Genomic DNA, 51,030 nt, shown 5'->3' on the forward strand with positions numbered 1-51,030 from the left:
CTCCCCTCACCCATCAACAATTTACCTGTCTTCATGTCCCTTCTGGAGCACAAAACTGCTTGCCTGCAGAAATAACTCCTTTTTGGTTCCACAGGGTCAGTAGCAACACTCTCTGATCACCTAGATGACATTTCTATTGCCTTTAGGGAACTGCACTCATGTCTGACATAAAGCAAAGTGTGCATTTCAAAGCTCTACACAGATGCTAGGGATGGAGGTTCCCATCAGAGCTCTCCAAGATGGGACAGAGCAGCTTTCCTGTTCAACACCAAAATGGGATATTTGTTATGATTCTTCCTTGCTGCAAAGGTGCAGCAGTGATAGTCAGAGAAGCTGCAACTGGGCAGTTACACTCAGTACTGAAAGCACTCAATAGAAGCAGGGTTTCAGACCAGGCAATTTCTTATTTTTTCTGAGATATTTTAATCTCCTGAATTGATTTCACAGCTCCTATCTGACTGTGCTAAAGCATTTTCCCTTCAGAGCACATACAAACAAGTGAGGTTTACTTTGCTTGACCTTTTCTGATGATACTGCCACCCATGCTGTGCAAACCATTGCTGACACTATCTGAGCTTCCTCAGCCTGAAGATAATACAGTGTATGTCCTGAGAAGAGACTTCCTTGTGTTAGCTTGGGCAAGGCACTGAACCAGAAACTCTTGGTTTCACCAGAGAGTCTTTATAGCTAGGAAAGCGATATCCGTGTTGGTTAGTGGCAGGTGGGGAAGCTGCCCCTGCTGTGGCTCTGTCCATGCTCTGTGACCCTGGCTGTCACTCCACTGCTATGGCAGGATTCGGTCTATCTACTCCTTGCAGCTGAGAACCCTGCTGACTGGGATGTTAAAGGAAAGGCATCTTTCCCCTTACTTGGAGACAGGTTTACTTCTTGCTGAAGGAGCTGGACATATTTCTTCTTCCCGTCTTAAAGTGGCAAAGGTTTTTGTGTTTCCCCCTTTAAACCCACTGGCATCCACATTAACAAAGAGGTTTCTTTACCATTCAGGAAGTAGGAACAGCATTATTTTCTCCACACAACTCCATCCTGGCTGAATTTATGTCTCTGACCTTTTACCCAAAGGCTCTTTACACTTGACTGAAACATAAGGTAAAAGTAAATGTAACTGAAAGAGCTCATTGTGTGTGTAAGTATAAAGGCTTTTGTGTGCAGGATGTGGCTGCTTGTGCAACCAGTAGCCAAGAAGCACCTTGGGTTGTGCTTTTAGTTCTGATGGCCATGGAGAATGTGGAGCAAGAGCCTGGATGGATGAAAACTCCGTGTCCAGTTCAAGCACAGGCTCCAGCCAGCTTCAAATCAGCACTTCTTTGCCAGAACCCTCACCGCTGGCAACTTCCGGCCAGGTTTCCCCCAGGAGAGATGCACTGCTGTCTTTGGGTTTTTTCTCCAGATGCTGTGACCAAGAAAGCCCCTTCTTGAAGCTGGGACTCCAGTCTGTTCTTTGTGGAGCCATGAAAACAGGGATAGATTAATGAAACATCAGGGCTTCTTCAACGGGATTATTATAAGTGGTTTTCCTGAGTGTTGGTTGGAGTAATGATCAGAGAGGACAGGGATCCATGATCCTATTTATCTGAAACCATATAATCTTCCTGAAGCTCTTTAATGGTGCCCAGCTCTTTAATTACAGAGCAGCCAGATGTGCTGCTGCAGCTAGGCCTACCTGCAAGCCCGCTGCGGGGAGCAGGGGCAGGGAGACCTCCCTGCCGGCTGCCCCTCAGGCTCCGACCCCGCGGAATGCCCATCTTTCCCGGCGCTGCTCCCCGAGGGATGCAGAGGAGCCACCAAAGCCGGCCGGCCGGCTGCTGAAAGGAGGTTTTGTTGGGTTCGCCAAATTGACACGGCTCTGCCGGGGGCCGGCAGCGCCCTCGGGTCCCTGCGCAGCGCCGGGAAGAGCACGGGAGTCCCGGGCAGCCACCGGCCTCGCCCCGCCCGGCGGTGCGGGGGCTGCCCGGGAGGCGGGGGCGCTCCCTCGAGGGGGTGTCTGCGCGGGAAGTCCCGCCCCGGCGGCTCCCGGAGAGCGGCGGGGGCGTGCCGTGGCCGCCCGCCGGCCCCTCGGCAGCGGGGCACTGACAGCCGCCCTGAGCGGCACCGGCGCGGCGCTCCGCTCCCGTGCCCGCCCGGCGGTCGCTGCCGCCCCGCCGCCCATGGGCCGCCGCCGCCGGGGGGCGGGCGGGAGCGTGCGGCCCCAGTAAGCCCGGCCGGCCGAGCGCGGGGGGCGGCCGAGCCCCGGCGCCGCGGGCACCATGGACAGTATCCTGGAGCCCTTCCCCGCCGAGCGGCTCTTCCCCGCCGCCGGCACCGGCTTCCTCGACTTCGGCGACTTCAGCGAGGCGGACTTCCTCAGCAATGTGGTAAGGGACCGCCGGCAGCACCCCCGCTCCGGCGGGCCGGCCCCGGCAGCGAGGACGGGACGCGGCGGCGGGCTCGGTCCCCGCCCTGCTCCGCCTGCCCCGGAGTGCCCCGGAGGTGCAGGCAGCCGGGCGGCCGCCGTCGCGCACGGCCAGCCGCCCGCAGGACTGGCCCGGCCGCTATTACCCCGAGGAGACCCCGCCGAGGAATCTCGGGGCTGTTCTGCGCTGTGGTTTTATGTGCCCGATGGCTGGGGAGAAGTGTGCGGTGCCAGGCGGGGACTGTACGACCTGCCATGCGTGAGCTCGGGGAGCACCGGAGGCACGGCCGATTGCCGTCGGGAGAGCTTTGGGTTCAGCGTCTCCTCTCTCCTTTGCCTGTAACTTTTCCTCAAGAGTGGCGTTTGGAAGATGAAGCATCTATCGCCTGGCGCTTCGGCTGGGCTGATTTACTTTGGAGAGAAGGGTGAGGGGGAAGAGTGACTTGGGAGGAAAATGTGTTGCCAGTCTCAGGGAACCAAAGGGGCATTGTTCACCTCTAGGGAAACTGCCCAGCCTCTCCCAGGAGTCAGGCGAGTTCTCAGTCCAGCAGGTCTCCCTGAGAACACGCACAGACTCTTTGCTGTAGAGCCCGAGCTTTCCATGGGAGTTTCCATGGGATCCTGCGGCCCCTCTGCCAGGCAGGATCCAACCCTGAGGCAGAAGTGGGAAGGGCCCCATCCCAGAGGTGGTTTGGAGCGAGGGAATCCGGCGCTGGGCAGCAGGGCAGTGCCTGAACGCGAGGCTCCGCCAGCCTCTGAGCGGCTGCAGCCGTGGGACAGTGTGTCTGCCCCGGACAGAGATCTGAGCAGTGGCTCGTTACTCCTCTTTCACAGTACCGGCACCTCCGTGTTCCCGGTGTAGCACTGTGAGCGTCCCGGAGGACTATCCTTCCAGTGGGAGCAGGGAACAAGGAGAGGGTGAATCCACTGGTGAATCCACTTCTGCTTTGCTACACAAAAGATATCTAAATCCTTTTATGTTGCCTCCTTTGTGAGGGAGACGGCAGAGATGCAGAATTTGCATAAATATTAAATGCACTGCACCAAGCAGAGTCACACGGGGTCTGGGAAAGAGATTATGCAGGCAGCCCCATCCGTCAGAGATCCTGCCAGCTCCTAATTTCCGAGATAGCACTCTGACTCAAGGACTGATTCCACTGGGCTCTACCAGAGGCAACGTAGTCCGCAGTGTTCGGGCAGACCTTCCAATGGCACATCACCCCGAGACTGAGCGCTTGTCTTGCCTGCTCATATCTGAGAGACCTGTTGCTAGGAGTTTTGTGCTTTCCCTAATTCTGTACACATACAGCGTGGATGAAGCTATGCTGATAGGAAGTGCTTTATGCCAAGACCATTTATTCCTTTATCAAAATGAAAATAGTATGTACAGGCACCAGCCCTTTTACAAGATGCAACATGGGCTGTGGTCAGAAGTCACGGAACCCCTAACCAATACAGGTGGTACCTTTTTATAGTTAAACACAACTTCTGCCTGCAAGCAGACCCTGTGAAAAAGAAGCTTTTGTGTAAGAGTGCCATCTGGTGTCACCTGCCAGGAGTGTGTGTTTAAAGTGTGTGGTGGCCGTGGGCAGGCTGGCTCTGTCCTGCCTCATTTAAATGGCTTTTCTGCTTGGAGAGCTGCTTCTGGAAGCAGCTTGCCCTTGTCTTCTCATTTAACTATGTTGCAGTGATTCAGGCATCGTTGTGCTCTGCTGACAGCAGAAAGGTGCTTTTTTAAAGGCGCTTTTTTTTTTTTTCCCTTTCTTTCTTTCTTTCTTTTTTTTTTTTTTTTTTTTTTTTTTTTTTTTTTTTTTTTTTTTTCCTTGTGTATTTTTTTCCCAACTGCCAGCACCACGAACTTCTGCTGGAGTGAGAGAGTCAAGCTGAAACCTTCTCTTCCTGCAGATGATACATATAAGAGATTCTGTAGCCACTTCTCTCCTACCGAATCTGTTGGTGATACAAGAGGTGGAACATAATATATCAACCTCTTTGTTCTCACTTCTCACTCTGCATGACAATGGGGAGGATGGAAGAAATACACTTGGATTTTCTTACTAAATCCAGCAAATCCCCTGGGATCTTTGCAATGTGTGGAGAAGTTCTTTTGACATAGAACCGTGCAAAGCATCACCGTTCACAATAGCTCACAAAGTTGCCAGTGCCTTTGCTTCAAAGATGGGCAAACTTTTCCAGGTATTGTTCAGCAGGCATTTTTCTAAAAACAGGCCAGGAATGTCAGCCGTGAAATGTCAGTATGAAATTTCATGAGTATGATTTTCTCTTTTCAGAAAGGAAGCAGAAAGAAAAGATGGATGAACCTTACTGCAGAGTCTGTGCTCCTTTGGGGCAAGAATTACATGTGTCTAAATTGCTCTCTTTTCCTCAACCTTGGCAGTCCTAATGAGTCATCTTGGTCTTAAGAAATCTGTACTGTTCATCTGAAGCTGTAACAAAGAATTAATTAAGGCACATCTGTAGATGCATCTTTAGAAAGGTCCATGTGCTGGCAACAGAAAAAAAAAAAATTAAATGTGTTGGGGCTGCCTTTCAGAGACATCTGCCCAGGTTATAGGAATAGATTGACAGGAACCTCATTAAATTCAGCAAGAACAAACCCTGACTCCTGCCCCTGGGATGGATGGATGGATGGATGGATGGATGGATGGATGGATGGATGGATGGATGGACGGATGGACTGACCCACCAGGGGTCATGGAGCAATGGTGTGACCCAGTAGCAAAGGCAGCTAGGAACAGGAGTGACATGTAGATAGACACAGGAAAGTGATTATTCCCTTTTTCTTGATAATCATAAAACTGTGTCTCAAATACAATATATAGTTTTGGGCTGCCTGATATCAGAAATACAGGGATAAATCTGAGTGCATCAAGGGGGTTGTCACCAGGTTAACTCGGAGATGGAGAATTTCTACTGTGAGGAGTAGCTGAGGGAATTGGACTTTGTCAGCTGGAGAAGAGGCAGCTCCAGGAGGATCTAGGAGAAGCCCACCTGCACAACTGAGGAAGTTACTGAGAAGATGGAGCCAGGCTCTTTCATGGCAGGAGGATGAGTGGTCATAAATTGGAATGGGGAAGGTTTAGACTGGGCTTAAGGAACTGATTTTTCACTGTGAGGATTTTGACCTTTTTTTTTTTTTTTTTTTTTTTTTTTTTTTTTAATCTTATGGGGAGTGGTGTCTGCTTGTTAATTGGATGGGGAAGCTCCAAAGGACACAAAATGCCTCTCTTCACTTAGCTTCTGCTAACCAGACTTACATAGGATGGCTGCTAACAGCACTGTCAGTCTCCTTTTGCTCAAGAGGCTACATACTGCTCTTGAACTTAGGCAACTTTGCTCATCTTTTTTCTCCCAGAAGGACCTATTGTCCAGAAGCTAATCCTTCATGCAGTGCCTGTTTATCAATTTCACCCATTTTTCTCCTGCCCTGTCCAGCATTTATGATCATTTCTGCAAGCAACCATCTATTTGCTTACAGTCTATTACAACTGCACTCAGAGAGCTCTTACTTTCTCGTTCAGCTCTTATCAGTTCTGTGAAACTCTTCAAAAGACTTATCTCTTGAGTCAGATTCACCACTGTGCTTCACTGGGTTTGTGACACTGGTGTCAGAGGGAAGCCAGGATAAACCAACCAAACAGGAGTCATGTGTTTCTTTTTAACCCAGTACCCCAGTTTGTCTCTTCCCTCTGCTTCTATGTTTTATAATGCAAAAAACGTTCACAGATGACTCTGGATATTTATGTAAACACAGCTTTATTTTGACTCTATGCTTTTCAAAGCATATACTTTACCTCCTTCAAGAGACATCAAGGCAAGAAAATAGCCTGCATGCTCACTCCACTGCTAGAAGCTGCAGAACGGCTGTTCAGACTGTCTCAGGAGTGCTAACCCAGCTCCTCTGGGGAATGCACACTAACGCACTCTTTCACTGTGTGATCCTATATGCCCAGGCAATGTGACCACTGGCATTTTCTGGAGCCTACAAAGGGACAGCAGAATGGGAGAAGAACTGTCTGTCTCACTGGGTTTGCTCCTTGAGTGCAAACTGGGTGTTAGGCTTACTGTGTGCTCTTTCCTTTAATATTGTCCCGGCCTGCAGGACAAGGAGGGTGGCAGGACTGTACATAGTGAGCAGGCTGAGAGTGATGCTGGGGCAACTCATAGGGGAGCGTCCTCTGAGGATGAAGAGAGGCTATTTACCATGGATGACTGTCACTCTCACAGGAAGCCTGCACACACTTATTCCTCTTATGCCTACTACAGGGACATAAATAGCACTTAAGTGGTGCTTAGGTGTTGGACTGACCTTTGGTCTGAGCGAGTTTTGTGCTCTATAAACTCCCTCTCACCATCTCAGTGCACAGTGAGGAGGGAGAGCTCAGGCAGGTTTGGCCACGCACTTTGTATCCCTTGCAGTTGCTAGACAGGGGAGCTCTGCTGTAACGGGAGGCTGGGTCTCCAGCACTGATGGTAGTCTCTTGTGGGGACACATGCAGCAAGCATTTTGGTCCTCTATTCCTGTGCCTGGTAAAATTTGGTCAGTAACACATTTATGGTTAGTCTGCCAAGTACTAGATATGGAAATGCTATTTTCTTTAATTTTTTCTTGGAACTTGTCAGCCAAATTCCTGTAGGATCTGGAACACAGATAGAGAGACCTGATGGGGCCATCAGACCTGGCCTGATGGAAATGAATCCAAAGGTAATACTCCCCATATCTATTTTCTTAGTCTCTTTGGATCTGTCTCATGATTTCTATACTTTGTGCCCCTGCTGCTCCTTACTATCTCATGGCGGGACTTACACTTGCAGAAGTGCTAGCAGCAGGATGAAACCAGAGCTGAACATGGGTCGATGCATCTCTGAATCTGGGTCCCTGAGCATCATCACTGTAGAGTCACCACCAGGAAAAATGTTTCCCTTTTGGTAAAGAGGGGAAGAGACTTGAATTTCATTTGGAAGACTCTAGGTCAATACTTAGTCCAGACACTGTGGATCATTTATGTGTCCTATCTGCCAGGAAATTGATAAACATTTGGGATACTCTTCCTAAATAAACACATTCATCTGTTGGACAATTGCCTGCATGTGCTGGGAACCCATTGTCCTAAATAATCTTTCAGCCAAAGTGGGAGAACCCATTAACTGTGCTCTTGGACCAGAACAAGGAGCAGGAGTGCAGGAAGGCATATGTCCAAAACAGGGTTAAACAGTGGAGACAGAGCCATTATCTTGGTGGGGAGAAGCAGGAAGGTCTTTGGTGAAGTGCCTGCAGAGTAAACAAAGGGAGGGCTTGGCAGGAGCTGGAAGTACATCTGTGCACACAGTCCACTCCCACCGAGGGCGGGTGTCATCAGCACCAGCTGGGAGATGCTGGAGTTGTGTACTGCTCAGTCCGTGTCTGGCAAGCAATCCTCATCCCCTATGGCATAAGGCAGCCGTTCAGTGCCACCACCACCACTTTCAGAGAGGAACAAACCTGAGGTCTTATTTGTGTGGATCAGACTGTAGAAAACCTCTAAGACTGGCACACTGTACCTCTTGGTACCAGAGGACAAGCTTGTATTGTATGGTGGCTTCAGGAGCCACCATAGTGTGTGATGGCTTCTAAATTTAATGAAATATGTTGTGTTCATTGATGCAAAATATCTTCTGCTGCTCAGGAGCTCATCTGGTACTGCACTGGTCCCATCCTGTGCTGCTCTGGTCTCATCCATGACTGGTGCTGTGTTGGTCCCATTGGTGCTGCACTGTTCTTCTGAAGCCTGGAATGGAGCTGTCTCTGGTAGAGCAGGGATTAGGAAAGAAGAGCATTTTCTGAAGCAACCCCTCAAAGGGGAATTTAAACTAGGGATTTCATAGCCCCAGTTGTAGCTGCAATATTTAAAATACGACCAGGCTGACACCTCTGTGACTTACTGCTGTGTTTCCGCTGAGAAAAGTTAGTCCTCTGCTTGTTCCCTTTTTTCCTCAGCATTTCTCCATATGTTTTAGGGTAGTATTTAATTAACATTTAGTAATTACTTATTTATTATTTAAAAGAAGCAAATGAAAATGCCTAACTCTCTGGAGCTGTCTTTGCAATGGCCACATGGTAAATCCTCTGTACATAACCACAGGCAGGATTGTTCTTGATGCAGCAATTTGATTCTCAAGACTCACTTGTTCCAGTGCATTTCGAGGAAGGGATGAGTCAACCCACTAAAGCTTATGCATCCTTGTTCTGTTGTAGACAGTCCACTGTAAGAAACCAGATGGTTCACATAAGTCAATTAGTGACTCTCCTTGCTGCAGAGAAACAGGTAGGGCACCAGCAATGAAGCAAACCATTGTAGCTCTCCTAAGAAATGCCCAGAACCTGTCTCTTGGCCTAATTTGGCTCAGAGATTTCCCAGTGAAATTCCAGGTCTGTGCAGCAAGGTGCAATGCAGTCACCTGTGCTTCACAGGCAACCTTGTGGCCAGCATTGTTCTTCTGGAGACATGTCTGCTGGAGTAGCCAAGTGTGTTAGGTCCTCAATTCCAAGCCAATCTTAGTCCTGGGATTACTACATCCTACCAGTCCCTGCTTTCTGCCAGTGACTGTATTTACACATCTGAACTGCTGGCACTTCATGTCTCCACATGGAAGATGAGAAGTGAGAATAAAGGTGGAACCAAAGCCATCTTTCTCAGCTGACTCCCATGCTGGCACCATCTTTTTCCTGCTGCAGCAGGTAACTTCTGTGTGAGCTACCTAGTGTAGTTTGGTATTCTCTGACTGAAATCATTGATCCAGTTTTCAGCCAGGCACTAGGACAGAGTGGGTGCTTGCATGGAGCTCTTCTCTTACTTTTTCCTGTATCTGGAGCTCAACTTGTGTTGTAAGTTGCTAGGTGTTTCCTTGGGTTGGTGTCTGCGTGTTTGGCAATGTTCCTCAGAGCAGGAATAGCTGAAAGGTTGTGAAGTGCCAAGGGCATGTCCAGAGTGGCAAGGGACTGCAAGTAGCATGCTGAAAGGCAGGCTGTGTCTTTCAACCCAGTTGTTCCGCATGTCTGCCATGCAGTGTTTACATCTATCTAACTTATTTCCAGCTGCTCAAGAAAACAAATTTTACTTCTGCTTTCCTGTATGGTTACATCATTCAAAGTTTTCCTTTCCTGTATTTTCCTGAACTAACCCAAACACTCCAGCCTTATCCTCTCACCCACCCCTTTCTGACTTCTTTATCCACCTTCTTTTCTCTTTCTTTGTATCTCTCCTTTGATTCTTATTTTCTTAAACCTATCTATGGCTATCTGCCTTTGAAATCATGTGGTGCTGCTCTGGTCTGGTCTGTGTCCAAGTGATAGATGCTTGACACTTATCTTGACAAATTGATTAGCCAGAACAAGGTCTCATGAAGGTTAGAAGTGCATATATCCACATACTTGTTCACTCCTTTCTTTCTTGTCCTGTTTTATCTTCTCACTTTCTAAGACTGGAGAAATTCCCCATACAGCACTGTGCAAGGCTATTCTCCCTGAAACTACTACACAATCTAAACAAGATGGAGTAATTAGTACCGTCTTTAGAGCTCAAAGGTGATGCCTTGTGTGAGGTCATTTATTACGATCACTGTCCAGGCTGTTCCAGAGGAAACTCACCCCTGAGTACCTCAGTGAAGTTGCTTTTGGCTTCGTTACACTGTGACTTTGTCTTGATTAGGAAAAATGTTCATTTAGGTCAGTCTGGCTGACCCGATCAGCAAACCCTGCTCAAAATGCAGTTAGCATTTTTCCTAGAGTAGATGCAAAACATAATGCTTTCAACTGAGCAGTTTGTGCCAGGAGTTCCCCTGCAACAGGAATGTCAGGGCTCCCTTGCAAGGAACCTGGCAGCTAAGGCTGGAGGAGTACTACAACTTGGGCCTGACACCAGCTGTGTTACACAGGAGGGAACTAGATGCTACACTGGTTGTGGACATTCCTATTGGATTGTCAGCATTCCGCCTGCAGAGGAGCGTTCTTAGATCAATGCCCAAACAACATCTTCCATGCTGGCTCCCCACCACAGTGTCATGGGGTCACTGGCTCCTCCTCTTAATGGCATGGCACATCCAAGGGGAGCATTGCAGCTCAACAATAACCTATCTCTGCTGTTTGAGGTGCAGGGGGTCTACCATGCAAACCTGCTCTGGCTCTGCAATATTTGCAGCCCTCTCGCTACTTGGAGGAGAGCTTTTCCCTCCAGAAGGAGAAAAAGGTAGAGAGAGACCAGGATGAAGAAGAGGACCCAGTTTCAGAGCCTCAAGAGTTAGTTGTTAGATGTCAGAGCAGCTTGATGTTAAATTAATCTGCTAAATTCATGACAGTTGAAGGAAGGAGCTGGGCAGGTGCTTTTGGCTAAGCTCACTGCTGTCCCGGGGGGAGGGACTGCAAGCCAGGCAGCTCAGGGAGGAGGAAACCAGCTCTGACATTTGTAAAGACTGTTGATGGAAGGTTTCTTTCAAAGACTTTTCAGTCTCTCAATCTGAGAGCTCTTTGCCCAGGGAGCGCTGGAAATGTGGCTCTTCTTTCCAAGCAAATGTGGCAGACTCTCAGAGTTGATGAGGTGCTGTTGAGCCACAAATACTGAATTGCCAATTGAATTATGTTGGGTTTGTTTTTGTTGTGTTTCTCCTGTCTTTATGGACACTGCTGCAGTGAGGTTGTTGGGAATGAGAGAACAGTATTTTAGTCCTGGCTCTGCTGGTTTCTTAGTGTGTGATCCTCAGGATGTCACTTGCAGTGATGCCGCTTTCGTCCACTAAAAAAAGGGACATCCTTATTCTTGCTGAAAAGGAGCAGTGTCATCAATGGGTGAAGCAGATTAACAACAACTAAGATTGGAGTGGGGTTTTGCTAGTAAGTATTTGCCAGGAAATGTCTATAGGAGCTATTACTTTGCTTCTCTGGTTGGACTCTTTTCCAATGACTTTGCAGCTACACATGATATGTGCCACATTTTCGGTTTGGTTGATTTATTCTCCACTGATATCCCAGCTATCCTTCACCCCTCTCCTGTTCCTTGTCCCTGCAGACTGCACGTGTCTCTATCCGACCTCAGATACTTCAAGCTAATCCAGAGTAATCTTTCTGTGTCAGTATGAATGACTGCGTTGGTCAGCATCAGGATTTAAACTAAAGTACTTTTGGCCCATGCTGTTACTGGCCTGACCACTCCGGGCCTTACTGAAAACCAAACAATTTGTGCTTTATAAATCCAGTGAATGGGCTGTACTCATACCTCATACTCCACTGTACAACCAGATCCTGCCTCAGGCACAAAATCCAACTTCTCCACCAGTTTGGTGCAACTTGCTGAGAGCACCCTGTTACATTTTTGCCCCAAAAATGGTCAGTTGCATGGTCAGTGCTGGGCTGAGTTCTCAGGCTCCCATTTCTCTGCTGGTTTGTAAATGAGAAGGAGGTAACAAGCTGAAAATATCAGTATGTCATGATTTTATCAGTCCCTAGCAGGACATTCAAGACCCATGTCAGTTCCTCCTGCTGCCCAGCACATGGTTTTGCACTTTCCCTTTCTTTGGAGGTACCTTTTCTTTGTAGTAACTCTGTCTGGCCTGTTGTAAAGTTAGGATCACCATCATCCATTGGGAGGTGTTATGCAGAGGTTGCTTCTCCATTCTCTGATCCTTCTCCTGCTTTTCAGGTTTTGTCAAATATAGTTGGCAGCTGTCCAGCAGCTGGATTAGCAGTAATTAATGAGCGAATGGCCTGCAGCCCTTTTTCAGACCTGGCAAAGCACATACCTTTCACTTTTTTCTTACATGGTTTTGAGCTCTTTTTTATCATGCTGGGAGAGAGCGGAGTAGCAGCAGATGCTGCTCTGGTCAATACTGGGCAGTGAGCAGAGGCTGCTGCGCTCCTTTCTTCGCTGCTAATTAGTACCAGGGTGGTGGGTAGAGGCTGTTAGCTAGGACAGCAAAACTGTTTTCTCCCTCCCCTTGTAGCTGCAGCCACAGCAAGCAGTCAGTGGCAGCTGTGAGCAGCTGGGGTGAGTTGCAGCAAAGCAGGAGCAAAATTTCTTAATTGTCCTGCATGCTTCAGGCTCCAGGCAAACAGCCCTTGCAACCTCCTCCTTTGTGACCTGGAGCTGAAGTCCCAGGTGAGGTGAAGGCACACATTACTGTGTCAAGCCCAGCAGCCACACAGTGTGGTTAGGTCACCCAGCAGCTTTGATACCTACAAGTGCCAGAGACCCATGTCCTGACTAGTTGCCCATCCACTGGACTAAGATGCCTTTCTGATATTTGATGAAATTGAATTACACAGAGTTGTCAGTATTTATTTACTTATTCTGGGAAAGGAAAGGGTGAAGGATGCCAGAAGGGAAGGAGAATAGCGAAAGAAAGAGGGAAGGAAAACCAAGGATGAGAGAGGTAGCTATGACTAGCATTCCTGAGCCATCTGGACCTGTTGGCATGGTCCCATCTGGATGGGCTCACGTGTTCATCCACAGCATGATGTAATCTTCATTGTCCAGCATTTGATTTTTCTCCTTGTGCTGGATGGCCTCATATCTAGTGCACGTCTGGAGCGGGCATTTTGATTTCCTGTTGCTATTTGTGGACTTTTCCTGGCCAATCCTCAAGCGCAGCTCAGGCGGTTTGCATTCCTCAAGCAGAAGCAGCAATGCCACCCTGCCAGTGGGAGCAGAGGCCAGCTGCAGCCAGCCTGCCAGCCCGGGAGAGGCAGCCCTGCACAGGGAAGCAGCTGTGGTTCGCACCGTGCTGCAGCTGAAGAGAGAGTGACACCTCTGCCTGGTGCTTGGACCACGGCAGCTGAGCTCGAGTCAGCTCAACCTCCAACACCAGCACAGAGAGGGCTGGTAGGATCACTGTTCCCAGATGCTCACAGGCCCTGCTGGACCCTGCAGCAGAACGGGAGGAAGGAGAGTTTTACTTGACCCAAGATCTAGTCCTCCCTTTGGTAGATGTGAGTTAAAAGCAGCTGATGATCTCAGTCCCTCTTCTTTACAAATACCAGCCCCAGAGAACATGAGGGCTCTTGACTGCCCTGTGAAGCGGATGGGCTTCCCAGCGCATAGGAAGGGAGGCTGGGAAGGATCTGGTCTGACATTGCCAGGTAGCCACTCTTGATAGTGGAAGGCCTGTCATCCCCTTCCCTCCATCACTCAGTGCCATTTGCAGGAGGCAGTGCAGTCTAGTCAGAAGGATTCACTCAGGTTCCCACCATGTTCTGTGGGAGACTGCCATGCCTCACCAAGACCGACCATCTCTTTTTTCTTGTGTCCTTCCTAGCACATGAAATGAAGAAAATTTGCATGTATGCCCTCATAAGAGCAGACTGTCTGAAGGTCTTTAAGTCACAGGAGCCATACAGGAACAAAACAGCCTTCTTCGCTGTATAAACTCAATGTGTAGAGGGGCAAACAGTTGGGCCATAGGGTGCCTCCTGCCTTTAAAATCAGAATTTTAAATTTCCACCCTCCTGCATGGTTTGGAAAGTCTGAGATGCTCAGAGGATGAAGGTGGGATTTCTCTACCACGTATCACTGTTGCAAGCAAACCTCAAACCCAGCAATATGGGGGCCTGCTTCAGATTATGCCGTTCTCCATTCTGACTCAAGATGTGGGTAGCTGTGTGATGATACATTAGGCAACAGTTTGACCTGAGTATCCAGTATTCCCTCCCTTACAATGCCCCATCCTGACCACATGCCTCCCTTAGCTTTGTTTCCTCCAGGGGCTTGGGAATGGGGAAATTGAGTGCAATGACCCCCAAAGAGCAAAATTGTTTTCAGAGGAGACTCCTACTGCCTGGTTCAGAAGTCATCTTGTTTGCATGCAAAGGGAGCAGTGCTTTGCTTTCATAATAACCCAGGGACAGCCCGTCCACCAGGGATGGACTCCCTGGAACCACAAAGCTGAGCTTTTCCACTCAGCTCAGCTCTGTTGAGTGAGAGAGTAGCTCTGGAAAATGATTGCTTCTTTTTAAACCAATTGGCAAAACTCTTGCATCTCTCCTGGGAACAGGCCAGGGATTCTGAGTCACTGCTTGAGTGGGTTGTGGCCAAGGTAGTCGTACCCAAGATATTAAGTGAGAGAGGAGAGATCCACCCAGGAGTGCCAGCAGAAAGAGAAATAGTCATGACCATAATTAATAATAATATAATGATGAAAAGATTCAGAAATGCACTGCCCACTCCAAAAATAAAGTTTGAGGACAACTCAAATGTTGTAAAGAAAAGAGAGGAAAGAGTCGAGAAAGACCGCCAAAGCCTGCATGTCAGCTGCAATGCAAGGAGTCCTGTCCAGCTGGCCTGGGTTCAAAGAGCTCCTATTGTCCAACAGCATTTCCAAGACACCATTCAAAACTTTCAGAAAATGAACCCAAGATGCAGGGTGAGATTTATCACACAATAAAGGCAAGCCAGATGTGTGCACCCTTTCAGAGAGAGCCAGGAGGAAGGAAGAGTGAAGCAGGCGGGTATCAAGCAGCAGAGGCAGAAGGGAAGAGGTTGGCATGAGAAGGCCTGGTGCTGTCAGGATCCAGGCAGGAGCAGGGGGCTGGATCTGTGCTGGGATATATATTGCATATATTGGGCACTTGTGAAAGATTTCCTGTATATTGAGAACACCATACTTGGGAAAATTCACTTAGCATCAAGGTTAAGGGACAAAAAGGGAAGATCTCACTGATGCTTTTTTTTCTTTTGTTGCACATAAAGCCATGATGGATACTGAAAGGTTGCTTCTTGTCCTGAATTATATAACTGCAAAGTAAGGCCCTGTCTGAAAGAATGTCCAGAAGCCAAACCACTGTAGATTTTGTCTTGATTTTCTAAGGTTCACACAGTCTTCATTATTGCATTGCAGCACTGGCCACCATGGCAGGGCTGTAAATTCATTTGCCACAGGAATCGCTCACTTCCACCTGTGATTTGATTAAGTTAAAATCTATTTAACATAACCAAATAATAATAAAAGCAATTAATTACACAGAAAGATAACTTAATCTTTGAATATGCTATTAACACAAAGTTATATGACAGCAACCTTCCATCATCACTAGATGACTCCTCAAGTTCTCCCTGCCTGCAGAACAACCTGGCAAGGTGGCCATGCCATACCACACTCCACAGATAAAAAGGTGACTTGGATTTGTTCTCAGGAAAATCTATGGTAGTAAGGACTTGTTCGTCTAAGAGCGAAAAGCCTGAGGAAACATTTTGGAGGCTTAAGGTAGAGAGTTCCTCTATGCAGTGACTCGTGTTTGGTAACTATTTCACTTCTCCAACAGTTGGTTGTTTTTTGTGTTGGTTTTTGGTGTGGGACTTTTTGTTTGTTTGTTTGTTTTGTTTGGGTTTTTTTAGAGATCTGGATGTATCTGGAGCCTTTAAACTGAGTTCAGTTGCAGATGATGAATTTGAAGCAGGAGGCATTCAGCTCTGTAAGGAACCATATTTAATTACCAGAGTGGTTCCTCTAAGCCCTAAAACTCATGAGGCTATCTATCATCTCCCTTGTCCAGGGATGTCCAGAAAATGGATGCCCAAATTCACCAGCTTTTGCAGATATCACTCCAGTGCTGGGGTGCAGATGTCTGCTTGATCTCAGACGAAGGAGCTTTCACAACAGGGGTTCAGGTTTCCTGGCTTCAAAGGAACATGGGATCTTTTCTTCTCAGAAGCTTCTGACATTACTTGAATACATGATACCACGCATCTCCACATTTCAACTTCTTTTCACCAGCTACAGGGTCCTTGGCTGCTGGGCCTTGTTGTGGAGAAGTCTGGCTTGAAGAAAGGATATCTGGAGGGCCAGGTGTTGGGAAAGGGTTTTGATAGGCTTCCTTTTCTCCTTCAGCTGTGATTTTCATCCCATGGTTGAAGTGACTGCCTGATCTCTGACCAGTTAGAAATCCATCCTTATCTTTAAAATGCAAGGCTTTTACCCCTGGTTCACCAGCATCATGTCTTCATTCCACTCCACGAATGTGTTAATCCAGGCTACCCCAGTAGTGACAAATGGTCTGAGAGGTGTTACTGCTCTTTGCAGCCTAGGAAGGATTTCCCCATTCTCCAGAGACTCTGGTTTTTGCAGCTCCACTGCTGAGGTGAAAATGGTACCCTCAGCACTGGAGACAAAGTTTAATTTCCTATCTGCTGCTTAGGGCAGTCTTTCCACTGAGATATTGGCAGAAGGTCAGAAATCTGCATTCCAAGTTGAATTGCTTTGAAAAGTGGCCTGTTGCAGGACCCTGTTCAGTCTGCTGCTTGCAAAACACAACACTTGCCCAGCCTGGCCACTGAAGAGAGTCCCAGCTCTTGCTCTCCTAAGATTTTATGTGAAAATCCCTCAGATCCTTGAGTCACAAATAAGCTGGCCCAGACTTAGTTGCTCTGTTAAGTGCCCTTTACAAAGGCCCAAGGAATGCAAGCCACCAGTAATGTTTGGTATTAGCTGCATGCCTCAGCTTTTGGACTTGAACAGAGTACAGCTCTTCCTCTTTCACGGCCTGCTTTTCTTTATGGGTCTCCAGGGACCTACCAGGGGACAAAATGTGAATTATCTCTGATTTTGCTCTCTGAGCACTAAAGAGAAACAGTTTCAATGAGACAAATGAAGATGAGTGTAAAGATAATTCAGACCTTTCCTCCTTCTCTGGTTATCTCCCAGAGCAGATTTCCTCTATCTCCCACTGTGTCTTTCTTGTTACTTTCTTGGAAGATGCAGAAAAAATCATAGGGTGGAAAGCATAATGGCATAAGGCTGACAAGCTGTGTAAGAGCAGAGATCTGCCAACTCTAGCAGCTTCAACTCCTTACTGGCCAGGGCCAGAAGTTTCCAAAAAAGATAGAAGAAATGGTGGAGTGGCATTTATTCCAATTTATTTTGGTTATTGAATAAACATTCCCATCCCACTGACTGGTGAATGGCTTGAGCAGTTGCACCTAATTTATTTTTAATCGTATTGAACATTCACGCTGCATTTCATGTCTTTTGGTGATAGTGTGACATGGTTTCACATCAGTGTGGCAGTATAGTTCACAGATAATCACACAGAATAAACCAGTATTTTCTTTCATTTGCCCTGCCTGCTGTCACACTGTGCATCCCTCACCATTAAGCAGATTATTTTTCTCTAAACTACCCAGGCAGACATGCCACACACAATTAAATCCATGTAGTCTTTTCCAGGGTAGATTCACCTCTAGGTTTGCAGGGCTGTGCTAGGGACACATCCCTCGGGTGCGCAGACATGGCTATGGACACCCAGTTGTGTTCTGGCTGCTGTGCCTCTGTGGGGGTTGAGGAAGGGTGGATGGGCTCTGCAAGGGCACGCCTGGGTGGAGATGGATCAGGTTAACATAGCAGACAGGGCCTTCCCCAAAATGATGGATTATATTTTCACACGCAAGGACACGAAGTTCACATGGTCTCCCACCCCCAGATGTTACAGCAGCTGAAAGCCCCATCGTGGTGTGGAGTTAGGGTATCGCTGGGAGCCTGCTGCAAACACAGCTGAGGCTGCTGTGTTCACACAAACAAGCACCAATTCAGCCAAGACAGCAGAGATCTGGGGACAGAGATGACAATACAGCTTCCCTCTCTAAGGACTACTGCTCGTGTGAAGTGTCTGCCTGGAGACTGACCTTGGCTTGGAGAGGAGCAAAGAAGAGGAAGAGACCCCTGCCAGCTTGCCCAGGGATACCTGCATTCCCATGGAGAACAGCTCCTACGCATCTGTTTGAACACAGCCCAGCTGCCACCACAATGGCTTAGAAATAAGGGCGGCTTTGTTTTGTAGCAAGCAGGTGTCTTCAGTTCTCCAAGCTCAAAAAAAGCCTAGCAGGACAAGCTTTTTATTTACCTTTCACAAACTCCTAGAAATTTGCCCCAAATCTTCTGCCAAATGAGGGTTAAGAGCAGCCGATTCAAATGTTTCATCCTGAGAGAGTTGTGTCCAGTTCTGCGTATGGTTTAAGTCCTGCTCTAATTTTTTTTATCGGAGTCAGCTGCAAGGCAGTTGTAAGCCAAAGGAAATTTGGGACATTCATTGCATATGTAGCATACAAACAGCAAAAGCATGCTGAAAAGCAGAGGCATTCCTTTTTATCCTCCAGGGTGCCACTGCTGGGAGGAGAGGTGCTCCTATCTCTGCAGATTCAGCTAGTCTCACGCCACAGGCAAACCACGGACTGTAGCTGCTTTCCACCCCAGGCCAGTGGAGCCTGTTTTGCTCAAGGGGAGGCTGCTGTTTCTCCCCTCCTCCCTAGCACATGCATATCTGCTCTGAACCTGGCACCCACAGGTGGTGGGAGAGCACACAAGTGGCCACACCACTGTGGCCACGCTGCAGTGCCACTTGTGAATCACCTCAGCCTGGGTTCTGTGCAGATCCACAGTCGTTCCCCTTGCAGGGCATTTCCAATCTCTCCCACATCACCACTGCCCGTCGTGCCGTGTGCCGGCTGCTAATCCCATTTATGCTGAACACACTAGTGCCGGCTGTGGAGACACTACATATGTCCATAACTTTAGCAGCATTCAAAGTCCTCCGTTGGGGCCGCCAGTCACAGGCTAGCAGATTTCAGCTTTCCACATACCTTTTACTCCTTTATTCTTTCAAGGGCAGAAGCATCTAAGTTAAAGACAACTCGCCCTCTCCTCCTGCGCCTGGTGCCTCCCAGTATTCTCCCCAATGAACTGCGGTCTTGCGAACTCTGAGCTGGATATTACACGGCTGCAATCTCGGCCACGGAATTTCCATGCGGTCTGTGTTGCGCACATGCTTTTCAACAACATCGCGCGCTCCGTCAGCCGATGGCTTTGTCCCCCCTGCCGGGGTTGTAGGGCAGGAGGGGGTGAAACCACGAAGCCTTCCCGCCTGCCAGGGAGGTTTCGGCACGCCGCGGGAGCCGTGCGTGCCGAAGGGGCTGCGTCGACTTTCCCGGGGCGCTCCCCATGCCGACATCCCGGGATGAGCGGGCCCGGCCCGCGCCGCTCCGTCCTAACCCTGCACTCCTCCCGCGCGCCGCGCCGCTGGCAGCCGCCTCCCATTGGCCGCCTCCCGGCGGCGCCGGCCAATGGGCGGCCGCGGCTGCGGGCCCCTGGAAGCGCGCCGCGGCGACCGTTAAACCGCCACCGCCGCCGCCGTCCCCGCGCGGCTGGGGCAGCCCGCGCGCGGCCGCCCTCAGGGGCTGCGGCTCCGGGGCCGCCCCGCCGCTGCTGCGCCCGGCCCGGGCGCCGCGCCCGCCGCCGCCCTCCCCCGGCTGCGCCTTGAGCCGCCGACGGTCCCTCCTAGGTCCTGTGGCGCCTAGCGCTGGAAATTGTAAATCCAGGCCCTTGGCACGGATGCGCGGTGGAAGAAGGTTTCCACGGCGAGTTGCGCCTGAGCCTTGCAGAGACAAGAGTAGGCTCGGCGGAGAGCTTATCGCTCTCTACAAGTACCTGAAAGGAGGTTGTGGCCAGGTGGGGGTTGGCCTCTTCTCCCAGGCAACTAGAGACCAGATGAGAGGATGTAGTCTTAAACTGCAGGTTTAGGTTGAGCATTAGCAAAAATTTATTCAGAAAAAGGGTGATTAGACATTGGAATGGATTGCCCAGAGAAGTAGTGGAGTCACCATCCCTGGAGGTGTTCAAGGAAAGACTGGCAGTGGCATTTGCTGCCATAGTCCAGTTGACACTGTGTTCATTCATAGCTTAGACTCGATGATCTCAGAGGCTTCTTTTCACCTAAGTGACTCTGTGATTCTACGATTCTACAGACAGCAGCAAATTGTGGGCCTAGTTCCACATCAGGATCAGTCAAACCCATGCACCTTGAGATGTCTGGAGTGTTTGGTCCACCGTACATGCCAAGGTCGTGATGCTGAAAGTAGTCACAGGTGACTTGAGCATTGAGGGAGAGCCTGAGAAGGACAGGGGTGCTGCTGCTCAGGATGCTGTCCTGCTGCTGGAGGGGAATGACAGTGGCGTTGACAGGCGGTTTGGCCTTTGGTGCTTTGGCCATGCCACACAGAGAAGCAGCAGCAGCAAGGAGGTAGCAGGTCAGTGGCAAGCTGTTCTGGCACACCAGGGGCCTGGGCAGACCAGGCATGGAGCAGCAGGGACCTGTGATAGGTGAGGTACAAGAGCAGTATGGGTTCAGGGTGGAGGAGAAGCAGAGGAGTGGCAGCCCAGGGATGGTTGGATGATCACTTGTGCCCCTTGGGGTGCACGTGCTCTAACTGGCTGTGTGGAGAAGTGTGCACAGCATCTGTCCGTCCTGTCTGAATCTTATTAACACGGTTGAGAACTTCACTTTCATAAGGTCTAAAATTCTCTGCATTTTAAAGAGCAGAAGGACTGTCTGGAGTGTATGGGCTCTTCTTTCCTGGAATGTAAAGAAAACCTCGGCTGTGCAGCTGGAGTGCAGGGGGCTTCATTCCTCAGTGAAAGCAGAGAAGGGAAATGCAGATGTCACAGCTGGGACAGGAGATTTATCTTGGCAAGCAAATAGGAAAAAATTTTCAAAAAGAAAAGAGAAAACTCAGAAGAATCCCCTCCCCATCTTCACTGCTTGCCAGCACGAGCAGAACCTCCAACCTGCAAAGGCCTTTCGTCTCCTGGGCCTGGGCTGCCGCCCAGCTGGATTTAGCCCCTCGCTGCTTTCTCTTTGGAGCGAGACCGTTGTGGTGGGACGAGAAAGGCTGTGAGAACCAGGCTGATCCTGAAGGAAGACTGTGTCCAAACAACTCAGCTGGAGGTGGGAAGGGGAAAGTCACAGTCAAAGAATGGAAGCATGAAGGGGAAAAGGAGGGGCAAATGCAGCCAGGATGAGTAGAGAGACGTGGATCCAGGGGGAGGAAGTCATCATCTCCTCAGCCATGCATGGTGCCACTGGGCTACTAGAGTGCTACCTTAAGGCATCCCATGTGCAGCCGGGAAGGGAGGAAAGTTTAGTGCCTCAGTCTCTGCCTGGGGCCTCCAGAGTTCTAACACCAGCTCTGGGTGGGGGTATATGTAGAGCTTGCATTTGTATATCTGGATGCCTTACATTTAGCTCCCAAGATAACTGTTGTACAGCAGGAAAGGGTGTTTGAATGAGAAGTGCACGCACGCACATACAGTGTGCTATTTAGACAACCCTAAGCATGAGGTCAGGATGAAAACATGTGGTGGAAATATGTTTGGAAGAGTCAGTGCCTATGTCGATCACCAGGAGTGGGAGGGAGCAGAAGCCAGAAGCTGACAGATTCTCACTCTCTCCCCATGGCTGAGGTGGCCTCAGCCTGGGCAGATTCTACTGTGGCACTAGAACAGGTTAAGGCTCTCTGAAGGGCCTAGAGATACAATGGTTGCTGCCTCCCCATACCTGGACACACTGGCTTATCCTCTTTGGGTGCTGCCTCCCTGTCCTCCTAGAGATGGAGGGGGACAGGCAGCCAGAAATCAGGCTTGGATCAGGAAATCCAGCACATCCTCGCCATTGCGTTTCTGTCCCTTGGCTGCCCCCTCCCTGACCGCTCACTGGTAATACAGCTTTGGAAACACATCTCGTGCTATTTCTTGGCTTTGGAGCATAGTTAGAAGGAGAAGGAAGGAGGGTGTGAAAGGGAGGGGAAGATAACAGGAGCGAATAATGCAGAATGAGACTGTGCTGTGAGCTTTGTATCCCATCTGGAAACTGTTTTCCCTCAGTACACTGCACACCCACTCCCTCTAGGCCACGATGGTAAGGGTCAAGTTTCCCAGTTGACTGGTCCCCCTTGCTAATGCCAGGCCCATCTGCATGAAAGTTACTTGAAATATCTTAAAGAAGAATCACAGCAGAGTTGCTGAGACCTTCATTGTCACAATTAGAAACTCGTGGCCAATCCTCTGAGAAGCAGGAGCTGGCTGATCTCGGCCTGGTTGGAAGGCACTCTCAAGAAGTTTTGGTCTTGAAGAAGCTGTGAGAGGATGTGCTTGGGTATCTCTGTCCATCCTACCTTCATTCACACCCAAGTTCCATGGACTTTCTTGAACCTTCCCTGGTCTGCTGAGACCTTTGTTGCCATTGTGTTGGCAAAAGTCTCCCCAAAGCCCAGCCTAGTCATACCATTTCGTGGCAGCACATGAAGACCTTTAGCTGTGCTGGCCCCAGGCTCAGCCTGGGTGGGAATGGAGGGCTAGTGACCAGCCAGCACCTTCCATTCCATCAAGGATAAAGCTGCAGTTGACTTGGTCAGGTGATAAACCTGTTCCTCTTCATTGCTCAGAAACTTGGAGCGCGGACCCTGCCATATGCTGCTGTGATGTACGCAGCCTTGAGTCGCCATATCCTAGTTGCTTGAAGCCTCTCTCACACTTGCAAAGGAAGAGTATGGCTGAAGCTTTCTCTCAGTTTTGCCAGATAAGTGCAGCTCCCAAAATTAGGCTGGGTGGGACAAAATTTGCATATTCTGGGTTAACAGGCTCTATCTAAACTAATTAGTAGTGGATTTGATGGCATCTAGCCAAAATAAACTCAGGGTTGCTCCTTACTGTGTCCATCACAGTAGGATCTTGACAAGGGGACACTCTTTCTTCTTACCATGTGGTTCCATGCACAGCTGTCTTACACAAATTAGAAGTCTAAAAATAACAATACCTGTTGGCTTCAGGGGAGAACAGTCAACCAAAGTGCCCCAGTAGTCTTCCTGGGATGTGGTGACAGCTGTGTGCTGGTCCCATAGTTTCCATTGTGGGTATAGCCAGCTACAAAGCCATGTTATTATTTTTGTTTGCTTTACCCTTCCTTCTGCTGCTTTCCTCTGCCTCTTGCCACCTTCTTTGAGTAAAACAACAATCTCCAGCTTTGTGTCAGCTCTAGGCTCTCCCTCCTTGAGGGTGTTGGATCCTTGGTGCTCCCTTTGATAATAACCATTGTTATGGCCAATCTCATGGGCTAGCTCCCTTCTCTCCACCATCTGTTTGGAGATGCTGGACTGCTATATGGATGAGTGGTGAGAGCTGAAACAGGCTGCTTTGATGAGAATGCTTTGCCAGTATTTAGTTGTCCTGGAGGATAAGATGCAGAAGCCCAGAGAGGGGTAGATGCCCCAACATTTCTGGATTCCCAGGGAGGGGTACAAGTTTCATTCTCCACTCATCACCCACGTTTTTCCTGTACTCTGCAGTAGGCATCTGTCTCTTGGGAGAGAATGGTCTCTTGAGGACCTGAACTTCTGCACTTCTGGGAGAACAGTGTTGCCTTCATCCTCATCTCCAAATAGCAAGGTCTTCCAGCAGCAAGTCTGCTGTATGGTGTCTAAAAGAATCAGAAACCTGAAATTATTCCTGCCAATGTTGGTGCCTGGGCTAAAGCTCCGATACTCAGTCCCTTGCACTCATTAATCATCTCCAACCCCTCAGCAGCTGCTGATTTTTTGGGGTGATTTTTTTTTGTTTCGGAATAGAGCCAGAGGCACATCTCCGCCTCTTCCCTCTAGGTAGGTTTGTCTAACAATTGAGAGATTGTTGACTGACCAAGGGATCATTGTTCTAAATGTGGGTGGGATGTTGCTGACAGATAATCTGTGTAACTACTGCATGAATGCATTTTCTTGACTCTCTTCAATCCCACCTCTGCCTTTGTTAATGCACAGTTGTGAAAGAAATTGGAAGCACGTGGCAGCGTCAGAGACAGCTTTCCCCACAGCTGTCCGTCCAGCTCTGCTTCTCTTCCGTGGCTACACACTGGTTCTAGTTTTGATGGTCACAACACTAAATATGATTTGAGCCCAGCTCTGCTGTGTCGTGGTGCGTTAGCAGAAAGCACTCTGAATCCCTTCACTTTTCTGTGGTTCTCGCCCTTACCATAAGGCTATCATGTTCACATCCTGTGTTTGCTTGTGTTGTTTAGAGAACACAAGACAAAGAACAGCTGTTACATGAGCAGGCACTCTCTGGGGTTAATGCTCAGGACTCCAAACTCATTATCCTTCTATGCTGTAGGATAGGACAAAACCTGGTTTTCCATTGCTTTCTAGATAACTATCTAACCCATCTGCTGACTCAGCTCCCTCTGAAGTTACACTCCCCACAGATGGTAGGTGTTTTCTGTTACTTGATTCAAGTGCAAAAATGCTCCTAGGCAACTTGGAAATGGCTGTGTAGATTTTACCAAACTACCCCGCCAACTCTGCTTCTGCTGTGGGAACAAGTGGAGAAAACTTTAGCCCAGACATTGTGGGGAGGGTCTCAACACTAGGATTTAGCATGAGTGTGCCTTCTCCACCCTACTTGCACATGCAGCGTCTGGTCTCTAGGGAAGCCTTGGATGGTCGTGTGTTGGGCTGTCACTCCAGGCAGTTGGAGGACAAGTGGGAAGGAAGTGAATGGAGAGAAATCTCGTGTCAGGCAGAATGCAGGTGGCATGGATTCCATTCCCCACAGTGTGCTCTGTGAGCATCTGAGGTTTTAAATTGAGCAGTTGAAGTATGATGCTGGAGGATGAAAGGCACTGACATGTTGGAGATTGCTGCCACTTACCATCTCCCTCCACTTGGTGGGAAGTGTGGGTCGGTTCATCTAGAGCCTACTTCACTCCCCAGCCTCACCCCAAAGCTCTGACAGGCAGTGGAATGTTGACAGAGTGGTACTGCTCTCAGGTAAAACAAATATACCTTCCGGTCGGAGCAGGAACCTGGACTCCAGCATCCGGGGTCCCCTGGCCACCTCCTTCCTCAGCCCTAGCACTGGGGAAAGACAGGACTGCACACACCCCATGCTTCTCTAGAAGCCAGGCTTTCTCCGGAGCTGAGCTCTTACACTGGAATTCATTGGCATTCATGTCTCCACTCTAGGACCTATGTGGTCTCTCCCACTCTGATTCATACCCTGTTGCTCTTGGTATTTCAGAATACTGCTTTCAATGCCTTTCTGCCCACTGAGATGCTTTTCCAGGCAGGGGGTGGGGGGACAGACCCAGTCTGGCTCTGCTGAGCTCTCTCCAGTTCATTTAAGTTACACAGTTCTGTCTGTGTAATATAGTCACTTGAATCTATCTGTCTTTTCTTTCCTCTCCCTGAGCCAGAAGCCTCAATCTGCCAACAAATGGGATAATTTTTCAGCTGGTGTTTGGCAGCCATCATTTTTCTCCCTGCCCAACTAATGCTTTGTTGTAGCAAATGGAAAAGTTAGTGATTTGACTTCTGAATAGGAGGATATGCCTCAAAGGAAGCAGGTTCCCTGTAGCATCAGGAGCTCAGCTCTGCAGCAGCACTGGCCAGATTTACTGACTGTTACTGGAATGATTAGTGGAATGATTGTTTGTTGTTAACAGCCCATCTGCAGTGTTTAAACTTCATCGAGGAGCTGAATTTCACAGGCATTATCTGGCTGAAGTACAGCCTCATATGGTCCACAGAGGGGCTGTTAAATCCCAGAGGAAATTAAATACAACAGGGGGCCTTCCTGTTATGTTGATCCAACTGATCTTTTTTCTCTGATAGAAATCAGCAGCTGGGTTGTTCTCTGGGGCATCAATGTGCCTGTTGCTGCTGGCAGAGAACATGAAAAAGTGTCTGTCGTGGTTCTGAAGACCATGATTTTCTGCCACACTTACATTTTATCATCACAGGAATCTCTTTCTTTGTACTCTATTTGTTTTGTTGTCACAGTAAGATGATGTTTGGAAGACACTGATAGATACAAAGGAAAGGGGAGATAAGATAATGTAGAAAAGTTTCATGAGAGTTTGTGGCATAGATAAACGTGCAGTGGTGTATAGCACCACATCCCTTTCTATCTTAATTCAAGGTGTTTTTGTCAGACTGATGCAGGTGAGAAACAGGAACTGGTTTTTGCCATGCAAAAAGGGCCGATGCTGAGGTTTGACTCTCAGTGCAGAGGAAGGCTCTCAGATCCCTCCTGGAGTTGACACTAATGCCCTTTCTCACTTCTTCTTTCCTCAGCATTTCTCAGAGAACCTGGATCACTTCTCTGACAACATGGAGGATTTCTCCAATGACCTCTTCAGCAGTTTCTTTGATGACCCAGTACTGGCTGAGAAGAACCCTCTGCTGGACATGGACCTGGATCCACCCACTCCAGGCATCCAGGCAGAGCACAGCTATTCCCTCAGTGGAGACTCTGCTCCCCAGAGCCCCCTCGTGCCTGTCAAGACTGAAGATAATGCTAATGGTGAGCATGAGATGTGCACACTGCACAGCTTTGGGCACATCTGTTAGCAGAGGCTCTGGCTGCTTTCATATATAAGGGCAAACTGGCTATTCCTCAGGCTTGCACATGGTGATCTGGGGAAGAATTTGATTTGCTTTTATCAAATACAGCCCACATTTTTCCCTTCCATTTGTGCTCTGATAGTCACATTACTCCTTTGCTGGGCTTACTGTTATTTACGAGGATGATAATTGGCTGTGGCTTAGTGTGCTGCCAGCTTCTGGCAAGCAAGAGGCAATGTCTTTTTAGGACCCTGCAAACTTGCGTGTGGATGCCCTAGATCCAGCTCTGTTTTTGCATCAGGCAGCAGGGTTTTGGCTTGCACATAGGAAGCATGAGTCTCTGGCTGCAACCAGTGCTGGTACATGTGGAAAGCTCAGTGGCTTCTTTACCAGCAGATCTTTTAGTAGGAGACAGAGAGGAACAGTCATTTCAAAACTTATTTTTAAAACAATTCATTTCAGGATAATTTATGATGGCTGGGTATTTTTAGAGCTGTCCTTGCAGAGAGTCCTGTAATTTGTGGGATTGTGTGGGTGTCCCAACAGCTGATGGACACCAGGCTGCCTGAAAAAGCAATGGCACAGGCTCAGTATACACAGAAGACAGCTATTCCTCTGAGCAACAGTGAGACCTGGGACAGAGGCTTCCCTCTTATGACTAGGAATGATCCCAGCTTTCTGGTTCAAATGCCAAGGCAGAGGGAGAGAAGGCTGGCCTCTGCTACCTCTTAGGTCCTTGAAAAGGCACAACCATCTGTCACATTCCTTAGGGGCATCTCAGAGAGATGCTGGGAGAGAGGCTATTGGCAGGCCAAGCAGCTCTGCCTTAGTGCTGGAAAAGCTTTCAATTTGCATTTCTTTTTCCTTAGTTTTAACCCCAGTATAGTTTTGGAGGGGCCAACAAACAAACAAACAAACAAACAAACAAAAAACCAAACCAAATCAGCATGAACAAATAAACACAACTTTGTTCTGCCCCTGAAAATGAATAAGAGGAGATAAGAGAATGAGAGGAGATTGAAAATGAGAGAAGTCAAAAGAATGCATTTGTCGAAAGCAGTGAAGTGAAGACTGCCTGCATGAAGCTATCTCAAGGACTCCTCTCTGAGACACTTAGCACCATTTCTCCCTCTCTCCACTGTGTCTGCACATGCCCTTCCTTCAGCTGTCATGTCTCAAAGGCAGGACCCTGACTCTCTTGAATGGAGTGTGACACTGATCCGTGGGCAGAGGCCAGCACAGGGTGCACACTGCATAACCCAGGAGGGTTTGAGATGGGCCTGGCACTTGCCCTCTGAGAGTGCAGATCAGTTTTATAAAGGAGTAAGGCCTAGAATTACAGTGGCAGGTATAGGAGTATCCATGCACCCAGTCATGCAGCTAGATAATTCAGGTCATCTTTCCAGGGCTTTTTTGGCTTATTAACTGCATGTGAGTCATATTCTAGTGAAACCCTGAGTCAGGTCCAGTGTTTGCAACACTGTACAGTCCTTTTGGCACAGCTCCATCCAGTCTCAGTCCTTTTAGACATTCAGTTCCAATTAATTACCCAGAAATGTTTTTTTCTTTAACATTAAGCAAGCTCTGCTCAGTCTGCAGAGCTCCTCAGGAATGCCCCTACTCTGTCTAGGCTTGGAGCTGGCCGAGGCTTGCTTTTTATCAGCTTTCTCCCAGCTTTTCTGCAGATCTCCAAAACTCTTCCAAATCCTGCCCCTTCCCACATGGTTCCCACTAATGCAGATCAGCTAGGGCAAGCCACTGGGTGCATTGTGACCTCGCTTATCAGTGGAGTCTGCTTTCCAGATGGCTTGTGCATACGGACAGGCTGCTTCATTTCTCAGTACCAGCCCTGAGTTTTGCAGGCTGTGATTTGATGCCAGGAGCAGGGGGAGCCGGGGTTGTGCAGAACAGCGGGCACTGGACCAGACTCGGGTTAGTGCCTGCCTTCCTGTGCAGGTCCTGTTTTCTCACTGCTCTTTGCCTCGCCTTTCAACCCTGGGCAGCTACAGATATCTCTCAGCTGTACTTCTTCCCAAGAGGTACAGAGTATCAAGAGCAGAGATGAGAGTCTTGGCATGCCTTATCCATCAACATCCATTGAAATCTGCAGTGTTACAGTGTTCCCTCTGAAACATCCCCTCAGGCAGCAGAACCTAGATGTGTCCACACAAGATGCTCATTGACCCTCTGGCGGCTTATTTGTCTCTGATTCTGTAATCCAATCACTCCCCAGATGACTCTAAGAGGGTGGGAAAGAGAGCAGGGTCAGGATGTAGACAGGAAGTGGAAGGACGGCACATACTTATTTGGGCGTCTGCTCCTTGGCCTGTCTGCACTGACAGCGCTGGGGGCTGCTCTCTCACTGAGTCAAGGCTGGCCGGGGAGAGCCCTTGGTGGTCTGCTCTCCCTTGTCTGGTAACTTGCTTCAGCAGCAGCCCTCACAGACAGAGGATACCCCACACATCTGAGAAAAAGAGAAATGCAGATCTTTGCAACAGAAAGGATGAGGAGGAAATGGCTTCAAATGACAGTAAGGAACTTCAGAGCAGTCAGTAGGCAAAATGTTCCCACTGTGGGCATAGCAAAACCATAGAGGAGTTGAAATGGGGGAAGCTGTGAACTCTTCAGCACTTTTCAAAGGGGTAGCTTCAAGTGAATCATCTATCAGGACTGACACAGGTTTAGTTGAATTGCCTAGAGCAGTGGAATAGACTGAAACATCTCTCAAGATCCCTTATTTCTGTGAAAGGCAGAAGTCAGTTGATACTTTCTGGACCCAAACACTTGTGGCTCTGTGACACCTTGCCTTCTTCCATCAGAAGGGGTTTGTCTGCATACCAGGGTAACTAGGACTTCCCTACCAGCTGTGGGTTCGGTGTCCTTAGCAGGACAGCGAAAACACAATCCACTCTGTGGCTGAGCAGTAGGCTCTGCGTTGTCTCAGCTGTACGGTGCACCCTTGTCTGAGATGCTGCCTGATGACATTAGCCCTGCTGCATTGTGGAAAGCTCTAGAAAGCCATCCAGCAGCACTGAGAGCAGCACATGGAGCTGCAGCCACGGGACATGCATCTGTGCTTGAAGATGTCCAGTCACAGAGGCAGCTGGAAGGAATGGACATCTGCTAGAGAGACCTGTCTAGACAGAAATAAGGTGCTAGACCAAAGACACGAAAACAACCTATTGCATTGGCAAGGCCAACACTGTGGTATCATATATAATTCTTGTCTGGTCTTTAACACCACTGTGTCCAAGCAAAGGCCAGAGGAAGGATTCTGCCCTGGCCTCTCCTGAGGTTAACAGAGGCTGAATAGGGCAAAGGCAGTGTTAACCTACCTTTAAGGTAGATCAGATGGCATCTCCCACATGAACAGCTGCTTGTTTGTACTCTTCTTCATGCCGGCTTTTCTGGAGCAGAGAAAGACGTTTCTCCCTCTCTCCTCTTACCAGGACATCTTCTGGACTGAGGCCTGCACTGCAGAACTACTCTGGGCACCTAGGCAACATCCCTGGGCCTGACTGAGAGTGCTGCATGTAGAGCGCACTGAGCGGTTAGAGTGAGTCAGACTGTGGCCTGGTGGAGGCAACTGGAGCTCTCTCTGGTGACATGCTTAGCAATAATCTGTCCTATGTCAAGCCAAATGTATTTTTGCTTGTCAGATAAAAAGGGAAAGGGAAGGGATAAGGAGTAGGAAGGAGGGTGCAGGCTGCAGGCCAGCTAGGAGTAGCCTTTTGGCAGGCTGAGGTATTTGAAGAGCAAGGACCCAAACTTTAGAGCAGAGCCCAAGCAGCCCTCCTGCCTAGCAGTCCTTTTCCTATCTGATCTGCAGTTTATCTGGGATCTCTACTTCCATTGGCAAGCCAGGCTCACACCACAGATGTGCATGGGACAGAGCAGGCAGAAGGCAAGGGGAGCATGCCCCCACGGCTCCATTCAGTTCTCTTCAGATACTCCCTTTCCCTCACTGCTGCTTCTTGTCCCTGCCAGCAATGGCAGCAGGGTACAGCTGTGTACAGCAGTCCCTTGAGCAGCCCAGGGTAGAGAAGAGAGTCTCAGAGGTGAAACTGAGGGGAGCAGCTGTAGAAGCAGCCTCACAAGCAGGTGCTGCAGTGGGCTTCCTTCCACAGAAATGTACCTTCCTCCTCTTCTGTCATGCAGCAAAGCCCCTGGTACTTGGCACATCATCAGGAGGTCAAAGCAGCACTGTCAGCCTTTCCCTGTGATCATGCTTGCTCTGTCACCAGCTCTCCAGCACAGAGATGGTGCTATTCTTGGTAACACACCTGGCAGCTCTGTGATGCTGGCCACGCTGCCTAAGGAGCAACAGCCCAGCATCCTCCTCTCACTGAGCCCTAAATATAAATAAGCTCCAGAGGATGAGACCTAGACATTACTGCGGGAAGAAACTCTGCAGCTGTCCTCTAGAGCTCGGGCTGTACAGTCAGAGCACAGCAGAGACACAATTCCTCTATCTGTCTTGTCTGCTCCCCACACACTGGGGAGCACACACCGGGGTTCATTCCCTTTTGTACTCTGTGTTGTGGGCCTGCACATGCTTGTGTGGTGACAGTGCTAAACCTGGAAAGGGAGCCTCCTCAGTCAGAGGAAGGTGTCTGCATGGCTTTTTTTTTCCTTGCCCCATTCTTGCTGGAGTTTGACTCTCATGTTGTGCATGTTTCAGAGCTGGAGAATGGAGTGTGGTCACTGGGGCCCAAGCTCTGCTCCATTATGGTGAAACAGGAACAGAACCTGCCTCTAGACCTGCCTGAGTCCCAGCCACCTGCCAGCTCCATACCAGTGCTGAACCTCAACCCTCTGCAGAGACTGCCACTCCCTGAGGAGGTGAGCCCATCTAAAATCTGTCGGGAACCTGGGCTCTCACACAGCAGCATCCCTGGTGATGCAGACCCAGCCATGTGACTGCAGGGTCCTGCAAGGTGATTTAGCTACTGAACTGACAGGAGGAGGTGTTACAAAGCCCAGATCCTGCATTATTTGTCATTCTCCTCCTGAAATGGCAGTGCAGGAGGCTTTACAGTCTTGGTTAAATATAAGCATGTTTCCTTGGCACAAAAGCCAAAAGCTTTAAGATTGCACCTACTGGAGATCTGTCCCCGCCAATCTGCCAGTATTTCTGTAGCCACTCTTGGCTTATTTTCATTTCTCAGAGAACAGTGTCAATTAATGTGATGCCAGTGACCCCACTATTCCTGCACATAGACCCCTGCTCTGCCACTGTCTTTTTCATGGCTTTGGACTTGAGTGGCCTCTTTGTAGCTGCTCACTGGAAATGTTGGTCCCACTCCAGGTCCTGCTTGCTTTTTCCTATGAAGCAGCAGGATTTATTATTTCTGTGTAACAAGGGGCCAACTCTTTTGGTGATATCTGGGTTCTTAAGAAGTCTGTTTGTCTGAAGGATGTTCACTTATGCCACTGGTATGTGGGTGTAAGTTGAGGGCTTAGTTCAGCTGGCCTTGAGTCCAGCTGTGTTGGATGTGAAGGTCTGACCAGTCTCACACAGACTTTGCCTATCTTGTAGCAGCTCAGTAGATAACAACAGAGCATCTCTGGGGTTCACTTCCTTTTTTCACTCATGTTGACTATCTTCCCATTTAAACAACCATCCAAAACAAATGGGTTCTTCCAGCCAAAACTGTGCACAAACTTCCTCTATTATTTACACAGCTTGAACTTGCTGTGCCCTCCATTCTCTGCTGTGTATGCTCAGCAGCCATACCATGGTGTTCTCTCAGCTGTGTTTACAGTCTGGAGGAGTTTGCAATGTGTCTGTTAGTGTGAAAACTCCACCCTATGGTGGGCTGGGGGCTGGCAAGCCAGGAGGCTGAGGGGCAGCATAACACAGATGGGAGTAAATCTCTTTATTCAGATCTCAGCCCCCTCTGACTGGAAACAGTTGCCCAGTGCTCCTGGTGAAAATCACATGAATGGGACAGTGGGGTTCTGTTTCTGTACAACCTCTATACTCCCATTTATAATGAAGGCAGATCAAAGAAGGACTTCCCATGGTAACGCAGGGGTTGGTTTAAATTACACTGTCTGGATCTATCAAAAGAAGAATTGCCAAGAATAAAAGTCATCTCCCTTTGGAGGTACTCAGCCCAGTGCATTGCTTGGCAGCACATCCATCTGCCAGTGCCACTTCCTCTATAAACGTGTTTGCACTCTGTGTGCCCAGCAACTGAGACTTCAGGGGCTTACGTTTGAACTCTTGGTTTCCTCCGTGGTGAGAGGCTCCTTTGGGGCAGAGCTGTGAGACGGGGCAGGACAGGCGGCAGGGGAGCAGTGGCTATGGATAGAACTGGTGGGAGCCTTCTGGGCAGGGGAGGTGGCGGTGGCCAAGAGCTCTTTCTGCTTCTCTTCCACAGATTCCTATAGAAATGACTCCAGCACCTGTGATCAAAGCTGAACCCAAAGAAGTGAACCAGTTTCTAAATGTACCTACAGGTAAGAAGATAGAATTTCCTGGTCAACTGTATTACTCAGCTATAGATTGTTATTATACAGAGTGGAAAGACAACACCTAAAGGCAGAGCTGTGCATTAAGGTAGCACTGGGGCAGAGAACAATAGAGAAGGAGCGCTGCACTGTTCTAACTCAGATCCGTGTCTGCATCAGGAGCCACACACAAAATTGTTTGGACAGGGACTCCCAGGCAAAACAGGCTACTTCAGAGCTGGAAATATGCAAGAGTGCCTTTAAAATCCTCAGAGAGACTGTAGAGCTATCCAAAAATAACCATCTGAAAGTCAGGAAATTCAGGATCCAGTTTAATTTGAAAGAAACCCAAGCATCTGAAAATCTGCCGATGCACAAATGAAAGCACTATGGGAACTCCCACTGCCACAGAGAGACATTCCTTAGGCATATTCCCACCTCCATTAAGGCCCCTAGGGCTCTCCAGTACAAAGTGGGGACAGTTCTCAAGTGCTTGGAAAACAACTGAGTGACTGGAGTGAGTTGGATCAAGTGTGCCGGCAAGTGCGTGAGCCCTGCAGTGCTTTTGGAAGAGCTTTTCTCTCACAGAGCTTCCTGTACTTGTGAACAGGCTATGGAGCAAAACATCATGGGCTTTTTACTTAATTTTGGTTGACACCAGGGTACCTTATTGTTGTAAATACCTTTCCTTGGCAAAGCCCTGCCAGCTCCTCTGCAGTTCCTAGTTTAGCACATTTGAGGTCAGTCTAACCTCTGTCTTGGGCAGTGTTCAGTCAAGCCTTTTTCTCAGAGTCACCCAATTTTGTGAAACTCATCCCCTTCTTTCAGCCCTGTGTTATGGCAGGGCCCTATGCCTGTACCGACAGGCTGACAGGAGAGCCACTGTCTTGATCTTCTTATTCCTCAGTAGATGACCTGGTGCAGATGCCTCCAACTCCACCCAGCAGCCATGGCAGTGACAGTGACGGATCTCAGAGCCCTCGGTCCCTGCCGCCCTCCAGCCCAGCCCGGCCTGCTGCTCGCTCTTCTACTGCCATCTCCTCCTCACCTCTCCTCACAGCACCACATGTAAGGAGGCAACAGGGCTGGGACACAGGGCTTCTTGCTGCTCACAGGGGTTTGTAAGATTTCCAAGGCTTATGTGGAGGTTCCTGCCCTTGGTACGGTCTCTAAGCTGAAATGCTCTGTCAAGGCAATGCGATGTGGGGACAAGAAATGCTCACAGGAGTGAGAAGAGGCACAATGAATCCCGTATATCTACCAGCAGCTACCTTGTTGCAGCAGGTGCTGTCTTTCATCCATACTTTGGGAAGTGGCCTATGCACTAAGAGGACTTTCTGAGAAGGCTAATGAGAGGAATTCCTGAGAATTTCCATAACCAAACAATTTTAACTGTTGCCCAGAAGTTTGTTGGCAGGGTCCTGCAGTGCAAGTGTGTAGCCAGCCTCACTGTGAAGGAACAGATGCCCTCCCAAGTAAAAAAGGAGTTGCTGAACTCTGCCCCCAGGATCAGGTTGAGAGTAGAAAAGAGCACTGCCCTGTACCTCTTTGGTGTCGGTGGGCAGCAGTGTATTCTATTCTGATGTGTACAGCCCCTGGCTGCTCTGCAAGACCTTAAGGAGGATCACTGGGGTAGAACTTGCTGACCATGATGGATGCTCTCTGTGTGTTTCAGAAGTTACAAGGAACCTCTGGTCCACTGCTCTTGACTGAAGAGGAGAAGCGCACCTTGATTGCAGAGGGTTACCCCATTCCTACCAAGTTGCCCCTCACCAAAGCAGAGGAGAAAGCACTGAAGAGGGTCAGAAGGAAAATCAAGAACAAGGTGACTGCAAAAAAAAATGTAATCATACTGTTCCCATGATTCCAGAGCCGCCTCAGCTGACCAGTACTATAGTTACCCTCACCTCCTCAGCTGCACTGCAGCTCAGAAAAGGTGGGATTGTGCCTTTGGTACACTAGCACGAGCCTCCCAACCCACAAAAATGCTGCCAAGGGGCATCTCTGCTTGTGTGCTCTGCATACAGCCATACCTGGGAAGTGTGGCTTCCAGCACAGCTCCTGGGAGTGTGTGGTGTGGAATAGGGTCCACAGGTCAGACAAACTGGTCTGGTCAGGCCTTGTTGCAAGGACAGGGAAACCAAAACCATTGCATGGTGCAGGACGGGTGATGCAGAGTGTTCACTAGCCAGGCAGAGGCTGTGAGACTTTAGACTGGGATTAGAAAGCATCCGTGGGAGAAACACAGGAGAGACTGAACTCATCACCCAGTGACTCAGAAGTGGCCTGGGGCAGAATCAGCCCAATGGCCACAGCACATACCCGTGTGAGTCAGAGGAGTGGAATGAAGCCCTAAAGGAGCTCTCAGCAGCAAGGGGTATAATGCAATGAATGGTTGCAGGCTACAAGCCAAGGAAGGCTGCATACCTACAGCATCCATCCCCCCTAGTTTTGCCCTAGAGATCAGCAGGAATGGCAGACTGGAAGGCAACTCCCCATTTGCCTTTAGGATGCTGTGCATGCAGGAAACAGACAAGATGCATGAGCCACAAAGAAATGTCCAGAGGCTTTTGATACTGACTCCCCTCTGCCCCCCTCACAGATCTCTGCTCAGGAGAGCCGCAGGAAGAAGAAAGAGTATGTGGAATGTCTAGAGAAAAAGTAAGTTTCTTCTTCTCAGCTTTACTTTGAAAAAAGGAATCCTGTCCATGCACAGTCCCCCTTTCTAGTGTTTTGTCTCTGAATTGCTCAAAAATTACAAATCCTTGTAAGGATGGCTGCCCAGGAGTTTGGTTTGGAATCCTGCCCCTACTCTCCTCCCTCCTAGAAATTCTCTTGTGGGATAAAGATTGGTCAAGAAATTTTGTGTTTCCAGCTGCTTCATTTGGCTGGTCCCCTGCAAAACACAGGTCATTTTGGCTGCCAGCAAGGTGGGATTTTGGGTTTCCCCACTAGAATTTGCTTCTACTTTGTCTGTCCCCTAAGTGGCAAGCTGTCTGAGGGCACTGATCATGGCTTTTCCCCCCTCTCTTCCCATGAAGTTGGACACACAAACACTTGACAGCAAGAAAAACCTTGCATTACAGTTATTCCCCACTCTCCCCCACTTCCACACTCTGCATTAGCTTTGTTTTTCTCCTTCCAACTTTGTTTTTCTACTATGCATGACAGGCATAAGCCTAAGGTGATGTCACATGACACTGACTGGGTAGAAAATAACTCCTGCACTAGCAACCCCCAATGTGCATTCCCAGGCAAAGAATGCTGGAATCCAAGCACAAATTCATGTTTCTGTATAATTACCATCTCCTTTCCAGTTACTAACACCATCTGAGATCAGCAAATGGAAAAAAAACAACCCCCCAAATCCAACTTTAACTAACTCTTCTCTCTGATGCTATTTGTCTTCTCTAGTTGCACAGAAAGGCTCAATTAAAGCAGGCGATTCAAGGCACCTCAGTGTGCCTGGGTTTGTGCAGGTATCTGAGCACATCACCTCCAGCTAGTGTCCCTTATGGGGACCTTCAAGCCAGGGCTGGGGAGCTGGCTGACCTGGCTCCAGGGGCAGGTCCAGGGCGTTTGGTGCTAGGGCCTCCTCCCCAGATGTGGCTGTGGTGCCTGTATGTACTCAGCAGTTTGTTACGCTAGAGCATTACTTTGACAGATGGCTTTCAAACAATGCCAGGTTTAAATGTGAACCAAAAGCAGCATTCAGTGATTTTTTTTTTTTTTTTTTTTTTAATAGAACATGTCTTTGGTCAGCTTGGCTTACTAAAAACTGGTTTGTCAAAACCTGTACTTGGGCCCTTCCCCGTTCAGTTTGACACTTTTGCTGAAAGTTTTTGCAGGGAACGCCTGGTTCTAAGGCTGTGCTGCAAACCTCCGGCAGGATCAGGCTGTGTCTCTGGCTTACCTTTCTCCCAACCTGGAGGCATTCCCCTTCCCATGCCCCAGCTGCAGCCCAACCGCTTTCCCGTCGGAAGCCGTGGGAAGGAGCCTGCAGGTTCTCTGCTGCCCTCAAGTGCCGGCAGTCGGAGCTCGCCCAGCGTTTGCACAGAACGGCCTAGATTACACAGCCAGGGCGCAGAGCCCAGGGCAGGTTCTCAAGGAGGGGCTTGACTTTGTCCCCCTCCTCCTTTTTCATGCTTCTTAGAGGGGTTTGGAAGTGATGGAAATGTCTGCATAACTTTGAGTCTGCTCTGACTTGACCTGCCTGTAACCAGCTGCTCCTGTTCAGAAGACCCTGAACTGGGAACTGTCCCATGTAACTGTCCACCTGCAGTGTCATCCCTGCTCCATTGGGGCTGGCTGCAATCAGCTGGGCCAAGTAACATTTGATTTCATGGCCATATCTGCAGGTGACGGATGAAGCCACTTGAGCCTCTGTACCCCATGAAAAGCAAGGACTGCATTGTCTCAATCTCTCTGACCTTTGTGACTAACTGGCTATGGGTTTTATTCCTATAGGGTAGAGACATACACAACAGAAAACAATGAACTCTGGAAAAAAGTGGAGACCTTAGAAAATGCAAACAGGTAAGAGGAGCTAGACTTGACCCTCTGTGGGTAGGGCAGGGTGGGTAGGAAGGGAAGTCAGGAGCTCTGGAGTGGGGGGACAAGAAGAGAAAAGCAGGCTCCCGCAGCTCCTGGATGGGTGCTGCTTGGCGAGGTGCTGCTTTTCAGCCCGTGACAGCAATGAGGCAGCTGGGTTTGGTTAGCAAGCCTGGAATGTTTGTGTTGGGACGCCAGGACACTCTGCAGCGAGCGGAGGGAGGGAAGGCATGTTTCCCATATCTTTTTGTCCTTCTCTGTGCAATCCTTTGGGCTCATGCTGCCTTCTCCATTCCCCTCCAGGGCTCTGTCTCTCTCCAGGCCAGAGGCATTAAGGGGGGCCCCTCACACCAGCCTCTCAGACCCACTGTTTCTGCTTTTGGGTTCTTCAGAGAAATGCAAAGCCCTCGGCATATTGTGGCTGTTCAGGTTTCTCTTGAGAACAGACTGAACAGACTTGGTGAATACAGGGAAAGCCCATTCTACTAATAAAAGTAGATATCCCAACTCCCACCAAATCCAGGGCAATTCCTTGTGCATGTGGTGTTCTGGCCCTTTCTCAGCCTCTTTTGGGCAAAGCAAGCCCAAAGAATCTGTGTCTCATCTGCCACTACTGACCACCTGAAAGGAGCAAGCTTGCTCCCACAGCCCCAAAGTTCTCTCACCCAAGCCTCTGGGTTTCCTCACTCAAAACTCTGGTGAGCACTTGTGCTTCTAATATGCAGAGCTGGCCAACCAATCACCAGGGAAATTTGCTTCCTTGGAAGCAAATAATGAGGACTTCTGCCCTGCAGTGGGGATGGACAGCTGGAGCTAAAGGAGAGCCCAGCTCTGCTCCCTCTTGCTGGGCACAACAGTGTGAGCAAAGGCAGGGTAAACTGAAGGAGATGCTTGTCTCTATAGCTCTATTTATATCAGCTTGAGGAATTGAGCTAGTTCCTCACCCACTCCTCTGCTGCCATGACAGCTCATGGAGTACTCCTAGAGGTTCCACTGCACACCTTCCTCCCATCCATGACACGAGTGCAGTGACCTTGGCTTCCAGGCCTGACACTGGTGCTGGGACTGGGGGTTGCCCGGCATGGTCTGGCTGAGGTGTGTGAGAGTCAGAGATCTCCTGTCTGCAGAGATACAGCTGCCCAGCGGCTCTCATGCATGGGGCACATCTTGCCCCCCAGCCTGCTGGGAATGTGGGCAGCCCTGCTGCTGAAAAAGTGAGCCCCACCCTGAAAAATCAGGGGACTGGCCTAAAAGCTAAGAGATGATTCCCCCCCCTCCCCCCCCATAATACACATTGTATTATTTTTAATTGGGTTTGGTTTTTGAGTACTGCCAGTGGGACACTCTGTGCTTCTCTCCACATGTACAGGGAGAAAGATGGGATTTGGAAAGGGATAAAGCTAGGATTCTCCTGCAGTCGCCTAGTTCCAGGACCTGGCATTTTATGAAAGCTCAAATATACTTGTGTAGAACAGTCAGTGCTCCCAGAGGAAAAGTCAGCAATAGTCTCCATTTTAATAATATGCAACTCTTGGGAACTGTGCGCTCTGTAGTCTCCCTCATCCCAAGTTCCTTCACCAGCTCAGTGAAGGGTTCAGCAGCTCTTGTTAACACCTACCACTGATTTGTGTTATGTGTGCAAATGCCCATGAACAGTTAAATGGGGCAGAGAGACCTTAGCACATGTTTCAGCCAGGGCAGTCAGAGAATTAATTAATTGCTGAACTCAAGATTTGGCTTTGCCTACATCCCTCTGCAGAATTTGCCAAGACTGAAGAAGCTTAAGGGAATCACAACTGTTTCTTATTTCTCTCTCCACCACAGTTTGGGGCACAGGTTGAACTTCAGAGTATGTCTCTGAGTGAAGTGGGAACAGGCAAGCCTGTGCTAAAGGTTTGACCAGTCTGCAAAGTTCAGCTTCCATGCCAGAGCTTGATTTTCATGGTACGCTGGCTCTCCACTGCTCTGAGGATTGATTGGCTGGGTTTTCAGGCACTCAGGAGTCCTAAATGAATGGGCCATTCCTAATAGTGGGTAGGTGCAGTGAAGGTGGTGGTGGACCCACTGATAAGACCCTTTTTTGTTTCTTGTTTCCCAAGCCTATTTGGTCAGAGAGCTCAAGTAATATACAGGAAAGGGGAGATACTTGTTTTCACAAGAAGGGAAAATCAAGGTACAATATGAAGAGGGTAGTGGTATTCTTGGCTCACTTACTGGCTTCTACCTCCTTATTAAGTTTTGATATGCATTGTTTCTATCACAGGACTCTGCTCCAGCAGTTACAGAAGCTTCAGGCTCTGGTAGCTGGGAAAGTCTCCAGACCTTATAAAATGGCTTCCACGCAGACTGGGACCTGTCTAATGGTATAAGCTTCATTTCCATCTTCCTTATTGGCCATGCTTCTCCGGACAGCTTTGTTGATTGCCTGTCTCTGCCCTCTTCCCTGCTGCCCAGCTCTGTTGTCAGCTACATCTGCTCTCTCCTTTTGTGTTATAGTCACCAGAGCTGAGCCCTGTGTCACACATACATCAGTTGTTTATGCAACAACATTAGAATAATTCCTGCATTTTCACAGCCTTCTTCTTTGGGCAAAAAAAGCACTTTGTTTGCTTTTCATTAGCTATTAGCCATTCAGCAAAAATCTTCAATGAACTTCCATCATAATGGGCAGAGTTTTCTTTTGCTGAGCTGGTAATGCTTAATGTTTAACTCTGCAAGGCAGATGAACACTCCAAGTATTCATCCCAGTGGGCATTACCTTGTGTTTATCAGCAAGAAATGGCATCTGTTCTTGCTATGCCTGCACACAGGCTTTGTTAAATCCAGCTGGAATTCTCTTTGTCCTTTTGACTAACCATAATAATTCGGGGTTGTCTGTTGTTTTGGTAATCCCTATTTGCCTCATAGAGGAGGATCATGGTTAATAAATATTGGCTTCATTGAGGAGTTTCAGGGCATGACAGTGTGTAGCCATAAATAGAGTAAATTGCTTTTTCTTCATCTCTCTCTCTCTCTCTTTTTTTTTTTTTTTTTTTTTTTTTTTTTTTTTTTTTTTTTTTTTTTTTTTTTTTTTCTGGGGGAAGTTTCTGACCCATAGTAAAAATCTAATCTTCACCCCTTTGATGTCTTTTCAGGAGTGTCATAGTAGCTGCCTGTGACAAATTTGTCAGAATTAGTTATCTATATCTGGTGATCACTTCTGTACTGTTAGCAGTCACAAAATGCAAACAGATGGTGAGGTACTTGCCCCACTTTCTCGGCACCCTCAGTGTCCTGAGGGATTGCTTTTAGGTCCTGGTTCAATGAGTTTCCTCGGTTCCAGTGCCCCTCCTCTGTAATTTCAAGCACTTCCTCCTTTCAAAATCGGCTCAACCTTTTGCTACTCTTTGCTGCCCCCAATCTGACCAGATTTTAACGACTGTCTTTTTTTTCCCCTGCTCTCTGTCTTCATTCCCAAGTTCTTTCCACATTTTTGGGTGTGACCCAGTGAGCTCAGTGACTCATTGCTCCTTAATGCAGCAGCTCATCAGAGCACCCCTGGCTCCAGCAGTTCTTCAACGATACTACCTGGCATAAACAAGTCTAGAAGAGGTGCCTTCCAGACATCCCCTGTGCTACAGGCTGATATAATAACTAATTTAGCTTCCCAACAATGTCTTATGTCTCCTTGCTGCTCCCTTTGTTGCAGGCATCCCAGCCCACACACCCGCTCTCTCAGACTTCCTAGCTTTGAAGCATTTCAAGAATTTGTAATTTGCTTTCCTATCTTTGACCAGTTCCTTTCATAAGCCTCTGAGTTCTCATTTTCCATTTTTAAATACAGCATTCCTTATCATGACAGAGATGAAGAATCTTTGTGTCTTGAAGCATGGGAGTAGAGCAGGCTACCCTTCTTTAGCCCAGTGTCATTGCTGCTGGATATTTGTACTGCCACTTCTTGAAGGCTTCCAGTGGTGAGCAGTCCTCAGCCTCTTCAGGCAAACCATTCCAGTGCTATGTTCTCTTTCTCAGATAAAGCTTTCTTGCTATCTCATCTCAATCTTCCTTGCAGCAGCTTCAGCCTATTAGAACTTCTTCTCACTGTAAACAAGATCTGTTTATTCTCCCTTTGTGCAGCTGCATTTTACATATTTGGAAACTCTTGGTTTTGAGCAACTCCCTTTAGTCAGGTCTGCTAAATCACCATGATTTCTTCAGTCTTCCCTCGAAAGCTGAGCTACTGAATCACTCCTTGTTCCCAGAGCTATCTTCCAGCCTTTCTTCAATGGCCCTGCATCTTCTTGGAAGTACAGGGCCCAAAGCTGGGCATAGTGTTCCACCTGAAGTACAAATCCAGCCAGAAAGCCTGTCCGTAATGCTTGGGCTGAGATTGGCCCTTTGCAGAGTGGCACTGACCTGGACCCATCTTAACCTGTTTAACTCCCAGAGCCTCTTCTGTAGAACAGCTGAAACACGTAGCCACTGACGTATTTCCCCTGTTAATCACTCCTGCCACCTCAGAGCTCTCAGCAGGTCTCCACATTTGTCTGTACAGATCTTCCCACTGTTCTCCTGGACCACTTCTTCCCATGGTCAAGATCATTCCAAATTTGAATACTGACCAAAAGCCAGTCTGCTTGTAGTCTCTCCCATCTGCAGTTTGATACAGTCCATCGTTTAAGTCAAGCTCAAAAAGGATGAATCTTGCCAGATCTGTAACAGATCTCTCTGCTACTCCATCTGCTACTTCCTCACAGTTTGACAGTAAACCCTTTGATAAATACACTCTTAGTATGTCTTTTTTATTATTAATTTTGCCTCCACCTTTTTCCAAATGGTTTTGCAGTAGTTTTCTCTAGCTTAATTTCCCACAATTTTAAGAGGTCAAATAATGAGATGGTCAAAAGCTGTGACATAAATGTTCCTCAGAATCAAGCCAAGAGTTACCATTATGAAGTGTTGTAGAGTTTGAACTAGAAGGGAATCAGAGCATCAGAGTTAACCTGAAACAAAAAAAGAGTAAAACAGTGCTGTTTTGCAAAACCCCAGCTGAAAGCCATGTTAAAGCAAGATGTTAAGCATACTGTTCTTTCTCAGCCCAAAAAGCCTGTTTTATTTTAGAAAGAAAGAACAGATTTTACAGGGCTGGCTCCCTTTTCTCCAAGTTGTGTGTTTGGCTGCGATAATTCCAAGCAACATCCATTCAGAATTTATTTTTTCCTCTGTTTTTGTCAAATAAGGATTCTAAATTCTTCATGTGACTTATATGACATGCTTCGATAGCATCTATGCTGCCTTCATTTAATGTCCTTACTTTAAAACCAGCCATGAAGATTCTGGACAATTAAAATCTCTCTTAACATAGTATCCCCATGTTACAATTTCATCTTCCACATCTCCTGGAATCCACTGGTGGTCAAAATTACCTTGATGCATTACTTAGGCACAGGTATTCTGAAATAGGTGACTTCTGAAAAGCAGTGAAGCAATTGCTGGCTGTCCCCACAGGCATCCACCCAGGACAAATTTGCTAGTTTATACACAGGTAGTAGAAATCACCAATAGAGGCATCACCTCTTTGGTTGCTCAGTTTGAGCACTGAGCTGGCAGCAGGTAGTTGCAGCCCATGCATGGTACATGAGTATTCAGTAATTTGGCTCTGTACCATTTTCCATGTGTGCCTTCTTCCTCTGTACTGGCAGTTCCCTAAGCTCGATAAGAGTCCCTTACAATCAGCACCAGCATTTCACTCTGAGGCTTTACTGTCATGGCAGAATTTCCAGATATCTCCAGACCTACCTGAGGGGAATTTCAGGGGAGATTTCACATACCTTTCTCCTGTTATCACTGCCCAGTAGCTCTGACTTGTCTGCCTGATAGCAGAATGCACTGACATGTGGGCCTGCATATCTACATGTCAAGCATAAATTTAACCCTTTCTTAGAATTCTGCATCTTTTCTATCAGGTATTAGGCAACTGCAGTTCTGCTGTCACTTCTGTCCTTGAATGAATAGTAGCTTCACTTTGCTCTGTGTGTAGTACCTCACAGATTTCTCCCAGTGGGCTTGTTTTCTTTACAGCCCACAACAGCTCCTGCTAAGGCAATGGTTAGGTTCCCTTTGGTCAAGGCAGAGTTTGTCCCTTCTGTTGAGTCTCCCTTTTTTCCAGCTTGTTTCTCAGCTATGCCCTCCACTATCTCTCCTCAATAGGACAGGCAAGTTCTCACAATTGAACCAGAAATACTCCAAATAAAGCAACAAGAGGAAGTTTCTGACTTCCCTTCTTGAATTTGCAACAGCGATTAGCACGGCAAGTCCCTTCCCTGTTTGGGGGACCACAGGTATCCAGTTGTCAATCTGACCAGATCTTCTTACACAGCCTCATGTTGTGCTGTGGGGGGAGTGTTTCTTCATGGCTAGTGGCACTGACTCTGTGCTGATCTCCTTTCTAGGTGCTGGCACTCTGCTTCGTTCTGATCCTGGGATCCCTGATGCCCTGTCTCCCTGAATTCTCTTCAGCATCACAGACAGTGAAAGCAACACCAGCACCTGACATTTACACAACTAGTAAGAGTGAGTCTAACTTGGTTCCTCCATTTCAACTCGTCAAACCATTTCCAGCTCTTCTTTCGACACTCCTTAGTCAGGCATAGCATCCTCACCTCTGTGCCTACCCAGCATGCTGGGGCTGTGGCAAGGGAAGACTCCTAATCTGTCAGCGGTACAAACTCCATAACAGCTCCTTGTTGTTGTCATCCTGTGCTAACCATTGTCCCCAAACATGTCAAAGGAAAGAACATAAGGGAAAAGTCCCAGGGAAGACTGTTGTCTTCTGAAGAGGCTGTGTGTCCAGTGGGGCATTTGCTTCATGAAGCTGTGGGGAGGAGGGTATCCTGCACTGTTACACATGGGCAAGGCTGGGTGAGCGTGTGCTGAAACCACCATCATGACCCACACGCATTGCAAGAGACCTTGTCCTCATTGTTAACCAATGCTCTCCTTTTTTCCAGTACAGTCACGGAGCCTCCTTTTCTATGATGAGGGTGCTGGCTCCTTAGAAGAGAGCTATAGCTCCTTTCTAACCATGGACCATCCTGAGGGGTGGGAGGCCAAAAAAAGGCAGTCTGAGGAGGGAAGTCCTCATCTGGCCAGGACACATGAAACAGCCAAATATTTGAGCGAAACCCAGGGGGGTCCTGACCAGAACCGAACTGACCCAACTCTCAGCCACCTCAAAGAGCAATTCCGTGAGAGGTAAGCAGGTGGGGCCACCTTCTGAGCCCAAAACACAGCATGGTGTCTGGGGGTAAAGCAGCAGGCATGTCCCTCCCCTCTGCTGCAAGCTAAGGACAGCTGAGCTGCCTGGGACCGGCAGTGCCTGGAGCAGGCTAGTGCTGGCAGAGAGCATAAGAACAAGTTTATTTCCTAGAGCAAAAGTTTGTCCATAAAGCAGTGTCCCACTTGCATAAAGATGTGGAGAGCTGATCAATCACGTGGTCCCAGGTTTGTGTTCCATTTAGTGCCCTGGGGAAGGAGTTCATCCTGGTCAGAGCAAACTAGCTGGGCACACAGAGAGGTGAATTTGCATAGGAGGCTACAGTGAACCTTGACTGATGCCTTGTCTTTTCTTTTCCTCAGGGAGACAAGCTCCAGTGAGACAACTGAATTCTTGTAGCAGCTGCTGGACCTCAAGGCCTCATCGATCTGATTGCAGGATTCCCTCCTCACCAAGCAGCTGAGGGGACTTGGCAGGAGAGGACACTGCATTTAGACACTCCTAAACTGGCCTTGGGTTCAGCTCCTCCCCTTCCCCATCATCTCCATTAGTGCTGATCTCTCTGAGGGGAGTCACAGGACTGCCAGAACCAGCAATAAGTGTCTGGAGAAGCCCTGGACTCCCTCTTCTCTGGCCTTACCTCCTGCTTAAGTGAGCACTACCCTATGGATGTGGGCTCACCTTGGAGAGGAGGGAGGTCAGGGGGAGCCCACAAACTACTCAGCTCACTCCCCAAAGCCTCCAGACCAAGGGGGCTGTCCCCACATGTGTACCCCTTGGCTACATCAGGTGCACCTGAAGGAGAGAGAAAGTGCTGGATTTACTGTCCGGCCTGAGTGTTTTAGGAGTGGGTGGTACTGGTGCTGGAGAGATGGCTCTGGAGAGTTTGAGCTCATTCCTTGCCCTCCATATGTTAGTATATTTCTGCCTCCATTGAGAGAAAACCTAGTTCTTCCTTGCTCTAGTTTTCTCTTGATGGACATGCCTACGTAACTTCAACACCAACTATCTGCAAAGATCTGCACACAAACGGAGTGGGGGAGAGAGATCCCAGACAGATAAATCACCATAAAAATTAGCCAGCAGCTTCTGGTAACCAGAGCTCTGAAAGAGAGAACAACTTTCCCTCACCACCTGCTTCTCCCCACCCTTAGCACCCCTGTTTTGGCAGGGGTGGTATTTTTCTTTCTGTTCCCAGCTTGGGCCCTACAGTGCAGTGCTAACCAGGTCAGTGGTCTTCTCACTTTACATTCTGCAGGCCTTCCCCTTTGAGAGTGAGTGAGAAAAACATATTCCCATAACCCAACCCCCATCCCAGCTCTCCATCCCTGATTCTGCTTCATGCCTAGTGGGTCTTCCTAGGAACCACCAAGGAGAGCTCCACAACCCATTGGAGGCCTGTCAGATTAGCCATCATTCCCCTCACATCCTCTGTGTGCACAATAGCATTGTGAAAGCCACTGAGGACATACTGGCATTTCTGGAGACAGGTACATCTGTCAGGAAACAGGTGGTAGGTTGGAATTGGCCAGGGTCACCAAAGACAGTTTTAGACCTCTTTTTTCTAAATGATGACAGCAAAGATGGCAAACTCTTGCCGCACCACCTCTCAGGCCAGACTTGCCAAGTTTGGTGTTGAAGTGACATCATCTCAAGCCATCCTCTTTAGCACCCAGACACCCATTTCTGACCTTTCTTCCTCTCCAGCAAAAGTCCTGCAAAAAGGCAGAAGTGTCTCCTCACTCCATTCCCTCAGCTGCCATCTGATGGAAGGACAATGTGGGACACGAGTGTCGGAGATCTGGGATGTGGCAGGCTGCCCATGTGTAACACAGAAGTCCCTGTGCACTCTGCCAGGTCTCACAGCAGGCTCCTCTTCTGCTTGTTTCTCATCAAGCATCCTGGACTCACTCTGCACTGCCCCAGTCTCTCCTCTCTCCCCAGCCTGGGGTGGAGAAGGCTCCCTGTAGAAGAAGGATGGGATGGCTCTTGCTCAAGCACTGAGAAAGGTGAGGGAAGGGCCCTCACATCCTTCTTTTCTCCCTATGGAAAATTGATCTTGCCCCTCCAAGTCATTTAGGAAAATTTGGACACGGCTGGCTGCAATCGTGCATGCGTGGCCTGTGGGGTGATGAAGAGGAAAGCTTCCATCTCTGCTCTCCCCACGGAACCTGCTGGTCACCAGATACCACTGCATTCCCCATCCTCCACCTCCACCCCAGCACAAAGAACCACTGCCGGGTCCAAGCACACCCTCCTCCACCCCAGCACTTCCACTGAGCATGTCCCCGTGCCTCCCACTCCCTCCGTTGTACAGAGATCAAGAGCAGAACTCGTTTGTACATAATGAAACTTATTTTGTATTATTGCCGATCCCTTAAGATATTGTATTTTGGAGACTCTCAGATCCTATTTTCAGTATTGTATTTTATTAAGAATTAGTGCGGGCTTGGCATCTATGAACTTCTTTCTTGTGGCAGCTCACTTTCCACTTATACTCCAGCAGCTGCTTCTTCCCTCTTAGTTTTTTTTTGTGGTTTTTGTTTTGTTTTGTTTTCAAGCAACCCTTTCTCCTCCTTCTATCACTTGCTCTGCATTTGCTTTATGAAGCAAAATAAAAATAAAATAAAAAGATGCAGCATCAGCCCCGGGTTGACAGGTGCTTTCATTGAGGCATGGTGGTCATGGCAGCCCACATGCACAGCTCCTCAACTCCTGCTCCCTCTCCCATTCCCTGGCCACATGCAAAGCTGGTTCAGTGCTGGGACTTCATGCTCCATGTCAGGGGCTAGAAACAAACTTGAATGTTTTATTTCCAGCAGCACTGTCATTGTCATTTCTTCTGCAGTTCTGAGCAAGTCAGAACTCTCCTGCCTCCATTTCTTCTTCCCCCTCGAAATACCACTAATCATCCTCTTGGAAGGAGAAAGATCATGGAAGAAAGTATATGAGGAGCAAAGAGCTTCTTCAATGAAGAGGCTCTGCAGGAGTCTGTACAACAAAGACATAGCTCATAGCATGATCGTCCTATCTTGTCTGAAAAACTTCCTAAAACTTTTCATTAACTGTAAAAGCAGAGCAACTGCACTCAAACGGGCAATGACCTGGGTCCTGGCTGTCTGTCAGCCTGTACCTCTGACAGTCTATTTACATCTGCAAAAACTGATAGGTTTTGTCCTGATTTTGTGACAAAGCAACAAGGGATCTAGAAAACTAATTTTCTAGCAAGCTTCAAGCGGATTCATCAGAATTTGGCCATTGAAGCAATTCCTTGCAGTCAGTCCTCCACATCTGGAAGGCAGCCCAAGCAGGAGTTCCTTTCAGAGATGCTATAAGGTGTCTTTATCTCCCACCTCTGGCTGGGCTGGTAGAGCAGGACTGTGCCACAGCAGAATGTGGGGATTGGGGCTTACAAAGGTCTCTTTCTGCAGATTGTAATTTCTTTGTGGAGAGGAGTAAAGCTGTTGCTTTCTGTTTTGACTGAGCTGGCCATTGAACAGTGTGTGGGAGAGACAGGAGCTGTCTCTTCTGAGCCAGGTCTGTACTGCCAAGAGGGAGTATGATGGCAATCCATGGCAGGTTAGTCTGACATGGTTTTGCAGACCCATTCAGAGCTCCCTTCCCCTGCCCACCCACCAAGGCAAGGAAATGCCTGACCTTGCCCTGAAGTTTCTTTCTGGGCCAGAACTAGTTGTGAGTTGAGAATCTGATGTTTTCCCTGCAGCACCTCATCCAAAAGCACCCTCCTAACCCTTCGTCAATACGCTGCACCTTCCCCCACTATGGGATGGGGCTGCTCCCTGCACTCATCAGATTTCACCCAAAGGAAGGGCTCAGCCTTGTGAAACTTCACACAGCTCTTTGGGAATTGCCTTCCAGGGAGATTTTGGTCTGCACCCTTTATGCACATTCCAAAAGAGGTGAAAGAGGGAAGCTTTTAAAAGGAAGAGTTCTCAGCCTTTGGCTCCTTTAATGCGCTCAGACTAATCAGAACCCTTCCAGCAGGAGAGAATTTCCCTTCATCTTGACAAATCCTCCTAATTCTGCAGTCTACCAGATATCTCTGAGCTGCTCAAAGTAGGCACATTAGGATCTTTTGATGCTCGCTATGCCTCCCAAAATGCACCAAGCAATCACACATACCAATTTCGCTACAGCAGCTAATTGGAGCAGATTGAGAGGATTAGCAAAGCAAGAGTCACCTTCTTTACAAGTCACCTTCAGCCTCACTCAGTTGCACTTGCTCTGCTCCAAGTGCCCCAGCTGAGCTCTGCCATAACGAGCTGGGCTTCTGCCCATTCAGGGTCACATTTCTCAGAAGCATCTGCACTGTCAATTCACACAAGCCCTGAACAAAAAACTGCTAACAGAACATGGACTTTGTTTTTCAGAGACAAATTATTCCCGATTGTTCTGTTACCAGCCAATTAGAAACAACAGAAAAGGAGAAAATACTAGGTTTTGTGACTTGCCACTGCCAAGAGGGTCACTGCAGTGTGAGGCAGCGGCCTGGTGGGTATGTTTTGTTTGTTACAGAAGGACGTGTGCTGTTAGGGCTCTCAGGAGAGAGCCTGACATGATCCCTCTTGCTGTTCCCTTTTGGGAATGTGCTAGCATTTGCCTCACATATCCATCATGGGATAAACAGGCTTTGGTCCTGCTACCGGGCAAGAAGCCTGGGCTTTTGGACACCTGTGGAAAATGGGGCAGTTGCACACTCTCAGAACCCCCAGGTGCTGGGGGGCTTGTTAACAGTGATAGCACCTGGATGGACACTGACCTGGCCTGCCTCAACGAATCTGTGTTGATTTACTAATCTGGTTGCTGAAATGGGGCTTAGAGGTTAGGAGGGTGGAGGTTCTTCTTGTGCCCAGGGAAGGCTACTGCACCTTCAAGGAGCTTTACTCATTAGAAATGCTGCTTCCTAGAAAGCTCACATCCTACCTATGCCTGCAAAACCAGGGCTGGGGCCTGTTTGGTGAATACCAATCTGCCTTTGCACCGTCCCACTTGCACACACAGAAGGAGATCCCTACCCAGGGCACAGGGTACGCTCCTGCTTGTCCCCCGGGTACACAGGTAAGCACCAGGTAAGCAGGTGACCTGGCCCAGCTGAAGGGTGCCAGGAGGACAGGACTGACCCAATCCTACTGTCCAGCTCCACCATCTTCAGGCAGCATCTGCCTGCTCTTCCAAGTCCTCAGGGAGCTCCAAGTGAAGGTTGACCCCATTCATGACAGAAACACAAGACATCCAGCAGAGTCAGGTGGGCAGAGAGAGATGCAGAAGCCTGTGCAATCCATTACATCCCCTCATGGAGGCATATCCTGTGATGTCTCCTCTTCTCCAGACAAACAAAATCTGCCCTGCCCTGCCTGTGTGACAGCTATACAATCTGGCATGTGGGTAGAAAGGTACAAATCCTCTGTTGGCAGCTCCTCCCCACACAGAGGGTTTCTGTGGAGTAAGATCAGACCCCTTGGGAAGCAGGAGGCACCCACTGTCCAGCCCTTTACTCTGACTTGACCAAAGGCATTGTTAGTTCTGGGCTCTGCTGTGCCTGGCTCAGGGGTTTCCTGTGCCTGCAATAAGGGCCTCTGCTTCCCAACCTGAAGCTCCTTTCCTTTGGCACTGACACATCCACCGGTGAGAAATGCTCTCCCTTCCTTCATACCTGGAAGTCTGGACCCTGTTCTCACCCAGCTTCCTATTTGTATCCATCCCTGACTGGTCATCCACTTCCTCAGCCTGGTGGCCACAAAGTTCTTTAACCATAAAGGACAAGACAGATGTTTCCCAAAATTCCCTGGGAGCAAGCATTCTGCATCCCCTGTAGTTCCTCTGGGTAGCCCATCTTTGCCCTGACAGCCCAGCTGGCACAGATGAAGGTGGCTCTTATAGTTCGTGGCAACAGAGGCTCCCTAGGCCAGGAAGAGCCCAGGGAAGAAGCACCTCACTGTGAGTGCTGAGAACAGGTGCCCCTGGGCTGCTTCTTCCTTTCCACAGCCCGCTCCCAGCCTCTGGGCAGCAGCAGGACATGGAGCAGGGCCATGCACCCATGCAGGGAGTACTGGCAAGCTCCCAGGCATGTCTCTGTCCCTGCAAGTGAGGGTGAAGCTGCTTCCCCAGGGCCAGCTGTGCTTGTGCACAGTGCTGCT

At 48.7% G+C, this 51,030-nt stretch overlaps 1 protein-coding gene across 3 annotated transcripts; it reads left to right on the forward strand.

Moving 5' to 3' along the window:
• The first annotated feature begins 2,244 nt into the window (after window positions 1–2,244).
• Window positions 2,245–47,520, forward strand: CREB3L1 (cAMP responsive element binding protein 3 like 1). 3 transcript variants are annotated; one of them, XM_040067356.2, is made up of 12 exons: window positions 2,245–2,372; window positions 26,341–26,569; window positions 31,292–31,452; window positions 32,997–33,075; window positions 33,974–34,134; window positions 34,742–34,891; window positions 35,669–35,727; window positions 37,534–37,602; window positions 39,881–39,980; window positions 44,049–44,169; window positions 44,607–44,850; window positions 45,235–47,520. In XM_040067356.2, the coding sequence occupies exons 1-12, from the start codon at window positions 2,265–2,267 to the stop codon at window positions 45,269–45,271; spliced, it is 1,518 nt and encodes a 505-aa protein (XP_039923290.1). In that variant the 5' UTR covers window positions 2,245–2,264; the 3' UTR covers window positions 45,272–47,520. The 3 variants fall into 3 exon arrangements, with proteins under 3 accessions (XP_039923290.1, XP_039923292.1, XP_039923291.1); XM_040067358.2 differs by having other exon boundaries at window positions 44,049–44,163; XM_040067357.2 differs by having other exon boundaries at window positions 33,977–34,134.
• Window positions 47,521–51,030: the final 3,510 nt, after the last annotated feature.

The sequence above is a fragment of the Hirundo rustica genome, chromosome 6 (assembly GCF_015227805.2).
Source record: "Hirundo rustica isolate bHirRus1 chromosome 6, bHirRus1.pri.v3, whole genome shotgun sequence".
NCBI lineage: Eukaryota > Metazoa > Chordata > Aves > Passeriformes > Hirundinidae > Hirundo > Hirundo rustica.

Bases quoted from the DNA above. Each gene is read 5' to 3' on its own strand.
- CREB3L1 (XM_040067356.2), top strand. From the start codon at position 2,265: ATGGACAGTATCCTGGAGCCCTTCCCCGCCGAGCGGCTCTTCCCCGCC. The intron at 26,570-31,291 runs GTGAGCATGAGA...TGCATGTTTCAG, and splicing joins GACTGAAGATAATGCTAATG to AGCTGGAGAATGGAGTGTGG. The intron at 44,851-45,234 runs GTAAGCAGGTGG...TCTTTTCCTCAG, and splicing joins AAAGAGCAATTCCGTGAGAG to GGAGACAAGCTCCAGTGAGA.